The sequence below is a fragment of the Neolamprologus brichardi genome, chromosome 1 (assembly GCF_056152115.1).
Source record: "Neolamprologus brichardi isolate AB-2024 chromosome 1, ASM5615211v1, whole genome shotgun sequence".
Taxonomy (NCBI): domain Eukaryota; kingdom Metazoa; phylum Chordata; class Actinopteri; order Cichliformes; family Cichlidae; genus Neolamprologus; species Neolamprologus brichardi.
This window is the reverse complement of record NC_142104.1, coordinates 28,723,766-28,784,713: the sequence shown is the minus strand read 5'-3', so window position 1 is coordinate 28,784,713 and position 60,948 is coordinate 28,723,766. Positions and strand designations below refer to the sequence as shown.

At 40.0% G+C, this 60,948-nt stretch overlaps 2 protein-coding genes and 1 non-coding gene across 5 annotated transcripts; 1 reads left to right on the top strand and 2 right to left on the bottom strand.

Moving 5' to 3' along the window:
• Window positions 1-508: 508 nt before the first annotated feature.
• coro2ba (coronin, actin binding protein, 2Ba) lies at window positions 509-44,650 on the top strand. 2 transcript variants are annotated; one of them, XM_006793865.3, is made up of 12 exons: window positions 509-808; window positions 30,906-31,106; window positions 36,459-36,575; window positions 37,313-37,462; window positions 37,586-37,750; window positions 37,914-38,030; window positions 38,130-38,234; window positions 38,535-38,631; window positions 39,003-39,115; window positions 39,517-39,607; window positions 41,670-41,809; window positions 42,434-44,650. In XM_006793865.3, the coding sequence occupies exons 1-12, from the start codon at window positions 794-796 to the stop codon at window positions 42,566-42,568; spliced, it is 1,446 nt and encodes a 481-aa protein (XP_006793928.2). In that variant the 5' UTR covers window positions 509-793; the 3' UTR covers window positions 42,569-44,650. The 2 variants fall into 2 exon arrangements, with proteins under 2 accessions (XP_006793928.2, XP_006793929.2); XM_006793866.3 differs by lacking the exon at window positions 509-808 and adding an exon at window positions 28,118-28,266.
• anp32a (acidic nuclear phosphoprotein 32 family member A) lies at window positions 44,454-49,746 on the bottom strand. 2 transcript variants are annotated; one of them, XM_006793864.3, is made up of 7 exons: window positions 49,562-49,746; window positions 47,512-47,661; window positions 47,304-47,426; window positions 47,001-47,199; window positions 46,801-46,916; window positions 46,574-46,628; window positions 44,454-45,752 (listed from the first exon to the last, which is right to left on the bottom strand). In XM_006793864.3, exons 1-7 carry the CDS (start codon window positions 49,613-49,615, stop codon window positions 45,688-45,690), a joined length of 762 nt encoding a protein of 253 aa, XP_006793927.1. In that variant the 5' UTR covers window positions 49,616-49,746; the 3' UTR covers window positions 44,454-45,687. The 2 variants fall into 2 exon arrangements, with proteins under 2 accessions (XP_006793927.1, XP_006793926.1); XM_006793863.3 differs by having other exon boundaries at window positions 44,454-45,755; window positions 49,562-49,745.
• Window positions 49,747-58,693: 8,947 nt separating this feature from the next.
• On the bottom strand, window positions 58,694-58,764 carry trnag-ccc (transfer RNA glycine (anticodon CCC)). The gene has a single exon. It is a non-coding gene; the product is annotated as a tRNA-Gly (tRNA).
• Window positions 58,765-60,948: the final 2,184 nt, after the last annotated feature.

Genomic DNA, 60,948 nt, shown 5'->3' with positions numbered 1-60,948 from the left:
CAGATTAGTTGGTGTCCTCCAAGGTGCAGCTTCTACAACTTTTACCTGTGTGTCCATTTGTATCTGCCAAGAACTCCTTTATGGTTTTATATGTAGAATTAACACCCCTTCAGTGTAGTCTGAACTTGGTGCAAACATCTAACAGACTCTTGTCTCCCCTCATTATTTCCTGTGTCGTTCACACACTTAGGCACACACACGCACACGGCAGATGACGTGCAGCCGGCTCCATGCCCGAGTAGCAGACTGCGACACAGCATCTGACTCCCCTCCCTCCCTCCGTCTCTATTTCTGCAGTCCTCTCCTATCCCAGGCTCTCTGCTTCCGCCTCCTCCCGCAGCCTTGCCTCACTGCTAATAATCAATAATCTGTATTAGCCCATCACTAATCATATTGTGATAGACAGTGAGAGAGAGTAGTGCAGTCAGGCTTTGAGCACATCCGTCCGCATGTGTGTGTGTTTGTGTGTGCGTGCGGGCAGCTGGGGAGGGAGGAGGGAGGGGTGTATCTTAGCAGGGAGCTTTTCCCTGTTGTAGTAACCAACCACACGTCGACTGCCAGCCATTACTTCACTGCAGCAGCAATCAGCCCTTCCGTACTTAGTGAGCCAGACACACTAACCTGTCTGTCCCCTCCTCTTTCCTCTCTCTCTCTCTCTGTCTCTCTCCCTCCCTCTCCTTGTGTGCATATTCAGCAGAGCTGCCCTCCTCTCCTCCTCATCACTTTGCCACTCCTGCGGCATTGCTCTTTGCTTGAAGGGGACACCGGCCTGCTCCTCACCCACTGATTCTGCATGACTGTCACAAAGGTAAGACCGCTTCGGATCTGGAACAACTTTTAGGATCTCCACACAACGGTTTGGCTCAGGGATGCACTGAGGAGACCGAAAGCATTATTTTTTCTCATGCATGTGTGTTTTTGAGTAGTGTTGGAGTTCCTGTATAGAAGCTGGTTGTCAGGATGTTGCTGCCTGAGGATGTGTGTCATGTATGGTTTTAATAAGACTACAATAATTGACATTCTCTTACCCTAACTGCATTACATTACGGGTCAGCAACAGTTCATTCTGGGATGAGAAGTCATTCTTTTTATCCGCATAGAAACTATTTAAAGTTCATTCAAAAAGTCCAAGATGCAATCCAGTAGGAGGCCTGGCGTCTAGTAACAAAGCGGATGCTTTGCAAGCTGTTATCATGCATGTTGGACCGATGTGGTACTAATAATGGGCTGTTAACATGTTTGGCATGTTTCTTTCATTATAAAACATGAGAATCAAATCATGAGGTTGAAAGCAATTTGTGTTGTTTGCTAGCAACTGTGGGAATAAAGCATGTTTGAAAGCTCTGTGGTTGCTTTCGCGAATAATCACATGTAACGCTAATATGCAGAAAGATTACTTTTAGCAAATTATACCTTACATGGATGCTTAGTCCAAGTCCTTCACATGTAAACACATCTCAACTGTTAGTGGCGTAAGTGTGACTTCACCCTGATCTGATGTGCCTTGGATTATATTTACGTTTGTCCAGTGATAGGAGTGAAATAATCTGCCTAATGAACAAGTGTAAAAGTAAAATGCAAAAAATATTGTTCAGACATCAGGGGAACTCGAGCCTTATTAAGGATTAGACAAATCTGAAAATAAAGACTTGTGGTTTTTGGTTAAAGTTAGGTGAAGGGGTGGGGTTAGGCAAACAGCAATATTGTGGGAATAATGGTGCATCCTCTGGGGATATACTTTGGGGCATTATGCTGTTCTCTCAACTGACAACAAATGTGTTTGTGTGTATTAGCAGCCTAAAGCTAATCTTAAAGTAGGGTAAGAGTTCATGTGCACCTAAGTGTGTGCTGGTGGTCGTAGTTTGTGTTGACGTTCATCGGCGACTCGAATCCTCTTAATCAATTTAGCACACACACACATGCAGAGAGAGACACACAGACAGACAGAGAGAGGAAATTAGCACGCCTTCTCCCATGTAGAGAATTAACCTGGACTGAAATAGATGACCTACTGTAGACATGGGATAATGGCCTATTTACACACACTCGTGGTCACACACCTCCATGTTCCACCAAAAAGTGTTGGTAATAGAAAATGAAGAGGTCTGCATTTCCAGGATGCAATCTCCAACACAAAGCTGCACAGATTCACAGACAGTTGCTCTCAAAGCACAATTTTGCTGCCAGTGTGTGTGTGTATGTGTGTGAGTGTTTGTGTGTGAGAGAGAGTTTGTGTGGGAGGTGTGTGTGTGTGTGTGTGTGTGCTGCGTAGGTGGACGTTCTCCACTATGAGAACTGAAAGAGGAAAAGGTCAGGTGCTCATGTGTTGGCACTTAGCCATAACCAAAATGTGACTGTAGACAAGACCCAAAGCACTGAAAAAAGGCTTTTTTTCCTACCTGTAATTATGGAAATGATGTGAGGAGGAGGAAGTGAGAGAAAAAAATTGAAAAAAAAAAAACATGCTTTGACATCTTTGTTAAAAAAAAAAAAGGTATGAAAGCGTTTTACCCGGTGGTATCTAAACGCTGATGGGTGTGTGGGAGAAGAAGGGAGAGAAAGAGAAGAGAGAGGGAGAGTCTTGGGAGCTGTGTTCATGGCTCTGCCTGCCAACAGCAGAGAAGTCACCTTGGGAAGGATACAGGACAAGGGCCTCTATGCTGACGGGGCTAAACACCCTTCTTCCCCACAGCGCATAGATGCAGACTGACAATATTGTGGAGAGGAAAGCCTTGAGATTCCTCTTTAGTATCAGACCAAGATCTGCATTGCCTTGCCTCGCTGTTTATTTAAAAAGTGTGGAGCTGAAATAAGAGTGTAGATATTTACACAGTTGCAGTAATGCTCTCTATTAAACAGCAGTGAAGCACAGCTCACTTATGCTGCCTCCTGAGCACCAGCATGTCAAAAACACAACAGAATGTGGATCATTTCATTAAACATCAAAGAGCACATCTTTAAAAGCCTATCATTAAAAAATATTAACCAACACCGCAAGGGCTGTTAAAATGTATTTTCTCTATTTTAGTACATTATAAACATTTTAATCCTTATCCTGTTAAGTAGGACAAAAGAAGAAATGCAGTGGTTATATATGACTTCAGATTTCTCTAACAATCATCAAACCAAAAACAGCTATACTTGTTATTGTTCATTCCATAAAAAGTATGTATTTGATTTGAGGGTAATGAAAGTTGCTGGAACTACAGGAACTCCTGGATGTAATTGAGAAACAGCGGTTGTTATGAAGAAGGTCCACCAACCAGAAAATGATCATTGTAAAGGTCAAAGAAGTGCGTTGCTTTCACATTGAGCTGACAGAGTGAGAAGCTACCGTTCAGTCTTTTAAAATGCTGACAGAGAAAATAGGTCATTGCACGTTTAAATCCACAGCCTTTGCTTTCAAACATGGCCTCACTGGACTGAGTTCTCTGTGAGACCGAGCCATAAGCTCTTTAGCTTTCAAAGACTGACACTTTGGAATAATTTCTTTGGGCCAAATGCTATCAGCTATTATGCTACCAAATAGCATAATACCTCAGATTGATATGATTTGTAAATACCTGAGGGCATCCCTAAACTGTATGACTTTATTATGCTGTTGGTTTACGAGCAGAATTAATGCCCCGTGTGCAACTATTCTACAGCAATATTTTTACAGATTTTATTATTTTTATTTTAATACAGAGTTGCTGAGGAGCAAATGATCTGCAACTTAGTAGAGTTATTTCTCAAAATGCAAAATAATTATTTTAGAAATATCTACTCGTCTCCCCTTCATGTTTGTTTTCATTTGAAATCGATCCATCCATGAGTTTTTAAGAGGTATGTACACACTGGAAGCAACTTGCAGCAATGTGGAGACTAAAGACCAAAGATAGAGAAGATTTTCAGAAACTTCAAGCAAATAAAGGCGACACAACGCTGACAAAATTAAGTGGGTGGGACCCAACATAAACTTTTCTAATCAATTAAGTTTTATTTATATAGCTCCAAATCACAGCAACTGTCACTCAAGGTGCTTTATATTTTGAGGTAAAGCTCATACAGTAATACAGTAATACAGAGAAAACACTCAGATGATCTTCTATGAGCAAGCACTTGGAGACAGTAGGAAGGAAAAACTCCCTTTTAACAGGAAGAACTCTCCAGAAGATTAAATAAGAACATTTTAGTTTGCGAGCACACAAAATGTGTAGAGAAATGTTGAGTTTGTCAAAATTGCCAAATGTAGGTTTCACTCACTCCATTTGGAAAGCTCTGTTGAAACCACCAGTTAAAATCGATCTTTGACTCAGTGTCCCATTAAATCAATCTCAACCTGTACTCTATTGTAACAGACACAAAATTTATTTTTCCTGCCTCAATGCTTTACTTTTATGAATGTTATAAAAATCCTAAGTGTAGCAGCTGTTATACAGACATACCATCCAGCTCTGCGAAATTAATTATATTCATTTTTTTGACAGTCAATATTAAAACATACCGTTTAAAAATAACAGATAGTTTTAACATATTTAAAATGAATTAAACAGTAAAAGGCAAACATTAGGTTTGTGAAGTCCCATTTTGAAAACTCGATTTTTATGGGCGTTGCTATTTTGTTGTTCTGGCTGCAAAACTGTATGCTCAACTTGTTAATCATCAGTCATTAGCCAATAATATCTCAGATAATCTTCCTTTCCGAAACATATGTACAACATTTGCAAAATGGACTCAAATGTTTATTCAATATAACCTAAAATAAGTGACTGAGGCCATGCCGTCAATAATAGTGTTTACAGAGGTCCAATAGACTTTTATAGGACCGGAAGTACTTTTGCAACCACATGTAAGTGAGTCAGAAGACTCAGAAGCTGAGTCTAAAAATCAGTGCTGTGAAAATAAACACATACAACAAGTAAGTATGTACAGTACTGTGCAAAAATCTCGAGCCAAACTTCATTTCTTTATGTTTTGCATCCAAGGATCAAGACTTTCTTTTAATTTTTCTGATTTTTTTTTATTATCTTAAACTCAGCAATAGTTTTCCAGACTTTTGGAAAACTTGCTTGGAGTTTTTTAATATAACTATCTCTAATCTAATACTAAAGGGTGCTGGCTCCCATTAGTCTTGTTCAACTAGTTTTTGAGAGTTGCCTTGATATCAATTTGTGTCCACTGTGATTTCAAAATATCTTCAAAAATGTATTTGAGCTCTGGTGGATACTTACTGTAAGTCCAAACAGCAGACCACCAGTGTTGGGTAAGTTACTTAGTAACTTAGTTACATTACTAGTTCCTTCTATCAAAAGTAACTCAGTTACTTCAAGTTACTTGTTGCTTTCAAAGTAACTAGTTACTAGGGAAAGTAACTTTGGTTTTACTCAGAATTCTCTTGTTAATGTGTTGCTTCCATAACTGGATACCCAGCAAGATTGCCAGTCTTCTAGCTTGCTTACTTGCCACAAGTGCACTGTGCCACCTACCAATAGAAAGGAAAAAATAATGTGCATATTTCCACGAGAGAAATCCCACACCTGGACCATCGTTGACCGCCGCCATGATTCTAGTCTACGTCACAGCGTCATGTGCGCTTTTTACATCCAACACGAAAACTGCAGTCGTGGTGCTTTTGATTGTACTTAGAATTCTGCCTTCCGAATAGGAAGATGTAGGTAACACCAGACTGCAGATGAGCTGCATACAGGGCTGGACTGGGACAAAAAACCTTTTGACTAGAGACTGGCCCACTATTATAGGAAAAATCATAAAGCCTTTGAATGAAAACAAATGCTGTTGTGACGGTGATGTACACAGTTTTGATGGAATATATGCATCAATCTATCAATCGTTTGTTGTAAGATTCAGATAATTATTTTTTAAAAGCTAGACAATTTAAATGAGAATAAGAAAGAAGAGTATTTCTTTGTGACCCCCTCTCCCTGTTAATGCCCTACCTGGCCCACCTGGCAACACTTTGCTAGACCCGCCCCTGCACAGTTACCAGCTGTCAGCTACTTAGAAAAGGATCCTGGTGTTATTTGTCTCTCAGGAACAGTTCATAACTTCCCTTCAACTCATTCATGTCACCTAAAAGGTAAACCTGTTTCTCCATCACCTGTTCAGCTCTGATGATTCAGTAAGGACATCTCCTGGTTTCATCTTCATGTTTCCCTCTCACCAGATAACCAAACTGATATCATGACCAGCAGCTTTACAGCTGTGGCTCCAGCAAACATCAGCTGATACTAGAAATTAATATTAAATAAATTCTAACAACAGCTGATCAAGCTTAAACGTGCTGCTGTTGTTTAACGCGACTTCCGCTGGTTTCTTCTTTCTGGCGCAAAGTCAGCGATAAACAAACAAGAGAGCCGATCAGCTGATTATTGATCAGTTTCATGATTGAAGTAGAAACAGGAGAGGGAGGGGAGAGGATGAGAGAAGAAGAGGCAGCTGTGCAGCAAAGACACAGAATAACGAGCCTATCTAAATCCCAGTAACGATTAATGCGTTCCTGATTTTGGCATAATAACTAGTTACAGTGCTCGTTACTACAATAATAACGTAGTTACTGTAACGCGTTACATTAATAACGCGTTAGTCCCAACACTGCAGACCACACGCATACGCAGTGCCAGTCGAACCAGTGAAGACCACCACAGCTTGACTGGAGACACTTGTATCCAACTGGGCATCTTCTATAAAATTTTAAAAACTTAATAACTAGTTTTACTCATCACTCCTACAGAAATAAATACAGTCAGGTCTATATTTATATACACACATTACTTACTCTTTGATATTACGGATGCAAAAAAGTAGTTCTGCAACTGGTAGCTCTGAAGATGTGTTAGCTCAACAACCCTCCAACGTTTGTTCCCACCTGCTATGATTTGAACTTTTTCTGAGATTAGCATGCACAATAGTTTGCAATGAAAGAGTCACTGTTTTGAAGTACTTACTTCTCATTGGGTGAACACATACAGATCTACATGTAGATGATCTGAATTTCCTTTGACTTTGTCAAGTGCAGTTGGGGGTTAGTGGAGGGGGACAGAACAGAAAGTCAGAAGAGAGCCAGACTTTTCCCAACTTTCAGGTTAGTGACTGAAGTGACTACCAGTGAGAGCATAGAGTACCGTTGACTGACATGTGAAAAATACCCACAAGTGACCAGCTGTCATCTTCAAAGCAATACAACGAGCAAATTGCTTCCAGTGTGAATGCAGTTTTAGTCATCCTTGCAACTTTGGTTGTATTCAGACCACATTGCGTGAGTTGCAGTGCTCACTGTGGACATGTGACCACTCTGTTGCAGGTCAAGCACACAGAGACTGACCATTCACTATTGACCTGACTAATTTAGAATCACAGATTAATCTATCACGTTTGCATCTATGGGCTTTTGGAGTAAAAGGAAGGACCGGGAGAAAACCCACACAAGTACAGGGAAAACATGTAAAATCCACACAGAAAAGCCTCATTGTTATCAAACACTTTCTGATGGATCCCTAACAGGAAACTAGTGTTTTAGTGTGTTTTACCCGAAAAAAGAGAAAAAGAAAGAATAAATAAGTAAAGCAAAACATGTACTTCTCACAGAGTAATTAATATACTTACAATTATACAGCATTCAATTTTAGAAGTTTATTCAGTTTAGGAGTTGTATATTTTATCTTCCACCAGAAATCACCTTGAAGATATTTTTTGGGTAATCCATTAGAGGTCAGCATACCAAATCATAAATGCTGAGATGAGTTCTTTCACAGTTTATCCACAGATTAGAAAAGACATAAAAAATTAAAACAATGCTTTTCTTGAGCGAGCTGCTTCGTTCTGCACACAGCATGCTGCTCTCAGCAGTCACAGCAGAAAGCATACTTGCGCTTGCTACCACATCAGGGAACAGCTTGAAATTATCACTACTATATCTGGACACTATGTTCTCATTTGCTGTGTGATTACGTGTCCGTCTGTGTGAGCGATGAGCCCGTGGACATAGATGGGATGGCACAAATGTGAACTGGCAGACGTGTTATGCGTAGGCTGATGGGAAACACAAATTACTATCAGATGAGCTTAGAATATTAGAGATCTGGTAATACCAGCAAATGAAAAAAAAAAAACAAACTAAACAGTTTACCTGCTGTGTTTTTACCTCAAAATTTAGGCTTTAGTCAAAAAAAAACCCCCTGTGGCTCACAGCTACTCCGTGCTCAGACAGTGAAACCACTCGGCCTTTGGTTTGCTTCATAAAAGACCTCTTCAGAGTCCTCCAGCAATGCAGGGGGCAACAGACGCTCGCTTCAGCATTGATCGTTGCCCAGAGTTACCTTCCTGTCAGTTTTAGTTTTACTCTCTGTCCATAGGACACATGGGAGAGTCATATTAGCCACAACGGGAATTCTCTGTGAAAGAAACAAACCTCTTCAGAAGACTGAGGTCACCCAGCCCTTGATCTGCCAAATGACCTGCAGCCAGAGACGCTGGGCAGTAAAAGCACAGATGGAAAGAATTCTGTTTCAAATTTTAAGCAATTTCTGAGCATTTATCAGACTATCCAAATGTGCCACAGCGCATTAAAGAAAGGTGCCACTTTAGAATTTTTTTCCACAGACCATTAGCACTGTTCTCTTGAATACCCGCTTGATTAAAAAGCTGCAATCCCTTAAATGGTCCACTTGTTTTTGGTAAGTTACCACAGAAAGGGCCGTCTGCCAGGACTGTTGAGGGGGCGGGAAGAAGGACAGAGGGACGCTGAGGGAAGAGACGAGTGACCAAGATAGGGAGGGGCAAGAGCGGCCCCTGGTGTACCCCCTGTTTTGTTTTTTTCGTTCCTTTACAGACCAGTAAAAATGATCCTCAGCTAACACCATGTGGTGATAAATGATGTCTGGCCCAACAGGGCACACAAATACGCTTACATCTAAATCTCAGTCCTCATAAAGAAGGCGAGCGCACGCATATAAATGCACGTTAGTCTCAAGCGAAGGCTTTACATCTAACTTCCTGACACGAATCGAATATAATTCAAAGCAGCATTCCAGCTGTGTTGAGTGTGTTTGCAATTACATATCTGCAAACACCCCAATTATGAAGGAGGCCCACGCTGCTCTAATGTCAAGCACACATGTGGTGGGAAAGACGTCTGAAAGCCATTTTCAGAGTGTTTATGGTACAGCTTCTGCTGTTAACTGTACGGCAGTTAAGTCTCTTATAGCAGAAAGCAATTCCAGATCTATTTCAAGGTATGGAAGCTAGATATTTTTTTTCTCAGTAGACATGCTGATAACAGGGACTTAACATGTCCAAGTGAAACAGAAAATAAACACTTGCTGCAGAGAAGGCTGACACGCGCACACACAGAAATCCACTCTCAAACTGCCTAAATTCTTACGTCGCGGCACCTCGCCCACCATAAATCTTAATTGAGTCTGATTTAGACCACTGGCCATTTGTCAGGGGTAATGTTTACCCTGCACGCTCACTAACACACACATTGACACACAGACTGGATCATTAAACTAAATGCTAAATCACTAACCTAGCAACACCAAAACCTGCTTTTCCTGAAGCAGGAAAAATACACAACAGCTTAGTGGATTAAGAATGCTAAATCCAGAATTAGGCTTTTTTTTAAAAATATATACTCTAAATGGAGCAGATAAAAGAATTAACATAGGGGAGCAAGTTGAATGAGGAGCAGGAGCTAACAAAAAAAGTGTGAGAAAATAGAGGAAAATAGGGGAATAGTTGTGAGAAAGCCACAGAAAAGCATTCACCACAGGAAGACATTCAGATCTCATGAGCTCATTGCCTGTCAGAAAGCTTCCTTACGCTGCTCTGTGTGTACGTGTCGGTACGTGCAAGTGTCTGTGAAATCTGTGCTTTTCAATTCTGTGTGAAAAACCTGAAGTAGATTTCCAAAAGTTGGGAAACTCTTCTTTCCTTGTGTCACTGCATAAATCATTCCTCAACTGCAAATGCGTTCACACAGCGCAGGCTCCTTTATAGCAGATGACCTTCTTCTCAAAATATGACTAGAATACATTGGGCAAAGTGTGCAGGAGAAAGCTTTGGTGTGGCTACGTTGGATATGAGTGTTCATTTTTAGATTCCCCTTTGGGAAGCTGCTGAAATGAAAAAAGCCAAAATCATGTGAAATTATTTGTGAACATCCTCCGGAGGGAGATAAAAGCAGAGTAGAGGCTGACCATTATGCTGCTATTCCACAGCAGCTGAGATTGAATGTACATCCCGTGTGTGTTTGTGTAGTCTGTAGAATCAACACATAGGATGTGCTTCCTGTTTGTAGGCCTGCGGACAAAGAAATAAGTAACTCCAGAGAGAAGGGGGCTTTACTTTGTAAGTGCAAGTGTGTATTGTCGAGTGAAAGTGGGAGATTGGTAGCAAAAACTATTCTCAACACTGTCCAGTGTGTGCAGCCTTTTTGTCAGATGTAAGATGAAATATTTCAATTTCAAAGTAAAATGTTTAGCATTTATGGTGTATGTATTTATTTATTTTTTGCATGCATGGAGAAACTGATAGTAAGTGTTTTGAGCCAAGTATAAACATGGCCACATTATGGGCAGCTTTATTGGGCCAACTGCTCATTAACGCATATATACAATCATCCAATTACATAGCTGCAACCCAGTGCATTTAGGCGTGTCAGTATGGTCATGTTAAGGTTCTGAGCAGAAAGGGGATTTAAGTGACTGAAGGTGGCATGGTTCCTGGTCTCAGATTGGTTCGCCTGATTATTTCAGAAACTGCTGATCTACTGGAATTTTACCACACAGCCATTTCTAGGGTTTACACATGATTTGGGCTTGTTTTTCAGCCTGCAATACTGGATTCTGACTTGATGACTTAGGAGATGCTGTCAGGCATTTGTATGAAGATAGATTTTGGCTTTATAAAATAAAATAACTGGTTTGTGGACTAATGTTTGAAGGCTTGACTTTGGCATTTTCACCGTTGGTGGCTTTGTGCTTTGAAGAATAACTCACTTTTCTCTGATGCATCACTGTGATTGCACCTGCAGCAGTCCATGCATGCCCATGCAGGGCTTTGCAGTGGCACTGCAGAATCAGGGTGGTCCATTTTCTCGCTGAAACAGCAGCTGCCTGTGAGACCAGGCTGTCATGGAAGTATCATGGAAACATTTTGCACAATGCTATCACATTCTCAGGTGTGAGGCTGACAATGGCTGTGCTGTGTTATACTTTCTAGCAGGCTTGTGCAGGGACAACACAGAGTGCAGACGCATAATGTTTTGTGATTCAGGTATGATGCACTGGGACTGTCTTGTCTATGTTACATTTAAACATGCACATTATGAATTCATGCAAACGTGCTTCATGCTTCAGGTATTCTACACTGAATATGGCGGCGCTAAAAAGCTGAGTGAACATAAGAGAGCAGTGAGTGAGGAGTAGGGCAGCTAGGGAGAGCACATCCATGGAGGATGATACTTCCACCCACACTCGCGCTCACACACACACAAACACTCAGACGTTCCGCATTAGAGTTCATCGGGGTCAAATTCAGCTCTGTATTTTGCCCATGGGCACTAATCACAGTGTAAATATAGAGATTAGTTTCTGAAACAAAGAAAACGTTAGTTCTTTTTTTTTTGTGCCAGTTTCTTACCACATGTTTCTACTATTCCCACTCGTTTTCCTCTCATAACAATCTGTGTCACAGTCTGCTCAGTGCTGTTACAAATAAGACACATCGAAAGTATTCAAATGGATTTTAGTTAGGTCTGTACAAACTGATGAGCGAGCGCATCGATCTCAGGGTGTCAAATACTGCTGTCACATACTTGCGTCCCTGCCTGATGTGCTGGGTTTAGAGAGTACTGAGATAGATCTGTGCCTTCCAGCTCATCTCACATGGACTATTTTAGTATCCAGCATATTTTGACCCAAACTACTAACTTCTTCTAAAAGTAACACGGTAGTTTTTAACCGCTCAACCCTGAAGAGTGACTCAAAACGTAACAAATCAAAGCCCAAAATATCCTACTGCTGACTTTTTGATCCTTGAATGAAAACCATTAAGACACAAAATCCAATATTGCTAGAGCCTCAGCCAACCGGTGCCAAAAGGAACCATTATTGAATGGCAGTCTTTCACCCTCTGGGTTAAGAATGTGGTACAGCCTGCTCTCATGAAAATGAGATGAGAGGGATGAGTGATGAGAATAGTTGCAGCTTCCTATAAGCTCCTTATAAAGGCTGCAATTTATGATGAAAGCTTCAACTTTAAGGCACACGTAAAGCCTTGTGTGTCAGCAGTTTGTTACATGAGTTTAGCCAAAGCAACACATTTTAATAGTAGGGCTTGTTAGAGGTCAGTTGTAATTTGGAAAGATCAGGAATCAGGAGGTGGAGGAGAAAGAAAACAGCGTAGCAGAAACCCGAGTTCAATTTCAGCAGTCTCTCTGACTATAGAGTGGTAGTGTTGCTTTTTTGGCCACATTTGTGTCATTTGAAACATGAGGTAAAAGTTGTTGGGTTTTTTATGCTATACAAGTGACTTTTTGTGGTTGGTGTTGTATTTAGACAAATACAACCCCCGTTCAAAGTAAAACTCTACAATGAGGCAGGTAAACTCAGTGCCTAGATTCTTCTCCTACAAAGCCATGTTATTGTAATAGATGCAGTGTGTCTTAACAGTGTCTTGCTGAAATACGAAAGACCGTCCCTGAAAAAGTTGTTGCCTGGATGGGAGGGTGTGTTTATCTAAGACTTCTATATATCGTTCAGCATAGATGGTCCCAATCCAGATGTTCAAACTGCCCATTTCATAGGCAAAGTTCATTCATTTTTAATTAGCTTTAGTTCAGAGAAGAACGTGCCATTTTTATATCACGTTCACATACAGCTTCTTTCGGTGACAGAACTTTAACCTGCATTTGTGGATGGCAAACTGTGTTCACAGACAGTGATTGCACACGTGCAGTGATTTCCATGACAGAATTGTACATCTTTTTAATGCAGTACCACCTGAGGGCCTGAAGATCACCAGTATCCAGTCTACCTTGTCCTGTGCACATAGAAATTTCTTCAGATTCCTGGACTCTTGCATGATTTTGTGTACTGCAGATGATGACATAATGAGATGAAGTCTTCATAGATTTACTTTGAAGAACGTTGTTATGAAGTTGTTCCACAGTTTCACGTTTTCTGTTTATGAAAATCAGCTGTGTTTGTACTTAACTTTGGTGTCCCTTTTTGGAATTGGTGTTTTAGGATTACAGACAGGTGGTTTAAACAGAGTATTATCTTCTGAAATGTTGGCAGGTATAAAAATATGAAAATGAGAATCATATGGATGATTACACCCTGCAACAGGCGACCAGAGAAGCTAGTAGCTCCTCCGTATAAAAATCAAGGAAATACCTTTATAAAAAATCATTAATTTTACGTTTTAATGGTCTCAAAAAACCACTAGTTGGTGCACTAGGTTAAGTTTTTTTCTTCTTCTGAGTAATATATTTGTGGTCCGCAACATGACACTGTATCACTGGTTTGATTTATAGCCTACTGGGATTTGTTTCACAGAAGATCATCCTAGATTTTTTTTTTATTTTTGCCAGATATTTTTGGTCACAGCTGAGAAACGTTGGTATTAATGTCAATTGGCTCTTATGTTTGAAAAAATGGTTATTAACTCCAAGTGTCTGGGTTTCACTTGCTGTCACTATAGCAACTCAGTGGGCATGCCAGTCTAAAAAGGAACAGTACAACAATTGAGGCGGGAAACAAAGAGCTTTTGGAAACGATTGGGTTTTAGAATTCATACGTCAAATATGAACTGCTGCAATCGTTGATAGCTCTGGAATCATTATCATTTATGATTACTTAACACGTTAGACACATTTTTCTGGCAATCAACATATTTTTTTAGAAGTTATTATCTTTATGCAGTTTCTACAGAAAGCCCAACATTGATCTTAATTTAAAGTTTTAAGGAACAAAAAAATCTTTTTTGCTAGACACATTTATAATGTTGTGCTCACTTTTTAATAATGAGATCTATATACTTTGCACTAGACGACACATAGACTGTAGCTAACAGAATTCCTATGGGCACCATATGTTGACTTACTGTATGAATTTTCCTTGTCTCTTATTGTTTATCAGATGGACTCGCCAGCTGAGAGCCAGCTGTGTCTGCATTTCAGCTGCTAGTTTTTTCTTCGTGGGTGGTGACTGCAGCTGGGAGAATTCGCTGGGTCTGTGCTGATGCCATTTATTTATGTAGTTGGTTTGTGGAGAGAGATCAAGTAGAGCGTAGGAGAGACACAAAAGAAAAAAAATGGCTACTTAAAGTTTCACTTGCTGGGCCCACGTCCTCATTTGAGGCTTGAATTGAGCTGAAGTTTTGGGAAGGCCGGACCTGGCAGATCCCCATGTACTAAATAGAAGTGAAGAAGTTAAAGAATGAAAAAGAGGAGGGAGCACGGTGGGGCACGAAAACGAGAATGAACTGCTTGTAGAACTGGGGGAACATATATAGATGAGAACCGGAAGGAGCGTGTTTGGAGGTGTGGTCCCGCTCCTGAAATTCAGATACTTCAGATAGTTTATCTCCAATTATGTTTGTAGTTTCTTTATTTTGATACATGGTTCATACATTGATGCATCATTATCTTTGAGTCTGGGAACCTATTAAACAGAAATCTGTGGATTTTTGTGGTTATTTTGCATTTTTTTTGAAAAAGAAACATAAATTATTCTTTAGTGAATTAAACCTAAAATAATAAAAGAACCAGTTTTATTGTTTTAGGTTTATTATTGATTATTTTTCCTTTAACTCAGGATTAAACCTCTTCTGGGACACCAGAAATCCCCACTGATAGCCATGGTTAACATAGATAATCCCAGAGTTAAAAGAATGACGCATGATTAACATACTGTCTCGTTACATTTAAATTAAACCTGCAATTGTAATTCTATTAAGCCATTAAGAGCACCACCACACCTATGTTTTTGGCTGTAAAAATTAATATTTTACAATATAACAACCTTTCCAATGCCCCTGACAATGAAAAGTGGGATTAATAAATAGCACTGAAGCAATGATTCCACAGCGTTCACAGCGTATAGGAAACAGAACATAATAGAATTATAATTTAAGCGTTGAAGTTTATCTTAATTTAGGATATCACATAAAGCTCAATTAACCCTCATCCCTACAGCCTTATTTCTCTGCTACCTCAGGAAAATGTAAGGTATTTGCTGGTTGAAGTTCCCATCTATCAATCAATAAAATCACATCACTGCAAAACTCTTAATGGTTTGGCAATAGAAGCTACTGTGCCCTTACACAATTGAAACCATAGCAGATAACATCAACATTTAAATGACACAACTTGGAGGGACAGAGAGCTTACCAGGACTGCTGCTGATATCAGCTGCCTTGCTCTTGTGCTGACAAATTAGGTGCAGTATTTTGGCTTCGGTTATTTTGGTGCAAAACAGGTGCACAAAATGACAAAGAAAAATAAAGCCTAACTACTACAGGCATTGCCTGGCAATGATTTTTGACCTAAATGTACTTTCTATCTACTGCAGAAGTTTTTCAGGCACATTTTTTAGTCTAATTTTAGTATTACAAGCATAAACTAATGTGCATTTGTATGCAAGAACACTGAAGTTTATTATTTTGAACTTCCGTGGAAGATGGACTCACTTTCTAATTCATGGTAAGTTCTTGGATGAGGTTGGTGTCAGACATATACAACCTCATCATTGTGTAAATAGATTAAGATATGTGGAAATTAAAGGAGGATAAACTTGGCTAAAGTATGACTTGGGAAGCAACCAAATTTAGCATGTTGCTAATAGAGACTTCCTTATGGAATAACATCCAAAATTAAATATTATTCTCCATAGAGCATGGTGAAATTAGGTCTGTGCTTTACATATGGCCTTTAAACTGGGACACATACTGTAGCGTAGAAACCCAATTAACAGACTGGCAATAGAAGGATCAATGAAACAGACTGGAAATATGTGCATGAGTGACTGAGCTTTTAATGGATAGCTAACACAGTCCGTGGTCTTACATAAACCTCATAATAAAATTCGTCAGCACAGGAAAACAAGTATTGGACATATGGAGGTTTGCCGATGCAGAATGACAGCAGCATGAGTGCTATAACCCTGTGGTTGGTTTTCTGTTGGTGATCTCTTCAGCACAGTGGAGGCTCAGAATTAGGTCAAATTCACATCACATTAACCTTCACCCTCATATGGGGATACTGTCATTTCAGTGTAGCTTATCAAGCTCACACATAGATCCAAAGGCGATTACTGATGGCTGTTTCTGCATGAGCGTGCTCTTTTTTTTGTAAGAAACGGTCACTTGGCTCATTTTCCTTTATTTCTGTCTTTCTTTCTTCTTTTTCTCCTTTTGTTAAAACCCCAAACTGAAGAAGACATTATTTTGGAGGCAATGGAGAAATGATCCCGGATATGCAGAAGTACATACAGGTTGAGATTCTGTATGTGAGAGTCAGAAAACTGAGGAGATGGAGCAGTACGCAATAATCTACGTTGGCTTGATTTGTATCCTTGTCTATTTGGACTGGGGATATGACTTTGAGTCAGCTATATTTCAACATGCTCACTTTAGTAGAAAAACTCATTAGACGTCCTTCCTCATGACTGCTGCCCTGGATAAGTCGTAACATCTGGAACTTCCCTTCCCCCACATTGGTGCCAGAATTGCTGAAATCTGTCTGTCTCTTTGCAGCTTGGAACTTCTTTGTATGCTGCTTAACAGACTGTTGAATGCCTAATTTGAATTTATTTTAAAGTCACATAAAAGAAAATCCTCTATATTGATATGCTCTCGTTTATTACTGTTCTCTTCTGAAGTAACTCGGTTCAATTTCTCCAGCACTGGCAAACCACAGCTCACCTTTTCCTGGCGATAGTTTAAAAGGAAAGACAGTAATTTTTTTTGGTCCTGAACTAAATTTCTTTTTATATTTATATCCTTTCCTAGTTTCCTAGTAGTTGTCATTAATTTGTGGATCTGCCCTCCCTGTATATTAACTATTTTATTCAATTTGATGTAACCAGTGCTTAATATGCAATATAATTTGGCCATCCACTGAAGGTGCTGTTCAAGCACAGCCAGAAACAGAGGAAGTCATGAAACACATCAAAAAGTGACTGAAACACATTACACAGCATCCCTGTAAACAAAAACAAAACAAACAGTTATTCAAATTTAATGATCACAGAATTCTGATATGAACTTAAGATCAGCAGGTGGAGAAAAAAAACACAATATCTTGCACGAACTGCTTCATTAGAGGTAAATGGAATTGGGGCCAAAAGTTGACTTTGCTTTCATATAGGAAAAGAAACCAAACTACACCAATCAGACATGAAGACCACCTGCCTTAACTGTTGACCTGCTGGTCCCCCCTTTTGCTGCAAAAACAGCCCTGACCTGCTGAGGTATGGACTGCACTAGACCCCTGAAGGTGTGCTATGGTGTCTAGTCCCAAGATATTATCAACTGATCCTTTAATTGCTATAAACTGAATGGGACGCATGGACTGGAGTTTTTTTTCAGCACATCCCACAGATGCTTGATTGGATTGAGATCTGGGGAGGACAGGTTAACACCTCTAACTCATTGCTGTCCTCCTCAAACCTTCCTGAACTCTTTTTGCTTTGTGGCAGCTAGCATTGTCTGGCTGAAAAAGGCACAGTCTTTTCCTAGGAAATACCATTTCTATGAAAGGTTGTACACAGTCTACAGCAATGCTTAGGTAGGTGGTACGTGTCAAAGTAACATCAGGCAGGACCCAAGCTTTCCTAGCAGAACTTTGCCCTTAGCAGAACATCACACTTTTGAGCCAGCACTGTGTGATCTGAATAACTGACGTCTATCTTTGTCAACATCAGGCTTCTAATATATCCAGAATAGGGAAACAAGCGATTTACAGTTAACTTCAATTTCAAACAAAAGCATGGATGTCTAAGGAGCTTGAAAAGAAAAGCGTCTGGACTTCTTTAAGTTGCTTGAAGGGGCCAAAAGTTTCAAGCAACTTAATAAAGTCCAGACGCTTTTCTTTCCAAGCTCCTTAGACTACGATGACCTGGATGACTGAGAACCTTCACAGACAAAAGCATGGATGGATAACATTAAATATTACAAACATTATTGATAGTCAGTGTTGGGGAGTAACGGAATACATGTACCGCCGTTACGTATTTAAAATACAAAATATGAGTAACTGTATTCCGTTACAGCTACCGTTTAAAAAGGTAGTATTTAGAATACAGTTACTTTGTTGAAATAAATGGATTACACGGCGGTACTTCCCAGTTTCATATTGTGGCGGGTCAGGACTGTTTGGGTTTTGTTTGACAGCTACGTTCTGTTGTTCCAGGCGGCAGCTTTGCGGTTGCCATGGTTACAGGGTGACGCTCTCGCTCTGCGTGTTTCCTTGGTGAGAGAGCGCCTTTTTGTTGTTGTTGTTGTGCTAAGCTAATAGGCAGAATGTAGCATCATGGGCAGTGTAGTCCGTGCTGCAGGGAGAATGGACTGCCATACTCGTTATGTGTCTGTGAGCGAGGGAGGGAGAAAAAGGAAATGTACAAGCTGTCATCGAGCAAAAACGGGAGCTGGAAGCATGTAAATATAATAATAACCACTGCAGCCAAAAAGAGTGCCTGACGAGCCCAGTTGTAAGTAAGCTATTAAAACTCGACTGTACGCTGTGTTCGTGTTTTCCTCCGAAACGTCCTGTTGGAGCAGCCTTTCAACGCCTCTCTCTGTCTCTCGCAAGCAGAGTTGACCCAGACAACAAAGTAAAGCTAGTTTTCGGCTACGAGCCCGACATAGAACCCACCGTATTAGCCAGAGGTCCCTTTACTACGGTTCGGAGCCGCGGACCTTCAGTAACAGTAATAAATCACACAGCAATAGTACATTCACGTAGTTGTAAAATGCATGATAAAATGTTAAGTAATCCAAAGTATTCAGAATATGTTACTCTCATTGAGTAACGTAACGGAATACGTTACAGAATACATTTTAGGGCATGTGTTCTGTATTCTGTAATGGAATACATTTTAAAAGTAACCTTCCCAACACTCTTGATAGTTTGGAGGTACGTGGTGCACTCTGGGAGGGTCTACATCCTGTTGAGACAGGATGCAGAACAAATTAAACCCTGGAAGTAGCCATAAACTGATTAAGGAGAATCAACATGATGAACTACTATGCGAGAGGCTCCTGTACAAGGACAATGTTATCTCATTGCTCTGGATAACTATATCACACAAATAGCAGCATTAGCTTCTGGTATCTGTACTGTCACTAATACAGAGTTAGTCTCGCCATCACTCTGATCTAAAGCAAGATATCTCAACAACTGCCATACAGAGTGGAAAGGAAATGTTGAGGCAATTCAAGGTGACCTCATAATTCCTCAGATATTTAGCAATTACCTGTCTTCTTGTGTAGCCATCATTAGATGGGAATATTCACTTTTACAGAAGATAAACAAATCAAAAGCAATTATCATTTTTTATGAATTATGATTCAATGTAGGACATAACCGCACATGTCAACACAGGAAGACAAACAAATTTTTTGCCTAAAGGCCGACCATGTAATTAACATGTGATTGTCTAAGTGTTAAATATACATTGCAGCTTGCTGGGTGCTCCTTTATTTAATAACCTAAATGTGACCTTTCAATTTGCAGTGTGATTGGCTTATCTGTTAATGGACAAAGTACTGGCTGACATTGAAACATCAAGATGACTTATTTGTTATTGGGTCTGATGGATATTAGAGCTTTCTCACTCTCTCCCTTCTTGCATTCATTATCTTTAGCATTATCTTCAGTATTCCTACAGCGTGAACTAGTCTCGCCAAGGTTCAGACAGTCACTGTCTGCAATGGAGAAGTCCTTGGCTCGGCAGATGGTCGGGGACTTCTCTGTCTAGGTTTGCTTTTTCACGCTGTCCATCTCTCCAATCCTGTGAAGAGAGACGGAGTGAGAGAACGAGCTAGTGAAAGGACATAGGAGAGAAAAGAGAGAGCAAGACAGACAGGGAAAGATCGAGGAGGCAGTAATACCAAAAGGGTGTTGAGTCCGTCTGGTGCTGACACAGTCGGGCAGGAGTGCCGAGCATACTAAAGCTCTGCACTTCTGAACCTCAAAGCTGCGCACTTCATCCAATTTGGAGTGAGTAGCTTTTCTCAGACGTGTGAAAAAAATAATAAATACTCTGTAGGCCTTGTGTGAGAAAGAAAAATCAGATGAAGCAGTTGATGGATTGATGTTTTTATGGAAACTGGTGGCTGGCCATCTGTTTCAGTCTGCCCATGTTGTAGCATCTGGTTATTTTTGCCTTCTGTTTTTTATATTTGCTTAAGAAATGTTGCAATGCACAATAATAGGCCAGGTTAGGCCTTTCTTCACAGGAGACTTTTTGGCTTGACATTCTAATAAAGCGCATGTTTTACTCATGATATTCACGCCCTTTTTTGTCTCTGTAATTTGTCATTCTAAAACTAAAGCAGCTTCTATTAATTCACATCATTAACGCTGGTTTCTCATGCCAACATGTCGAAATGTCTCCTATGGCAAATCCTGGTTCTAGAGTTGTTTTCTGCCAAGTTTTGACTACGACTTATTTAAACTGATAGGAAACCAGACAAGCTCTTCTTTGTGTTTCTTCAGTGGGTAATCCAGAAATGTGTATGGGTGGTGTGCAACTAATTTTCTTCAATCCCCCAGTGTGAAAATGCTTTGTTTTGCACTCCACAACTAGCAAAGAAACAAAACACCAACAAAACAGCTCATCCACCTACAGTCTCTTAACTCTTTAGCATCAGACAGAACTGCTGTTTGTATCTGACTCAGAGGAGGGTGGCTCCGTGATTAGCACCGCTGCCTCACAGCGAGGGGTTCACTGTGGAATTTAAATGCTCTCCACTAAACACAACTTTTCTGCAAGAGCTCCAGCTTCTCCCACCACCCCAAAAAACCTAGGTTACATCTCCAAAAGACCTAGGTGGCTGCCTGCACAGTGGCTGCCCACTGCTCCTAATGAATATGATGGATTTAACGCAGAGAAAAACATTTCACTGTAGCAAATCTAGGCATGAATAACAACTTTCATCTTCCTTTGATTGTGGTGTCAGGTTCTTGGCACTCTCCAAGCGCTGGCATAAATGCCTGGTGATCCAAACCTTCTGCAAGTCAATATTCCCCATCAGCATTCACCAAAAGCAATACCTTAACAGATCTGAAATCATAACTCACTCACTGATCAATCACTCCACAGAGCTGTTCCTGTGCTCTTGCTTCAGAGATGGATTTCAATAATCTGATGAAAGTGCTCCTTCATCTTCTGTCTCAGACTCTGTGCCATTTTTATTTTTTCCTCCCCGTTTTGTATCGCTGCCAGACGGCTTTCATTTCAGAGCTGATGCGATTCGTGCAGCGTGACATAAAATAACTTTTGCCCATACTGCTTCTGTCAAAGTTCTTTAAACACACAGGATGAATTGATTTATCTGTTAGCTTTACACAAACAGATGTTCACCATGTAAGATGAGATAACTCTTTATTGTCATTGCACAGTCATACATAATACAATAGTACAATGAAATTGGAAAACTGTCCCACGTCAGCACTACGTACAACAACACGACACGACACAGTAACTTAACTTATTAATAAAATGAAGAATAAGTGTACGTGTGTTGCACACTGTTATTATTGCACATTCATTATTATTGCACCTTCTTATAAATATAAATATTCAGGAGGTAGCCAATCAGGTCAGCTGTTTGCATTGATTGGGGCTATTGCCCTGTTGTAAAAGCTGTCCTTGAGTCTATTTGTCTGGGACATCAGCAGCCTGAACCTCCTGCTAGACGGCAGCAGCTTAAACACCCGGTGTCCTGGGTGTGTACAGTCCCGTAGGATGTTGCATGCCCTCTTGAGGCAGCGCGTGCTGTACAGGTTCTTCTGGGAGAGAAGAGGATGTCCAATGATTTTTTTGGGCCATATTAATGATAAAGGATGGGAACTGTGTACGTATTCAAACAGACTGTATATAGGCTGTGAGTAGTCGCTGTAATGTCAGCCATTGGTTTGTTAAGTCCTATTATGAAGCATTGACCTGAGACTTTTTCCATCCATCCATCAATTTTCTTTATATATGTTTTCTTTTAAAAAAATCAGTAACCAAAGGAGTCGCCCCCTGCTGGCCATTAGAAAAAATACAGGATTAAAGCACTTTTGCACTGGCCTAAAATGTTTTATGGATTTATTAGGTTAGTATTACTAGACATTTGTCCTTTTGTGGGATTGCTGTCAGGATGTTGTTCATTAAATAATGAAGCTTAAGTGCTTTTTAGGTGATAATATTTTAACCATTTGATGGTACAATAGAGAGGTTTGAATACAGAAAAACCACGCTCGATGTGTATGCACGTGTGCTGCAGAGCAGGCAGGTGGTCTGACAGAGGGGAGTTAATCTCTGTCTGGTAAGAGCCTCCTCTGCTCCTCCTCTCTGTCTGCTTTTTCTTTGTTTCTTTAAATATTTCATCAGTCTCTGTTGCCCAGTCTGCCCTTTTCTTTCTCTTTATTCTCTCCTTTTCTGGTCTTCCCTTTCACCTCAAATATCTTATTCTCTCTCTTTTAGTTAGCTTTTATCTCTATTTGCCTTTTCCCTCTGGACCTCCAGTGTCATCTTCTGCTTCTCTCTCTAGACTTTTCCTTCACCTTAAATCTGCAGCCCCCTTCTGTTATTCAGGGTGTGAGGCCCAGATCGCATCATTATGCTCCAAAAAGCATGTGGCAGAAACTCCTGGGGGAAAAAGAAAGGCAAGCACAGAGGGAGATTATTAATTTAGACCTTTCTTCTTGGTTTTGGATGACTGACCTTATAAGTGGTGCAGGGTAAAATGTGTCTCTGGTTTGTGTTTGTATGGAAAATATGGCATGCGTTAGTAAGAAGGATAAGCAAAAAGGCTCAGAACTTGTATCTGAAACTATATCAGAATATCTAGGAAATAATATAGAGTGTATCCATAGTAATTACATTACCTGGACGATAGCGCTGCTGCTGATAACAACCTCCTTTTACCCTCCGGAGGGATAGATGGATTCCGGGACACCCACTTCTCCGTGTACGTGTGCTCTGATAAGTGCCCTTGAGCTGTGTTTCAGTGTTTCCTGTCCATGGGCAGCGTGCTCTTTGCATTACAGCTGCTTAATGGGCCTGGCTTCCAGCCCAAGAGCAACCATTATCTGGGCTTCTGCATCTCCTGTCATTATTCTGAGTGATCCCCTATCATCAAGAAAGCACACTCCAAGACTCACACATCACTTGTTGTTCCTGAGGCATCGACAGAGATGGATTCAGTGAGTTTCATGATCTGGTTACTATATGCCAGGACTATAGAAACTGCGAGGTGTTCATCCCTGGGTATTGTACGAACTTTTAAACGAATGTGCCTGATTTATTTGATCCTGTCTGATTAGTTACAACAAATATTTCCACAGATATGTTTATCTCTCCTCCACTGTGGCTTTTTAAGATGCTGTATGTCCACTTTAAAGGCTTTTGAAAGCTGGAGTCTACTGTAGTTTTATATAGTACACATGTGGAGTTTATGTAACAACACCCCACCTCGTGGATACACCAGCTACTATTGGCTGAAATGCTGACATGAAAAATGGGAATATTTTGCCCCTTTGCCCAAACCTCGAGTCTTGCTGATGCTTTAATCTGTATTCTTCACTTTCTGAGAAACTCTTGAAATGATATAATAGAAATTAATGAGCAAGATAAATGGGACCCAGTGAGTTCCAACAGCTCCTGTGACCCTTCTTTTTAACTGATTGAAATTAATGCAGGCTCAAATAAAAGATTAGCTTTCCAACATTCCTGAACAGGCCATCTGGAAAATCTGACAAAAACTCCAGATGGGCCAATTCACTTTAGGCTGCTGGAGCAGGTGTGTTAAATCTATTCTGTTCTGTTTTATTTTATTCCATTTGCCCCTCGCTCACAGCTGCTGCCTCTGCCCTTCCTTTGCTTCTGTAGGTGTGATGCTTCAAATTAACTTTGCATTTATGACTCCTGTGAAAACAATCAGAGTGCTTGCAGTGCTTTTCTGGCTGCATCATATATTATAATTCCGTTTTGAGGTTATTTGGCATGTCAGTGTGCTTATAGTATCTTGCAAGTCCATAAAGGAATGAGGAGCTAACCTCTCATTTCTTGACAGCACATATTTTCATTTGGGATTTTGATTCAACTGCTTACTTTGGATCTGTATATATAATAAAGTTAGGTATTTACACGCATGTAAAAGTGATGAAAAAGTCCTGCACTCATCTTCGGTGACTGTCTTATTGTAGCTCTTGTTGCCATCTGCTCAACAGCAATGCTTGCTACCAGGCAAGACAGGCAACTGCTTGTGTGGGGCTCCGAGGGCTGTCAAACCTTAAAGTACAGCACTGGAAATGTGCGAAATTTGAGGTGATGTTAGACAAGAGCTGACTTCCCAAAGGGGGACCCACTATTCATTGTAAGTGGCGCGCATGATTTTATTTAAACAAACCCAATAACAACAATGAAGAGGCGTTATCCTTATGGGAGGGGAAAAAGAAAGAAAAGACACGAAAAGGAAAAAAAGCAAGACAGTGGAAAATAGAGCAGATAATAAGGGTTAAATATGATGCTAACTAAGTCCTGCTAGTCTGGCCTTAAATGTGGGGGAGAGACACTTGAATAACATAACAATACACTAGCTTTACATTATTTCATTTATTTACTTTGATGTTTAACATTAGTTAACTTAGCAGAGCAGAGAGTGTGTCTCAGCTCTGCTGGCTGATGTGACAGATCCGTGAATCTAGAAGCGAGTAGTTGCAATATTAGCGCTTCGTAACCACTCAGCTCACCCTGGGGCATTGTTACTAAAATACCTGTCATCTCTGCCATTTCTAGTTTTACCTGTCATTTTATAGGACGGTGTTTGACCTCGTTGCTGTCAGATTATTCATCAAATATTTGTGATGAAAGCTGGTTAGAGGGGTGCTTGTGAATTTTTGCATAGGCCTCCAACAGACACCAGAATTCCCGCTGCATTGTGTTTGATCAGATCTCTGAAGATGGCTGTTTGGCACTAGCTGCTGTTCTAAGCTGCTGTTTGTGGGAAAAGGGAAACAATTATGTCCTTTTGCATTTAGGTCATTAGGTTTACATGGTAGTATATTTATTCTTTATTCTTCAGTTAGTAAAAAGATGTAGTCCACCCATCTGAACTGGACTAAATCAATTTGGGACAGTTTATTGTGATTCTGGTGTTTATATGGAGGATTTTTATCCAGTTTTGGCTTTTAAAACAGCGATAATTAGTATTATTATTGCAATGCTAAGCTTTAAGTAAATGTAGCCATTGTTTTCAGCTTGATTTACTTGATGCCCTTCCTTATATAGAGCCTCTGCAACCAGGCTAATCCCACTTCTTTTGACTCAATGCAATGCAAGTCCAGCAAAATAATCAGAATTAACTCTATGCTGGAAGAAGTATTCATAAAAACTGTTTACTGATTCCAAAATATCTCTGTTAGATCAGAATGTGGGAGAGGATGTGCGTTTGTACTCAAACGTATTATTTTACTTACGCAACTAGCTTAGCTTCAGTCGTAAACATGAAAGAAAATCTGCACGAGGCAATGTTAGGATCAGCACTGCTGCTGTAAAGAAGATTAACATCAACCAATGATGCGGACTTTCAGCTGATAGCGTGTAAAATGGAAATACTTTGCTTCAATAATCTGCAGCTTCACAGCACACAAAGGCCTTTTTATAACCTCAACTGTCCCATCAGGCATCGCCATAGCACTGTAGAAAATATTTTAGCACTTTCAGCCAAGCTGTGATACTTCCTGTGTGACTCAGAAATAGAGAGCCCACTTCACGCTGAGACACATTTTGGCTGAAATAACCAATAGTAAAGCTCTCTTTTTGTGGAGTTTGCTCCTCGCAGAGATGGGAAATCATCATAAATGACTGTACAGTGTCAGTGCCAAGGGAAAGGAAGAAAAGACCAAACGTGACACGGTGGCTTGACAGGGCTTCAGTGCGTCTGAGTGACAGGACATGCAATCTCCCCGTGGATTTCCCTTTTGTGTCTCCTGAATGGGAACGCAGATGGTTCTACTTCCTTATTTGGCACCAACGCTGATAAAATCCTGATTGGAATATTTGAACCCTGTCATTTGATTTAGTGTTGCATGAATTCCTTTTTAGGGCTTATTAGGAGTCAAAGAGCTGCTCGTTTCACTACTGCTGAGGCCAAAATGAATATTCAAAAGAGTTTTTATGTAGCAGTTAGACAAGTAGTTTCAGATTTTGGCAGCTATTTAACTGAGAAACAAAAATCTGCTACTGCATATGAGGGAAAAAAAAACCCTCAGAAAGACAAGAGGGGTCTGGTGCGCACAGAGAGCAGCAGCATTGTCTTGAGGCAACATGTAAAAAGCTCAATAAACACACTCTTCTCTCTGGAGTGCTCTGCCTTGCAGCTATGAACACTATACTGAATGTATACTGGTACAAATAGACAACAAATGGTCAGGCATGGATGCAGGTGCAGAAACCAGCACAACATGCTCACACGAACACACACCAAACTAAGAAGCCTCTGGATGTCTCTTTCACACTGAGCCCGAAGGGGCCCGTCCACACTTCAGATACACAGACAATCATCGAGGGAGGCAATTTTCACTACAACACCTGCTTCAGTATCGAACTGGCCTTTTAGAGGGTGTATGTAGTGAAAGAGTGGAAGCTTGCACAGTTATCTCTATTTCCATTAAATCCTTAAATATTCTGTAGGTTACAGACATTTTTTAAGTCTGTCAGTGTTGTTAAAACAAAACCCTTGAAGAAAAGACTTTTTAAATGTAATCATCTCTCCTGCTAGAGTCAACTTAAATGGGCCATAATCTTTCTTCTTTCTTCTTCTTCTTCTTCTTCTTCTTTTTTAATCTTTGTCCAACAACATTTATCATTTATAACTTTATCTAACTCTACCACCCAGTAATCCATTCATGGCACTTTATAATATGTTTGGTTTTTTTTTAGTTTGTTACAGGAAATTTAAAAAATAATTATAATATAAGTACATTAAGTAACCTAGCAGAAAAACATAGTATGTAAAAAAGATTAAGATGAATTCACGCCATAATACAGCCCGCACCCCAAAAAGTACAGCTGCTTGTGATGTAAGGTGGGAAAGTGCTGTTTGTTTTTCTGCAGAGTTACCAGTTATATGCTGACATGGCATATTTAGAAAGTAAAACTGGTTTGTTGCAGCCAAAAACAAAACAATATTAAATTAATTCACAATCAGGTTTTTGTAGTCAGATGTCCACTAACCATGTGACACTAACGTGTTGGCCATTTTGGACATGTGACAAGCACTTGGTGACAGTGGGAAGGAAAAACTCCCTCCTGCACAAACAGGCTCAGGGAGGGGCGGCGATCTGCTGTGACAGAAAAAAGGCATGCTGTGGAAGAGAGCTAGAGCTTAAATATCTAGATAAGCTGCATGTAACTGTTTCATTGAAGACTTGTTTAATTGTGGTGTCTTCTACATTTCTTGTCTGTGAATATTTCAAGTTTTACGCAAAATTCCTGATTGAATTTTACTGTTTCTGTTAGCTACAAAGTCCACAGTTGGGAGAAAGGAGATTAAAAGGAAAAAGATATTAGGGCTGAAAAACTGTAAGCGTTGCTGGGAATCAGCCAGAAAGGCCTTGTGATTCCAAACAAGCAGTGGGTGGGAAAGGAAAGAGGATGAATGGGTACTTCTCTGCTAGTCTGCCTGAGCTGGAGTTTCAACTGTAGTGGACACAGAAAGAGATGCAGAGGGCTGACTGAGTGGCAGGATGGAAGAGAAGGGTAAGAGGAAGAGGGGGGTGGGGGGGGGGGGGGGGGGTGCTGGCCCTGCAGCTATCAGTGCTAGTAGGAGGAGAAGAGGGTGGGAAGAGTGAATTTTAAAGGGGAGGGCTGAGAAAAACATGAGAGAAGGAGGTAGAGTAGACACAGGCCGCCAGCTTACATTCGAAAGGGAAGGAAGGAAGAGAGAAGGTCCTGCGGCTTGTGTGGATAGGAGGGTGGATGCTTGCAATCTCAGAAAGCAGCAGGAACACTGTGACTGGAGTGTCATTATAAGGACACTTGTAAGGTAAGGCGACATTTTCAGGTGTGGAATTAAAATATGTGATGTTAATGAAATATGAAAGTAGTGAAAGTGAAGTTTATATGATTCAAACGTGGCACAAAAGCCTTCACATTGTGAAAATCTGCAAGTCTGCAAAGTCCTGAAGGATTCACAGTGCGTACCACGAGAAGAACTCATGCTCACAACCCACAAGTCTTGTGATATGATGGATACCAAATCATTTCTTGACTTGCTGTCTTTCTGTGTATGTGCATGCTCTGCTCATGATCTGCGTGTGAGCTGGTGTGCCGCAAACCCTCGTGAGATAAGAAAGACACAAACACGCTCAGACAGACATCCTCTCTGTGCCATACGCCGGGGACCGATGAATGAGCATCCTTGTAAAGAGAGCTCAAAGCGGACGACTCTCCTCTAACTGTCCCTTAGGCCAGTTTCTGCTGCTCTTCTGTTCCACATTAATTCTTTAACAAGCAGCTACTATTGAGCTTACACAGACCTAATATTGTCGGATCTTTACTTAACAATGTAAAGTTCTTGGAGACAACTGCTTTTTTGAGGTGGAATTAAAGGGATTTGAATGTTCGTGTGCAACAAACAAGTCTTCAAGTCTTCAAAATGTTAAATAAAGAATAAATGTTTTACTTTTCATACTCCTGAATATGATATGAGCAAAATTCATGCCTGCATTTTAGAGTTTTCTTTATATTCTGTTTCTTTAGACAGTACATGTGGTTTAAGGGGTAGAGCAGTTTGTTCAGCTTGCTCTGTGATAAAGGTGTTGTTTTAAACCTGTGGCTCGTTCCCCACGACAGCCACAGTCCTAGCACAAGACGCTGTACCTGCAGTGGCTGCCAATGACAAGCCAGCACTTTGCATGGCAGCACAGCCTCCACTGGTGTGTGAGTGTGAGAATGAAGAGTGAGAAACATTTCACCTGCTTTACATTTACCATTACCATTTGGGTTTTTGGGTCTGTTTGTATTGCCGGTACAGATTCACATAGCTAATCTAGCATCAATAAACACCTCGGACGGTTTATGGTTTTAGAGAAGATTAAGCATTTCTTCTTTGTCTTATATTTGCTTGCCTCGGACAGCTAAACCACAGTAACCCACAGAAAAACTAGTAATATAAAATAAACGTCTTTTTCCTGCATAGGTTTGATTTATACGGGGTATAATTCATGCACTATCTTGAGTGTTGAAGTGAGGAGATGGAGGTCAGCCACACTATAGCCTCCTGGATGCTACTTCTGCTGTCCAGTGAGAAACAGGAAAAGACAGCGGTAGCGGCATGGTCAGGGCATGTTTCTATTTGCATGCATACACCCCTCCCACCAGTTCCCCTCCTTATCCGCAGAACAATGCTGAATAGAGGATTGCCTGATGTCACCCAGAATTGCAGCCACTGATCTGACAGCGGTCATAAATTCTCTTCCTCCAGTCCCCATCACAAACTGATATAGTCTCAATTAAGTGTCACTAAAAATATGTCTTTGAATAGATCTCCCTTCAGAGAATTTTTTAAAAGAAATTCTATAGCCACATTCATTCACCACAACTTCTGTCCCGTTGGGTCAAAGGTCATTTAACATCCTTGTCCCGTGGCTGAGTCAACTGTTAAATCCCTATGCAGAGCCAGACCATACCAAAACTCAAGCACTCCACCAGTGCATTCTTGTGGTGAAGTGGCAAACAAAAGAAGCATCTTGAGTCAAGCCCAACCACTTCTCTTTTGTTGTGAGCAGCAGCTGCAAACAATGGTTGCTATTCTGTTGTACAAGATCCATCTGAACCAAAAATAGAGTGACAAACAATAGAATATGGTGTGTTTGTCATAAATGAATGATTTTTGTTCTTGACTGAGATTCAGTTTGGTTTGGTTTTGTTGCACGCGTTAATCACTGACTCTGTGGCAGCGTGGAGTAGCATGAAAACATTTTCACCCAGTTTTCACCCTTCAAAAGTCTCACACCCATGACCAGTTTGGATGATTTCCCACAACTGTATGTGTGACTCTTATCATGTGTGCACAGATGGGACAGCCCACCCTGCAACTGTGCTTGGAAGATGGGAATTTTGACACAATCACAATCATAATTATGCGTGCATGTTTTCTAGCTTCTAATCACCAAAATAAGACATTTTTTCCATTTTCTATTTACATTTGTCTTCTTCTCTTTTTATATAGACTGTATATAAACAATGGCATCATCCTGATTAACTAGCTTTTAAGCTGTCCTTTTTGAAGCCTCTCCATCTATCATTATGATCAATACCATCTTTTTTTTTTTAGCTAGAAGTGATCATATTCTACAACAAGGGTAAATGCTAGGTTTTCAGCTAATGCTAGCCAGCTTCGTCAGAGAACTGCATCCATAAACAAACACAGATGCATCCCAATTATTAATTTACAAACCAGTACTAGTATTTCACGCAACAAAACTCTAGTGTAGACATCAGACAATCGTTTAGTATAATTAGACGCAAAACAGATCATGTTATTTATCAGATTACTGCCTTCACTGGAACTAGTTTCCTGAAATGTGAGGCTTCCCCCCCCCCCCCCGTTTTATATCATTGCGTTTTATAACATCTTTGATTTTTCAGATTGTTTATCTGTGACACATCTCTCTTTTTCAGATGTCATGGCGTCCGACGTACCGAAGCTCCAAGTTTCGAAATGTCTATGGAAAAGTAGCCAACCGGGAGCACTGCTTCGACGGTATCCCCATCACCAAGAATGTCCATGACAACCACTTCTGTGCCGTCAACTCCAAGTTCCTGGCAGTCGTCACAGAGAGTGCCGGCGGAGGCTCTTTCATTGTTATACCTGTATCCCAGGTAACACTGAATTAGCTCTTTGCTCCTATATCCTTCAGAATAAGAAAAATGAGTAAAGTTTACCGAATAAAACACAAATAATAGCGTGAGTAACTCATAATTAAAGAAAAATTCTTGCAGGATAAATTTGCATTCGTATGCATTTTTTCTCTTGCTCTATAAAATTTCTGTTACTTTAATCTTCTTTGACTGCACAGTGAAATCGGCAAGTTGCAGAGCTCTTTCCACACAAATGAAGCACAGAGTTTAACTGCCACTGCAAAGCACGCCGGCCTTAAATATTCAAGCCAGAATCTAAGGCCAGCATTGTAACTGTGTTGTGCTGCCAGTAGCACAATATAAAGGCATAGTGATATTGCCTATAAACACTACAAAAGGTTTCTGCTGTGCTGGAAAGTTCAAAATTCCTTTTCTTATTATGGGAAATTTGTGCCTGTTCTCAATGATATTTCATTTCACACTTAGCAAACAGACCGTGCATCACTACTTTTTGTAGGATATACAGGATACGAAGCTAGTCCTGCTTTGAGTAGCAATGGTAAATAGCAGCAGTAAGAAAGTGAAAAAGTTAGTTAATAACATGTTTTCATGTAAATTTGACTGAAAGTTGTTCCCACATATTATGTGTGTTGGTTATTTTGGGTTTGATAAAATTTTCTGATGATCATTTTGGGGTCTTCAGTCGCATCCCAGTTGTTTCCAGCTTTATATCAATTGATAGTGTATTTGTGTGTTTGTGTGAGTTCAGTGTAACTTTTCAATAAGGAGATGTTTTAGTTTGAATGTCATTCACATTTTTAGATGGCTTTGTGGGCCTTACAGAGTGCTTTGCCTCTTTAATAGAGACCATGCCAAGGTGCTTACAAAGCTCTTGGCTGCCAAGCAGGGTCAAGTCTGGTTGTTATCAGGCAGTAGAAGCATTCAGTAAGCAACAGTTTTGCTGTCCGAAGCTGAGACTTCAGCTAGCTTTTACGTCACATCATCATGAGCTAACGTGTTCAGTCATGGAAAAAGACTGTCTGTGTGTGCATGTGGGCGTTTTTTGTTTAGCTTATTAGATACTCTCTCAGATGATGTCATGCTTTTTATGCATACTCACCCGTCACAGCACTGGCCAGAGGTAATTATGCTTTCTGAGCTGCCGGTTTTGTGAAGGTCACATCTCAGGGGCAACTCGGTTTAATAATGCACTGATAATGTTTTATACAAAATAGGTCAAAGGTTGATTTTTCTGGTGATTATTTAGTGCCTTAACACAGGAAGAGAAGGGGAGATTGTGGTCAAGTTTTGCACAAATCTTGGGTGTCCACCTTGAAAATGAAAGAAGTCAGTGGTGTAGTTTATTTATTTGAAACATTGTTTCGATGACTGTCAAGGCTCCAACTTTGTTTCCTATTAGAATCTTCTTTTCTGGTCATAAATAAAGCATAAATGCACGTAACACCTGTCATTACATGTATTTAAGTAGATCTATTATATGAGCCTGGATATGTGTGAATGTAAAGTGCAGCTGAACTGGTCGACAGAGCCACAGAGTGCTATTTCTAAATAAATCAAGTCCATTGATCGTCAGGTTTGGAAAGTCCAAAGCTGATGAAAACTGAAGCAATCCACTGTTGCCAGGATGCATAACTTTATATACAGATGTATCGAGTACATAATGTGCACATACACTTAACAAGGCATTTCATGACTTTTGTCCAGTAAAGTTCTGCAGATCTGCTGTTATATAAATAGATAAACTTAAAAATATGGGTTATATACACCATATATATACATTTTTTTATTTTATATACACTTTTTGTTACATAGGTACACTGTGAAATGTTACATTTAACGGAATCTTTGGTAATCAGTTTACACCAAGCACGTTTTCCATAATATTTAATTATTTGAACAAATAAACCTTTGACTTTATATAATTCAGCTGCTTTTTACTCCAAATAATTGCTTCATTTTTATGAGTGCACAGAATCATTTTTTCAAGTGATTGGTTTTGTCTGTTAATATAAGTATTTTATTTCCAATAAATTTAATTAGGACAAGATGTTATCATTTTGTTTATCCATGCTGCTTCAGGTAGATTCATTAGTCATTAGTCAAACTGGTGAAGCTGTAGATAACAGTCAGGGGTGTCTCAGAAGTCTGTGCAGCTCTGTTTATTTAGGCTTCTCAAGGAAGGAAAGTGATTCAGTGAACACAAAAATAAAATGAAAAGAAAGAAAGAAAGAAAGAAAGAAAGAAAGAAAGAAAGAAGGTTGCTTCTACACATGGAAAGAGAAAGTCTGACAGATTTCAGTGACTAAAAGAAAGAGCTGAATGTTTTTCAGTCCAGTCAGTCAGTCCAAGAGGAAGTCTCGTGAGTCAGAAAATTCACACACAGTGAACATCAAAATGAATTTGGCAGCAGTTTTATATAAACTGTATTTTGTGACAGGAAAGAAATGTTTTTAATTATTAACCTGGGGGAAAATTGCAATAATCTAAATCTTTTGAATCTGAATCTCCAGTAACAAAATAAAATAAAATCAAACAACCCAAAACTTGTATTTCCCCACTGTACTTTTGCTGCTGTGTGTAAAAACCCAGCCAACAGCTAAAACTTAATAGATTTCTTCCTACAATGAAAGTACTGGACTTGAGCGTTTGCTCAGGTTTCCGCTGAGTGGATAAATTCACAAGTGGCATTTATCATATTCAGCAACAGCACAGCTTCTGTGTGATGAAGGCTGCTGTTTAATGCTGTATCTTCCACTTAATACAGCAAGTCAGCAAACTGTGTGAATGCTTGCATAAGACAGGAAGACAGACATGAAGTTTATTTTGTGTTTTCAATCTTATTTTATAGGCTTCACCTAAAATGAAGCAGCATATATAAGATGGCACGTGCTGTTGTTTGTATGAAAGGGGCCATTACATGGTTACCACAGGAAAAATAAACTTTTTATTTATTTATTTTTTACTTCTTCACAAAAGGCACCCACACTATTTCAAAATGAAGCTCTGGCTCCTCTGTTAGATAAACAGATCAATCTGTAGGGGTTTGGTTAATGGTGAGGTATGAGCATGGCAGACATATTATGATGACAGCTGGCGAGACAGCCATATGTTTGCCCCTCAGACAGCGTCGCTAGAAAGTGGACGGACTACTGCTGGCACCACCTGGCACACAGCCTGGCTCTGAAAATGACACACAAGGTCACAAACACCTCTTCATCACCTCAGACAAAGAGGAAATTGCAGTGGGTGTGGTGCGTTGTGAATCACCATACTATTATTCCTATTACTACTGCTTTACTGTGTATGATGCAGCGTGTGGAGGATTTTTATTGGTTGGAATTTCTCTGATAAAGTCATTGAGCTAATATTTTACCAGCAGATATATGCATAATATTGATGCATTTATAGATAGATAGATAGATAGATAGATAGATAGATAGATAGATAGATAGATAGATAGATAGATAGATAGATAGATAGATACCACACCTAAGTTAAACGTGACTCAGCAGGTTCACTTCAGCTGGTTGAGGTGTCATAAGGCACATGGGAGATGCGCCACAGAGTATATATAAAAATATCAGGTTTATAGAACAGTGTCACCATGGCTGAGTTCGTCCTGTTCTGTTACTGAAACATAATTCCTCGTTCTCATCGGGGGAACCATATTACATTTTGGAAACATGACTCTGTTCGATGTCAGCTGTTAGTATTGCTGCAGTGACAGAGCAGCAGTGGTAAGTCGCATTAGTAAAGATTTATTGGGAATAACAGTTCGATAAATGTCTGCAGCAACCGCAGCGTGGTGCCGCTGGCGTATTGGAGATGCTGGTACCTGGCCAGCACATCTGCTCTTCTCAGAAAGTGCTCGTATGTGCCACAGCCTCGGGAAATGACTAAAGACCATCAGGCCTAACGCAGGCCGAGCCGCTTTCCTGTCCGATAAAGTCTAGCGGGTGGTTTGCAGCTAACGAGGCCTATTTTATAATGTTATATTAAATTTCATGCGTGGTAGAAAGATAAAAACTGAGGGTGAAATCCAAGCTGTGAAAAGTCTGTTCTATTCATTTTATGTCCCATTATAAATGTAATTCCTTATAATACCCCTTAGAGCCTCTGAACCCTCTCGTTCCCAACGGACGTTATGTTCTGTGCAGGTAATTAGTTCCACCCAAATAAGGAGTCCCTCAGATCCTGTTTCATTAATGATGAAAGTTCCCTAATAATAATGTGTCATCAGAACTTATATTGGCACAGCTTGTCATTGTTCTTTGGGGGGGGGGAGTTTTCAAGGGGAGATTTTATTACCCCAGTGCTCTAAATTAATTATAAACTCCTGATGTGCCTGAGTTAGCTGTGTTTATTAAAGTTGCCTTGCTTAGTCATTTCTTCTCTCATGCTGACTGATTGGATGTTCAGCTTCACGGTGGCTGTGTTCTGCCGGAGACTGATTTTGGCTCTTGTTCTTTGATTTGTTTGCAAAGCCCTCACTGTGTGTTACCTTGAAACTTACCTTTATTTCCCGGGTTGACTTCGTGCTTTGCTCTTTTTGAGCTGGTTGACTACAGCTAAACAAATTTGGCATTCACACAGACAAAGAATTCTTTAAATCTAAGCTTCACCGTGAATCTTAAATTTTTTTTCAATATTTTATCTCCTGTTGTAACAAAATTACATTTATTGTTTTCATTTTGGTGGGAAAGGTTTGCAAGGAAATAGCTTGAAATTTCCATTTAATGCATTCTCAAAGATATTTATTATGAAAATTTTGCTAAAGCTTGGCAATGCCTCCAAAATAAGTCTTAAGGGTTCAGTAAGGACCGTGCATGCAGACGCACATGGGATTTCACAGGTGCATGACCCAGTGCTCTTAAGCAAATCTCTAAGGAAATCAAGAAAGAGGTCAGTGGATTGAGTGGACATCAAACATTCATGACATCATGACCGATATGAAGAGCTTCCTGTCATCTGCTGTTATGAGCCAGTGCCCCTCTGTGGACTCTGTAGGTTATTGCAGTAATAATAATAATGTGCCTCGGTTGTCCCTGTACAATAACCGGGTTTGCTTTGCTTTGTTCAGAAGTGATAGAGACATCTCACTGATGTGAGTCTTTCATGTTCACATCAAAAAGAGCAAAGAGGAGTTCTGCTTAGTAACGTTGTCTAAAAATTAATACTATTCTTTAATATTGTCTTTAAAATGTCTTTTGTTTCGACTAAAGTTTTTGATGATTTTGATTCTGATTCTTTCCAGTAATATTCCTTTATAGTGATGTGATTGCAAACAATACCTCTTCATTTATGCAGTGATGTACTGTATGCATTTCATCTGCATGTTGTACGTGCTTTCAGTCTGGCCGCCTGGACTCTCATCACCCGAAAGTGTGCGGCCACAATGGCAACGTGCTGGATATCAAGTGGAACCCTTTCTGTGAAAACATCATAGCGTCCTGCTCCGAGGACACTTCAGTAAGTGATCCACTTTATTCTTTTTAACTCCCATTTTTATGAGTTGATGACTTTTAAGATTCTAAACAAAACGTCTTGTATGTGCTTAAATGCTGAGGTTGACAGCCACTAGTCCAGAAGGTGAATGGGTCATCAGTTTAATATGGTCAGAGGTTACTGATTCATACGGTTTGTACTGGACATGAGCTTCTGATCCGATCCTACGGTGTGTGCTGTTGTTGCTGCTGTGAGGTTCGAAAACGACAAATAAATAGGCAAACATCAGTTAGCTTTTCAGTAGCTTGCTATATTAATGACATTAGGCACAATATAAAATAGCAATCACTGTTACCCTACAGGCTGTTTTTTTGTGATACATGTACCTGTTACATTACTCTAGTGAATACTGCACAGCATTGGTAGCACTGTGCTCTGTGTAGTACTTTCACATGTTCAAAGATAATCTGATCTGGTCTGACACAGAGCCTCTATCCATAGCAGTAATCCGGTCTAATCCTAATGCAATGGGCTACATTGATAGCTTGTGCTATTTCTGATCAGATGATTTCTAGCTGTGTCCTCCTGATTGTGGTTTAGAGTTCATGTGTTGTGAAAGCACGCAGTAGTCCTGATAAATTGCTAACAAAAGCAGAATAATAAAACTGTCCCTTGTTATCGTGTTTTGTGAGAATGAGCAAACCTGTAGGTATATTTGTGTATCCAGTAACAACCTCGGTGTGCGTTGGTAAATGTTGCAGGTGCGAGTATGGGAGATCCCAGAGGGCGGCCTGAGGCGCAACATGATGGAAGCTGTGCTGGAGTTGTACGGTCACAGCAGACGGGTGGGTCTGATCGAGTGGCACCCCACCAGCAGCGGCATCCTCTTCAGTGCAGGCTACGACTACAAGGTACAAAAACCACACGGCAACGCCCCCAACAAACACAGTTATATCTCTACTTATGATCACTTTAATTGAAGTACAGCAGCCCTCTAACAGCTCCACCAAAACTATTTTTCCCGACTGCGTTAGATCCTCATCTGGAACCTGGAGATAGGCGAGCCGGTGAAAATGATCGACTGCCACACTGACGTCATCCTCAGCATGTCTTTCAATACAGACGGCAGTCTGCTGGCCACCAGCTGCAAAGACAAGAAGCTGCGTGTCATTGAGCCACGCTCCGGGAGAGTCCTTCAGGTGAGGCGGACCTGGCTGATGACGATAAACTGACATGTTTTAGTGGTTTCTCAAAAACGCTCTGCTTTCTACTGTCACAAGAATATTCTGTTAACATATTAGAGTGTTAACTTCCTTGCAAGTGTATGTTGCCTCACTCTCTCTATGTGTGCTGCTCCATCAGCAAGCCAGCTGCAAGAACCACCGCGTAAACCGAGTTGTGTTCTTGGGCAATATGAAGCGGCTGCTCACCACAGGGGTTTCTCGCTGGAACACTCGGCAGATCGCTCTCTGGGATCAGGTCAGACAACACTTCTCCATACATGCATACAATGCCACAGCAGGTAGATCAAGTGTGTGTGTGTGTAAAAACAATGTTTGTATACGTTGTTATTCCTAGGAGGATTTGTCCATGCCGATAGTGGAGGAGGACATAGACGGGCTCTCAGGACTGTTGTTTCCCTTCTATGATGCTGACACACACATGTTGTATCTGGCAGGCAAGGTCAGTCCCGATGTCCCTACAGTTGTGCAAAAGTCGTCTAAAAACTGTGTTTACCATTCATTTATTGCATATCTAATACATTTTGGATGACTGTGATTGGAATTGATGATTTATTTTTAAAGGGTAGTTTATATATATACATATATATATGTATATATATGTATATTCAATTTAACTTGAGTAATAATGGGAAGTAAAAGTCTGAGAAGCATTGCTTGTTCTGGGAATCAGAGCACAGCAGCAAAAAAGATGTAGCTTCAATTGCTCAGAGGTAATGACCATGTTCTGTTGCTCTGGCAGGGGGACGGCAACATCCGTTACTTTGAAATCACCACAGAGAAGCCGTACATCCAGTACCTAATGGAGTTCCGATCCCCTGCCCCACAGAAAGGACTAGGTAAGCCAGTTGCTGAACAGCAGTATCTGATCTGTCCTGCCAGAGGAGAAAGAAAAATGCTAACCCAGTCATTAACTGTCTTTAGAAACGGAGAGGTGGAATGAATCGCTGTGAAAATGAGCTCAGCCCTCAACACTCCTCTAAAAACGGTGTTGCGTAGCTGAAAGGATCGTATTTACTGAAGAAAATAAAAATGAGGTGTCCGAATTGGAAATTTGCTCAAAAAGACTTAAAGAGCTTCACTAACTTGTCCATCAATGTCACGCTGCAGCAGGTTGTTTTTGTATCTTGTTGATGAGACAAACCATGAATTCTAGGAAAGGGATGTTGGCAAAACAGCCGTCACCATATGTCTCTTTTCCTGTCTGCAGGTGTGATGCCAAAACACGGGATGGATGTGACAGCTTGCGAGGTGTACCGATTCTACAAACTGGTCACCCTCAAGGGTTTGATTGAGCCCATTTCCATGATTGTGCCAAGAAGGGTGAGTGGGAATGAAATTAGACTCCATTCTGTTATTATCAGTCTCATCTTCAGCAGATGATAACCAGCATTTATTAAGTCAAAAAAGCTGTTAGATTTTAGCCAACACCTCTTGGGAACACTGGACTTATAATACCTTGGTTTGTGATGAATACAAATACAAAATCAGAGCAAGAAGAAACAAGAACAGGAATAATTAATCTAATGCCATTTATTTGACTTAAGACGTGTGTTTAAAAGCAGACTGGTGAATGAGCATCTCAAAGTCAAAAGCTGGAAAATTATCAAAACCGTATGTAATTCTTTGAGATAAAAACTCTTTACCAAAGACATCCGAACGTTGAGATAATCAGCAGTGCTGAGCAAATGGTTGCTGAGACATCTGAAAATGTTTGTTTACAGTCAGACACGTACCAGGAGGACATCTACCCCATGACGGCAGGAACAGAACCGGCCCTGTCGGCCAGCGAGTGGCTGAGCGGAATTGATAGAGGTAAGCAACCCGTCAGAGACGCACTTGTCTGGCTTGTTAAGCAGCATTTTAATAGGGGAGCGGCATCTTATTTATTTGCTGCAACTGATTTCCATGATGACTTGCATGCAAGGTTGCCTCTAACAAGTAAACAAAGCTAATGTAGATTTTACAGCAAGCTTCAGTCACTGAGTGTTTTTGTTTTGCTGAATCATGCACTGACAACATGTAGCTTGTGTTATCACCAGCATGGTAAAAAAAAAATCCCCACAGTTGATTTATTTTAATTGATGCAATCCAGTCCAGTTCATTAACATTCAACTTTACTATATTGTGAGCACTAGTTTGCAGCAATAGTCATCTCAAGCTTCTACAGTAAGAGTATTATGGAGAAAATCCTCAATAACCCTCTAACTGACCACAGCAGGGAGGTAGAACTCCATTTTAGCAGGAAGAAACTTTAGCTGGTCTCAGCTATCAGCTGATGTGGGGGAAATGTGAAGAGAGAAATGTGGAAAGATGGTAAACAAAAACAAGATAAAGCACAAACTACAGGACAGAGATGACAAAGTAAATGTTGTGCTTAATAGTGGCATAAAAACGCATGGGGAGTAAGAGAGAAGGGAGTGATGGAGAAGAGATCAGTCCTTCATGGGCAGTCCCCAAAGAACCCAGGCCTATAGCAGCATGGCTAATGGACTGGGTCAACTGATCTGATAACAGTAAAGAGAGTGTCTGCCCTGAACCCAAGCTGGCTCAACAGGAGAGTAGTCAGATAGATGAAGGTGCTACCCCCCATTTTAACTGTTACAACATCTAAGCTCTTCATGTTCATGTTTCGTGGAGCTTTAAAATAAGAACTCAAACCAAGTGAACATTAATGCAGTTCAATTTACGTTTTTTTCATATACTGCCAAATCACCTCAAGGTGCTTTATACTCTAAAGCAGCAATAACACAGAGGAAACCCCAATCAAGCACGAGCAAGTACTTGGCGACAGTGGGAAGGAAAAACTCCCTTTTAACAGGAAGAAGCCTCTGGCAGAACCAGGCTCAGGGAGGGGCGGGGCCATCTGCCGCAACCAGTTAGAGGTGAGAGGAGGAATACAGGACAAAAGACAAAAGTGAAGGCTCTGCTTCTCGTTTTACTTTTAAATATCCTTGGAAGCACAAGCAAGCCGGCAGTCTGGGGGTAAAGTGCACTATTGGGGTGGTGTGCTACTGAGAGGTATTAAAGATAAGATGCGGTCTGATTATTCAAGCGAAGAGAAATGAAATTCAGGATGTTAAAAGTATGTTTTGAAAGTCTCGTTCTTTCCTTTTCACATTGTGTTTGCTCTCTGTGGGCCTTGTTCACTGTGCAGAAATATTCTTACCCTGCACAAAAAATATGTGCATTTGCAAAAATTACCATCCAATTCACAAAACCCACACACCTGCCAATTTTGTTCTTACAACCACGCGTGTTTCACTGAATCAGAATCAATCTAAATCGACAGGGTTTTTTTTCACAAGTGTGATTTTGATATGCTCGGCATTTAAAACTATAGTATGGTCACTATTTTGTAAAGGAAATTTTTAAAATAAGAAATGCTTTCCAGTCAGTATTTTGTATTATTTACATTTAGGTTTTTAGTTTTGTGAAGATTTTTTGGTTCATGGGCATTTTGGAAGATCAAATAATGACCTACAGGAGTTTTTATTATAACTAATATTGTTTAGTTTATATTATTTAAATTGTATTTGAAGAAAGTTGTGCCTTCATTATTTGTGTGTAGACGTGGGCTGAGGTAGTACTATTTTTTTTAGAGAACAAATGAACCCAATGCTGATACTGAAATACTGATGACGTCTGGATAACAAAAGCTTAGTAACTTTAGAAATTGCTTTAGGCACTGAATCCATATCCTAATCATGTTGTAGAATAACTAAAGACTTGAATATGTGGATGTCCTGAAGCGCTGAAGACGTGCATGGATAAACGGTAGATTCCCTGGTGTTGATCTGTGGACGGCCGAAGCCTCTTGCTGCTTTGTGTTGGTTTTCACAGGGAAAAGTTCATTTTCTCCCTGCTTTTCAAACAGACCCAGTGTTGATGTCCCTGAAGGATGGTTACCACCGGCCAAACCAGGTGGTGTTCAAGGTCCCGGTGAAGGAAAAGAAGAGTGTGGTAGTGAATGGGATCGACCTGCTGGAGAACGTACCACCCAGGACAGAGAACGAGGTGTGTGAAGGATGACAAGTATCTAATATAAACCAGTGTAAAAGATAATTGCAGCCTCTAATGGAGTGTAATAACGCTGTAACTGAACCGCAACTTGTTTTTGTTGTACAACTGATTCACTTAAAGTGGATCTCTATGCATTTCTTTCCTTTTCTTCTGTATAATACTAAGTTCAAAGTCGTCTTTATTGCATTATGCATGCATTAACCGAAAAAATGTGACACGTGCTATTTTAGCGCTCGCCCTTTGAGTCAGCTTTCTTCTGATTGGCTGCCCTTTGTAAGACTGAAAAGCCTTTGGTGACCATTTTTTGGATATCCACTGTCATACAGTTTGAATCGAAAAAAAAAAAAAAAAATCAGAAACTAAGCTTTTAGAGCAGTCTGACCTTTTGGCTCATGGGGTCCATGTAGTAGCTGTTCCACAGCTTTCAATCATAAGAGTAGAGCATAATGTACTGGTAAAATTGATTTCAGAAAAAAGCTGAGAATGAACCCAGCCTTACACAACTTGCCATTAAAACCAAATGTTCCGTCCTTCATCCTGCCAATGTCCTCTTTCCTTGTTTTGAGAGCTATCGTTGCGCTCATGTTCTTCCACGCGTTTCCCACCTTTTCCACACAGCTCCTGCGGATGTTCTTCCGGCAGCAGGATGAGCTGCGGCGGCTGAAGGAGGAACTGACCACCAAGGACGTCCGAATACGCCAGCTGGAACTCGAGCTCAACAACCTGAAGAACGTTAGCCCCAACAACGCCTGACCTCTTAGACTCCTGGACTGGCAAAGCCTCGCTTCCTTTGCCCCCCACTTCTGACCTCCAACAACCTTCTGAGCCCTTCGCCCTGCTTTTTTGATATATTTCATTATATCATAACTTCATTCTTCCTGCTGTTCCACGTAGTGCACACAATAACATGGTAACCGTTGGATAATGTTAACTGATCCAAATACTGCAATACTGTAGTAGTGACAAATACAAGTATTGAGGCATGACAGATCAGGGATTGCTACTTAAGCATTAAATCGCTGATATAGAATGCAGAGAATTTTGGTATTTTCTGTTTTTATAAATGTAAATAATTAGCAAACTGTTAAGTGTTATTCCACGCCGCCTAGGTATTCATCTCACTTTGCCTATCCTCTTGTCCATGTGGCAATGCCTTGATCACCATGCAAAAAAAGAAAGAAAAAAGTCCTGTACTGACCAAACCACCTCCGAATTGTAATTTTTATGTTGAGGTTAAAACTGGAGAAGACTATTACTGCTCCTATTTTTCTTCCCCAAGGCCTTAGACCCTGCTGCGGACCCAGTTTGCAGCGAGCTGCAACATTATCTCAAAATGGCGGACGAGGAGAGCTTTGCAGACATGGACCATGTTTTTCCCACCGGGCTGCTTATCCCATTACCTACAAACAGTGGCTAGAGATTTACTTTGTCACACTGACACTTAGCTACTCCAGTCTTTTCCCAAGGACAGCACATAGCTCACTTTGTTCAGGTATCTCTTTATTTAAACAATGGGGACGCAGCGGAGGAGACATGGATCCGAGGGAAGCTTTGCTGGCTGTTACTGGTTTTTAGGGCTAATTTTGATGATGGGGTAATGTATATTTGCTTTTATTTATTATTTGTCACATCTTACCTTTTTAGCTAATAACATGTATATTTCTTAATCCCTTTGTTTTTGTATGACACACTGCGCAAGTAATGATTGTGATGCTCGATAGATTTTGCTGAATGTTTCCGGTGGAAATGGTGCAAGACTTGTGTGAAACGGCACCTTAAAAAGGTATCATTTTTTCTTAGCTCTTTGTCTCCAACAGCGTAACTTCAGATAAGTTATGAAGCTATATAATTTCCTACTTTTAAAAGAGCAAACTAGAATAATAACCAACCATTTGACATTTAAACCAAGTATATTACTATTACTGAGAAATGTTTGTCTGTAGCCGTGTAATTTTGCTTTCAAGACGTCAGGTGACGTGCCTCTCCTCCACCCGTACCGACAGCACATACAGGAGAAATTTGCGCTCGGTTTTACCCTCAGACCTGGTTTTCGTTCAGCTTTACATTCGAGAGTATTCGAATTTAATCGGCACTATTTTAAGAGCCGAGCTCGAGAAATTCCACTGCATGCATGACAAGGATGGAAATAGTAAGTTAACAGCGAGTTACGGACTAAAGGTCACAAGTCTTTCCTCATAACATCATCGCAGGCACATAAAGGGCCAAAGCTTCATAGCTTTCGCTAGAGAAGATGAGCCCTTACAATGAAGACTTGAACAATGGTAAATATCTGTGTTAAATAAAAGGCTACAGTGAAAGTAGACAGATCGATGAGCTGCAGTGACAGACAGGAGACGGGTCAAGTAACTGTTTAGTCATGACATTTTTGACCAAACAGTTACTGCTGCACACTCAAAGTAAACCCCAACTTAGATTTGCTTAGTATGGTAGCAGTGTACTGTAGGCGTATACATACTACGAGTTCAGTATTGTGAAGAAAAAAAAAAGCATTCTGTAAATTTCTTTCTTGATTTTCCATGTAGATGATCAAAAATGACAACTGTCATCACTCCCTGGACTTCTGTATACACTTTTTCTTTTAAACTGTGTTGTACAAGGACCACAAACTTCAAACACATATATAAAAGGGATTTATTGAAGTGAATGGAAGGGGAAAAGAAAGAAATCAGCTGATGACAGTGGATTTAACATGTAGTGAAAAATCACTGAGGTAGGCCAATTTGACCATTGCGTATACTGGAGGAAAACAAAGTCCAAACAGCTGACCGTTTTCCAGAGTTTACATTTTGCAACAATAAATTTTCGATGCACATACGTTGTGGCTGTAACCTCCATTTAAATCAAGCACTCCTCTACACCACCAGCACAAAATTCAAACATTGCCATCTGTGTGTGTCACAGAAAAGAACATGGGGGGGGGGGGGGGGCAAAGAAAGCAACAATGAGCTCTGATGTTTTGTCCTTATGGAAAGATGATGCATACAAAGTTATGTTCAAATTCAAGAAATTTCACACTGCGTATTCTTAGATAAAGCAGCATACATATTTAATATCTTATTACAATTCATAGTTTCACCTCAGTTGTCTGTTCAATGTCTGCCGTCATCAAAGAGAATACAAAAAAATAGATTTGGTCATTATTTACAAGAACACGTAATTTCCGAACTATCAAAGCTGAGGGTTTAAGAGGAGGAGGAGCAGCTTTGACAAGGGCAGACATTTTTTTGCTAGGATTTAAAAATATGTCCCGTGAGGGTCACACTGTGCATGTTCAGACAGAAGTTTCACACCAGGACAGCAGAGAGTATTGGCATACTGGTGACACTACAAACACATAACTTACATTAAAAAGAAAAAAAAAGAAGAAGAAAAGAAATACAATTAAAAAATAATAACAATAAGTTTAAGACGAGGAGAGGACAGCCATACATGAATCCAGTAGTTGACTTTAAAATGTATTAGACATGCACTCTTTTTTTTTGATTTTATCTTTTTTTCCCCTCTTTTTGGGGCGGTCTTAAAATACATCAGAAATTGGTCTTACACAAACAGTGAGGAAACAAAAACATCTCTCAAAAAGGTTTATATTTGCTATTATTTGATATTACAAAACTGGTGTCCACGAAGCAGTTAAAAGTGGACAGTAAAGACTGGAACACGGGGGCGTCAAAGGTACACAAATGTAACCTTTTCTTTCCCTTCAGGAAAACCCGTCTACCTAACTGGCCAATAACAAAAAAACCCACTCCTACTGCAATATGAAACTCAGGGGAAAAAAATACATGGGGGCTGTTGGGAAGTGACTGGGAGATACAAGTTAAAAACATTTCACAACTTAGCTTAAAGAAGACTCAATCGTCATCATCTTCCTCCCCTTCTTCATCCAGGTCCCTTTTTCTCTTCTGACCTCGCTCTTCTTCTGAGAAAAAAGAAATAAAAGTCACATTTATAAGACAAATACAGCATTACAGATGAAGAAAGCTCCACGTGACCAAAACATATTATCCTTGTCCTCATTTCACACTTGTCTCCCTGTTTTGTTTGTATCACGCACACATAAGCTCCCTCTGAGGCTCAATATGAAGCCAGCACACAGAGTGAAAACTGCAAATCATTTGAATGGCCACTAGAGGCCAACTCCTAAAGGATTCAGTCCTTATATTTATTTTATTTAACCTTTATTTCTACATTTACAAGACAGACCCGTTTCCGACAGTATAATGAAATTACAATTAAAGAAAGTAATAATAAAATAGCTTTGGGGGGGACAGCTCCATATTTATTTGTACATTACTTTCCATTAACTATAAAATACCTCTATTTGTGCACAGATACAAATACACTCTGAAATGCACCTTGCTAACAAAGCGTGCTAGCCATAGTGGCTAAGTTTAAGCATTTTTAGCATTAACTTAGCATTCTACAGTCCCAAGCACAGTCATTTCTGGCTCTCCAAAAGACAAGCTTGCAAAAACCATAATACTGAAGATCAAGGCTTCAAAACATGAGTTTACGACCTACAAGGTGCTGTCACTGTGACTACTATGGTTTATACATGGTGTATATATAGTGGACACAGAAACTGTAGCATCTCTCCATGTTAACGCCATGTGTAAAATATCCAAAGGGCATATTTAAATTTGCTAATTCATAAAGGTTAAGAAAAACAAAAGCAGTGCACCATAAAGAATAGCATCAAGCGTGTGCACTTATTATGTATTTGGAGAAGTTGCTCACCTTCGTCATCTTCATCGTCAACCTCTCTGTCATTCAAATCATCCTCCTCTTCCTCCTTTGTTAAAAGACAAGGCAAAGTTAGTGAGATGATTCACTTCCGGGTCTCGTGGAGTTGAAGCCAGAGGACGAGAGGCGGGATTCACCATGGCAACCAGTCTACGGTGTACTAACAACAGCGTTTTTATATAACTATTAGAAAAAGCATATCTCATTTATTCTCATCTCACCTCTCCACTGAGGTCTTCCTCTTCTTCTTCTTCATTCTCCTCTTCTTCATCCTCTCCTTCCTCCTCCTCCTCATCTCCCGGTGCTGCATCTTCATCGTACTCCTCATCATCTACATCTGGGTGAAAGTGGTCAGTTAATATAAACGCCAGCATTAGCGGCGCAAAGACATACATGAGACCCGACATAGTCTTGGACATACCATCTTCATCTTCCTCATCATCGTCCAAGCCCTCTGCATAGACCTCAGCATCAGAATCGGGGGCTTCTTTGTCATCTTTGTCGTACCCATCCAGGTACGTGAGCTGGGGTAATAGCTTGAACACGTTGTCTCTGTATTCGTTCAGGTTTGTCACTTCACAGTTAAACAGATCTAGGCTTTTCAGGGTCCCCAGTTCTTTCTATCAGAACAAAAAACAAACAAAAACAATCCAGTTTGATAAACAACAACGAGCTGTTTTGCATGTTGTGCTTTTTTCCCCCCTCAAATATTTCTGGGACTCACCAGTGGTTCTATTGTGCTGAGGTCTTTAATCTTGTTGCCACTGAGGTTTAGATGTGTGAGATTGGGGCACTTCTCCGCCAGAACTTCCAACCCTCCTGAGATCCTGTTATCGCTGAGTTCAAGCTGTTGGTCAATTAAATAATCAAAACCTTGCAAAAGTTTACAGTCTGAAGCTACAGAGATTTGTCACGTGATGAAAAGCACCCACCTTTTTGAGTTTATTTAGCTTCGGCAAGTGGGCAACTGTCGTCAGACCAACATTGATTGTGCTTAGAAACTCCAGCTCCTCAAACTCGTCTGTTAGACCCTCGATCTTGCCTTCATTTGAGCGACAGTTGTCTAGCACTAGTTCTTTGACCTGAAGCGTAATCAAAAAATTAAAATGGTTAGAATTTGTCAAACTGCAAATATCATATTCATTGATCCCAATCAACACATTACATTGTTGCTTTGTTACAGCAGTCAGCAATGACAGGAAAAAATGCTAACAAAAAGCAAGCACATACCAAACAACAATCCATACATTTTTGTAAATTCAAGACACATTTTATTTTCATTACTACATTCGTCTTTGACACTTTTAAATTGTATCAACAATATTTGGAAGCAGCTCTTAATTGTAAAAATATATATACACATATAAACATTTAAATTGATTTCATTTTACCATTTTTTTAAAAAAAATAAAATAATAAATCTGAAGAAAATAAACAAACGTCCTCCTACAGATAAACCAGCTCAACACTGGGCGGATGCCACACTTCAGTGTAGCAACAGCAACAGCGTTAATTTTGGCCCTGCGCACTGATATTTAAATAGTGTGATATGCGGTCACAGGTGGGCTGTTATCGGATATTTCACCTCGGCCTTGAACGTGACTCAGCCAATCAGCAGTGAGGACCGGAACTATAAAAAAACCCACTGTCCATCAGCGGTCAGCGCGCATTGTACCGCTGTAAATATCGCGATGCGTTGACTCTCTTTCCATTACGTAAATATGACATTTATCTCGCTTTTTTGACACATTAGTAAAAAAGCGATAAAGTACGGCTGCCGTGTTTAAAGCGCAATAAGAGACGTGCGCGTGAGCTATGAGCGACGCAGATGCACATTAGTCAAAACAAGCCGGAGCCAAACAGACCTACGAGTCGTGCACAGGGTCATTTGTGAGTAGGAGGGGCCGCTAAAGCCGATTAGATAGCTGCCAGGCAAACGTTTTCATTGTTGCTCGCGCTAAACACTTCCCGATTGGACTGATGGTGTGTATAGACCTCTATTAACACGAAGGTATGATGACTGGTTCGTCGTTTGTGTCGAATGAACGGGATTTCGGTGTATTTCGAATAGCCTTTGTTTCTCGGTAAAATGGCGGCTTGTCCTAGTTCTGGAAAACTAGAGCAACAGCGCGGCTCGACGATTTCCCCCCCTGTTTTCACCGGGGGAGCTGGGACGCCTAAGCTTCGAGAAATCCCGATGAAAACGAGTGAATAGCCACACGACAGTTGATAATGAGTCGGGCGTAGCTCGTTTTTTGATCTCTGCGTGGGGTTTTTTCGCGCAGCTTGGTGGCCGCTAACGGTCCACGGTAACGGCGCTTTTATTTCGGCCATCTGTGCGCACAGTGACTCCGGATGGAGGTTTGCAGGCTCCCCCAGCGTATAAAGCTGCTCCCTGCAGACATAAACGACTTGAACCGGACGGTTTGTGCAACTATAGCAGCGGTCTGCAGTTGTAAGGCGATAATTCGAGGCTGTGATCTTTATGCATCACTGATAATGTTCACGACTTTGAGTGCTCGCATCCTCAACGCGCCAAGTGCACGGCTTAAACTGTTTTTTTTTTTTTGTTTTTTTTTAGGTGAACGTATTTCCCAGTCCAAGCATGCACACTGAGCCTCAGACAACGACTAAAAACAAGAATCCCGACAACGCGGGGTTCGTGGATCAAAAGTTACAAATATGGCTTCTCACACTGCTTGCCTTGTTTATACCGCTGGCATTAAAAAAGAAGCTGTGGTGCATTCTCAAACTGCACATTAAAACGTGAAGCTGGAGCCGCACTAAAAAGTTCAAGCAGCGGACCCGCGGAGCACCTGCCCGCTGTAAACACGACGGCAAAAGCAACAATGTGACCCGACGTCCCCCATCATCTTTTTAACTTGGAAGAAACTTTGTATCCCCACGCCAAGGCATCACGCGAAATATTCTCCATTAGCCGAGAGTGAAGCGTTATTACAGCGAGCCGCGAGGCCAACTTACGTCTGACGGAGTGCGGTTCCGCAACTCTAGGTGAATTCTTTTCTTCATGTCCATCCTCGAAAGGCTCACCCCGTGATACGATACACACTTTTAATAATTACTGCAAATGCAACTACCACCTCCAGAGCAGGCTGCTGCTGTTCATTCAAACTTGATCCGCTCGGTGGGCGGGAGCACGTTTCAGGATTGTCGTCACCGCCGACCAATGGCACGCGCCAAATAAAGAGGGAACGGATTTACAGACGCGCGGGCCAATGAAGGCGCCCTTATCAAACTGGGTGGGGTTTTGTTGTCTAAGTTTGGTTGTTTGTTAACTTAAGTTTACATGGAAATAGTAATACTGTAATGTTTTTCACTGAATACATGCAGTCGATGCACAACCACCACCCTTAAACCTCCTCCTACATCGAAGCCCAGTCTCATACGTTTTGGGTTTTTTTTAACCTTAATTAATTTTACATTTAATTTATTGTTAAATTTAACTGATATATTCATTGTACAGCTTTTTAATTTTTATCATTTAAAAATGCACACTGTTCCAGCCTGCCTCTACCCAAAACAAAAAAATATAAATTATTTTAAAAAGCATAGAATAATGACACACTAAAAAAAAAATTTCCTCCATAAAACGTCTAACAGCTATAAAACAACAACAGCTATTGCATGTAATGTTAGAAAATTTGCCCAAAAAAAGTTGACATTGTTATTGTATGCTATGCAAAAACAACTTTAATGACCCATAATATATAGAGAATAACATTTTGATATTAGAACTTACCATTTTTCAAATATTACTGATCCAGAGTCGGATCTCCACTTACACTACAAACTTTTATGAGTGGAGAAGCAAGAATAGATAACCTAATAGTAAAATAACACCAACCGGGTTGAAAGACCTGATTTTTCTTAGTCGCATGTGATAACTGGCATTACTCATGTCTTTTAATAATGCTAAGAGCTCCTTGTGTGGCTTTGAGGTACAGTGGGTCATCCACTAATAACAGGTTGGCCAGCACGTAGACTAATGCCATGAATGCTTTGGAATAAAGGGCTAGATTAATTTAACTATTCTTCTCCAAACAAATAAAATAGCACAGTGCTGAGTCAAAGTCAGTCTGAGATCCACTAGGGGTCTTCTTCACAGTTTCACTCAAGTGCTGGCAGGTCATGAGTGCTCTGCGTGTTGCTGTGCACACCTTTTCCACAAGGGGGAAGCAAAGCCTCAACTGTATATCCAGTGACCACCAGGAGGGTGTTTAAAAATTTTCAGTTAAACGCAATTCAAATTTTTTCTTTGTGGTTTTTTTAGCAGAAGTAAAGGGTAGAACGGATCCTAGCACAATGTGATGAAAAGTAATGGTTATTAATATACCACAAACTTCCTGTTAGTTAATTTAACTGTATTTTGAACAGAAAATGATGAAATATATCAGCACAAGGAATGCTTTGTTTCTGCCAAATAAATACATGTCACTGGTTATCAATAAGGAGGAGTGTCCGTCTCTCTTTGCGCCACTGTCTCACTCCATATCCATGAAACTTGTCTGTGATAAATAACCTGCATGCTCATGATAAGGGCAAATGAGAGTAACCGCCAATAACGGAACTGCTGCCTTTTCATTGCCCACGGCACTCTCAGCAGCCCCTAAAACCATCGTCTTTCTCTTCTCTGTTTCGCTCCATTAATGGTGAACAAGTTGCTGTCTAACAAGAATGCTCATACATCCTGGTTAACGGAGCTAACCTTAACTACAGGGGACACCAGCCCGCTTTCTATTATAAAGTTGTGAAATTTTGTGACTCACATGTACCCTACAGTTTAATAACTAGATACAGGATGATATAGTCAATCAATACCTTCTTATATTTGCTCAGTGTTTGGGGGGGGGGGGGGGGGGGGGGCTTGCATACAATCACAAAGAGGCACAAAATAGCAAACTATTATGCAGCATTAACCCAAAGAGACAGCAAAACACAAGTTTTGTGATGCAAGTAAACACAAAAGAGATTAAAATGCTGCAACAACTGAAACTGTCACAAGCAGAGCTGCATTTTTGTGTGTGTTGGGTGTACTCTGGGTTGGTGTTGGCCTTTGATTTTTGAATTGTGCATCAGTTTTTTTTCAGATGAAATATAATTCATTATTCCCTCATCAAAATGTTTTTGATTAGCCTCTTTGGAAAAGTTGGAACCTTTACAAAGGTTTATAATGGTTCTGTGTGACAGTGAGCCCAGGTCTAAGAGCTCATCCAGTGTAAACACAGTATGTACTGGCGAATCCTCTGTGCACATCATATAAACAATCTGTTTACCACCTTTAGGTGTCACATGAAGTCAAATATGTGAAAATGGTTTATAAATGAAACAAAAACCATAAAAAGGATGTGTTTACAAAAGTATATAAGAGCTTAACAACAACAGATCCTGTCACATACTGCAGAATATTCAAATGAATTTATTAGGCAAATCTGTTCAACTAGTTTTTTGCCAGACTGGTTTTCCATGCCAGACAAGTTTTTCAAAAACTGCTGAGATTCTCACACAACTCTCTGTAGGGTTTACAAAAAATAGAAAAAGAAAAAGCAAAGTTCAATGTCCACCTTTCATAGTTGTTTGCCTATCCAGCTCAATGGTTTACTGCCAACCCTGGATGGTAGGGTCAGTATGGGTCTGTCCTTCCTTGTATCAATGTTTCAGGATAGTGATAGTGATGAAACGGTGTGGAGAATCTTGGCACACTTTTGGCCCATTTAGTCTCAGTTGAGCAACATTTAAACCACACAGCCTATTTGAGTATTGTTTCTGAGCATGTCAATCTCACTGATGGCTACTTTCAGAGGAAAATGCACCACATCACAAATGTCATATATTCCCAAACTGGTTTCTTGAGCATGACAGTGAGTTGTGGCCATCACAGTAATCAGATCTCAATCTAATAGAGCATGTAGGGGAACGGGAGATTCACATTATGAATGCACAGCTGAAAAATCTGTAGAAACTGTGTGACGCTGTCATATAAATATGGAGCAAAATCTCGTTGAATCAATGCCACAACTAATTAACACAGTTCTGTAGGCAAAAGAGGGTCCCAGAGTCACTACTAGCAAGGTGTTCCCAATGAAGTGTCTGGTGAGTGTGTGTTATTAATGCATAGCGAAATCAACTAAATTAAGACACAAAGGCAGAAATAATTCTCAAAAATGATCTTGAATAACACTTACAACTAATGAACATTAAATGCTAAGTATTCCCTATGAATGACATTTTCAAAATCTGGTCAAAATTCACCAATGGTCATATGGTGCTGCAGTAGTGTGGAACAACGCAGCTGGTAAACAAACAAACAAACAAGCAAAAGTAATGGTGTCTTGTGCTGAAAATAGTCGATTTTGAATGACTGATTATTCATGATGATGTGAAAGGAGCATTTTAGTGCCGTTTCACCCAAAATAAAAATGGTTTAAGAGTTTTTAATGGTGGTTTCCAGAATGTACAACAACAGACTGTTATGTGACGGCTGTGTGCAGGCAGGAATAGGACCCAAGGTGCAGACACTCGGAGGCAAAACTTAAACTCAAAACCGCTTTAATGTTAAACTCAAATATAATATAACTGGAAATATCAAAATAAACTTACACCGGAGGACTGAAAAAACACACAGCTATATAAACAGTAAATCACGACAATGACAAACTGAAACACAGGGCTTAAATACATAGAGGGAGCAATCAGGGAATGGACAACAGGAGGGAAACACAGCAGGGGCAAATCAGAACTGACGAGACAAGGAAGCGTAAGCTGAACACACTGAGATAAGACAGAGACCTTCAAAGTAAAACAGGAAACACATAACACAGACTGAACAAAAGACACAGACTCACATGCAGGCACTACAACAGAGGGAACAGAGATGTGGGACCAGGGCAGACACAGACACTGACTGGACAGGGGGATATAGCAGACAGGGGAGACAGCAACTAAGGATTACACAGAGACAAACCATAAGACATGACTCTAACGAAAACCCAAAGACTAGAAATTATAAATAATATAATAAACTCAAAAACCCTGGGTCAACGACCCAGGCATCCTAACACAGACAATGTTCAAGGCCAGTTTTCCAGAGATCAGGTCAGCATTCGGGTGAGTATTTCCATTTATCCAACACAGGGTTAATGCATCTAGTTTTTCCAAAAGCGGTAAATCTCTGAAAGAGACAGAACACGACTGGCTCAGGCAGGCACATCAACAGGTTTTCTGCAAGGAGGAAAAAGACAAACACATAAGTATAAAACACGTGGACATCAGGATAATGGGTGAATTTAAGCAGAGTAGAACCTAATACTGTTTATCTCTGTATGCTTGTTCCAGCAGAGATATCCTGCTGGAGTTTCTCCATTCCCCTGGCTGATGGACACAAGATGTTTTACATCTTGGTCAACTTACCAGAAAAATCACAACATGATATCAATGACAGCTCTCTTCATCAAGTTATCATAAGGACACATATTAAAGTACCCTGGCTTCAACTAAATGCTGTGATAATTGCAGAAACATTAGAAATACTCTTTGCTTTCACTTTATTACTCCTGAGTATCTGATATTGGTTTATTTGTAATATCAGCTTGCTCACCAGCATCAGTGGTATTTCAGAAATTGCATTTGTGAAATCATTTCTAAAATGTTTTTTCTAAGGCTGAGGCTTTTCAGTTCTTTTTAGATTGTTAATAAAAAATGTATGGCTCATCCAAGTAATACCAAATGTAGTTAAATCTATAATTGTCTGTCTATAATCAAATTTTAGTGCTTGAACAATCTAACAGCTTCAACTGCACTAAAGAGTAAAACAGTAACATGTGGATTATTAAACATTTGTCTCTCTCTTCTAACTCTCTGTTAGTAAACAATTTAATTCAACAAATTAATTTACTCTGCCTAACAGAAAAATGGTTACAGTGGGATAATTATATTAATTTAAATTAATTAACACCCTTGAGTTGTACTAGGCGTCAGAATCCTTGAAGCACAGGTCAAGGAGGAGGAGAAGCAGCAATCTTCTACTCCACCTTATTAATCAACCATAGATCCAGACAGAGGTTTAACTAATTTGAAGGCCTGACTCTTAGCCTTTTCCACCCTATTTGGAAAACTCAAAAACCTGTTTAATTTGTTGATATCTATTGTCCACCCGGCCCTTACTAAAAGTTTCTATTTGGTTTCTCAGGCTTTTTATACGATTTAGTGCTCAGTTCAGATAAAATAATTATAGGGGGAGATTTTAACAGCCATGTAGATGCTGAAAATGACAGCCTCAACAGAGCATTTAATCTATTATTCGATTCAATTTTCTTCTCTTAAAATGTAAAAGAGCCCACCACCTCTTGAATCACACTCTGAATCTTGTTCTGACATATGGGATAGAAAGTGAACAGCATTCTCTGAATGTTGCTTTTGTCTGATCGTTCGTTAATAAGATGTATATTTACAATAATGGATGACACATTAGTGAGGAACACATTTCACTACAGTAAATATCTTTTTGAAAGTGCTGTAACTCATTTTTAGGATATAATTCATTCACTGTTATCGTCAATGCCATGTGCCAACACGGTGCAGAGCAGCTACTTGAACTTTACTCCCACAGAGGTCGATTATCTTGTTAATAGTTTTACATCTTCACTCTGTACGACTCTGGATACTGTAGCTCTTCTGGAATAGAAAACCTCAAATCAGAAGTACTTGACTCAAGTCTCAAATGTGCACCTTAAAGTAGATCATTCGTAAGCTGGAGAGGAAAATGTCATATCACTGATTTACAAAATGATCATTTAACCTGGAAAAAAAGTTTGTTGCTCTATAAAAAAAAAGCCCTCCATAATTAATCACTGATTGAAGAAAACTGTAGCCAGGCTGACAAAGAGTCAATGTTCTGTAGAGACAAGCATGTCTTTAACCTTAACTAGTAATGGCTTCAGCAGTTTCTTCACAAATAAAATTTTAACCTCTACAGAGAAAAATACTCGAAACCACCTCACAGACATAACATTACGCACAGCTACTTTCAATAACATTGATATTTATTTACAGTTTCTCGCTGATTCATTTTTTGGAGTTAACTTCAATAGTTACTTCTGCCAAACCATCAACATGTCTTTTAGATAATAATAATTAATACATTAGATTTCTATAGCACCTGTCAAGAAACCCAACATCCCATTCCTACAAGATTGCTCCACAAAGTCCTACCATCAACTAACATTTTCAACCTTAAATATGATCAATCTATTAATAGGGTACCACACGCCTTTAAGGTTGCAGTAATTAAAACATTACTTAAAATGCCATCATTTGACACTTATAACTAGCAAGCATTTAGCTAATTGAAGTAATTTTTACCCGGGATATGTCCTTCAATGTGCAAATAAACAAATACAGGACTGTTCTTGCATATACACAATATCACTAAAGTTACAAAGATCCTGTCTCAGAGTGATACTAAAAACTAGTTTAAGCATTTATTATCTGATGGACTATTGTAATTCATTATTATGAGGTTGTCCTAAAAGCTCCCTGTAAAGTTTTCAGTTGATCCAGTGCTGACAGGGACTAAAGACAGAATATATTTCTCTTGGCTTGGCTTCTCTTCATTGGCTCCCTCTTAAATCCAGAATCAGTGGAACCAGCCCTCAAATTAGATTTGGGAGACAGACATCCTTTCTCACCTCTTTTCACTTGCCATGCATTTATACACCACTCTGCATTTATTCATATTATTATTATGCCCTGTCTAAATATATTATTAATCTCCGGCTCTCTTCCACACTGTGTCTTTTGTCCTGTCATCCTCCCCTTACTGTGAAGATGGCTGCCCCTCTCTGAGCCTGGTTTTGCCAGAGATTTCTTTCTGTTAAAGGGGAGATTTTCCTTCCCACTGTCGCCAAATGCTTCCTCATAGGGAGTTGTCTGATTGTTGGGTTCTTTTCTATATTATCGTAGAGTCTTACCATAAAGTATAAAGCACCTTGAGGAACCTGTTGGATTTAGTCTTTAGTGCACAAAACTGATCCATCACAGAAACAAGAGAAAAAAAGACCGTGTGTGACTGTTTGTATGTGAATAACTTTATGCATTAACATGTAGGTTTTTTAAGTATGTATTTGTAAGTTTATATAAACATATAGAGTATGTGGACAGTAAATGCATGTTTACATATCTTTTGTCATTTAGCAGTCCATTTCACTTTTACATTAATACCTTTAGTTTCACGTTGTTTCCAGTTCAGATGGCAAAAACAATGCATACTCATAGCGAGAATGAAGCCATGCGATTGATAAGTGTGAATTTGATAATTCATGTAAATAATATGCATGCGTGGACTGTATCTTTACAAAAACTGCGACTTTGCATGTCTTTCATACACTCCACAGTCATGACACACTCCCAGCAGATGTTTCGCACTTTATTTTCAGAGTGAGACCTTGTTACAGGCCTGTGTGGGTCTACACAGGTTGGGACCTAAACAAAATTTCGATGGAGCCAGAAAATCAAAGGTGTTAAAAAGCAACGAATTGTTTCAGGGTCCTGTTGTTGCCCACACTCCATCAAGTTATCAGGACTTCAGAATGATGCCTTGTTGTCTTTAAACTGTATGTACTTATCTTTGTGCGCAAGCGCCTTTATTTGGTTTTGTTTCATGTTTTAGCTTTTTTATTCATTCTCAGTTTCCCTTTACAAAAGATGCCAATTCAGTGAGGCTAATTGATTAAATAGAGATCATATGGCATACTGGCAGGATCATTATAACTAAAACACAGTCTAAGAAAATGTTTTTAATACATTGAAATGAAGATAAAAAATTATATTAGCAAAACTGACATGGAATAATCTTGAAATAGAAAAATCTTTATTGTGGTCAATACAAGTACAATAGAATTTAGACTGTTTTTGCAGGATTGTGTTAGTCTGCCTGATGACAAAAGGTCAAATAGAGGGTGTCCTGGGTGTGAAGTGTCTGAAATAATGCTGCTGACCTTCTTACTCAGACATCCTTTAAGTGTGGGAGTTCCAAGGCCTCCACACATTGTACAGTCTTCATACTTTGTTGTTCCTTCAGCTGAGCAGCTGTGCAGTGTCTGCACCCCATCATGATGCTGTTTGTGCAGATGCTCTCAGTGGTGGTTCAGCAGAAGTTCAGCACAGGTTTCTGGGAGAGCTGCACTTAGTTCAGCTTCAGCTTCAGCTCCTTAGGAGGAACTGTCTTTGTCAGGCTTTTTTGACCAGGTTTAAGATTTGGAGGTCCATATGAATGGACAAGTTGAGTCCAAGGAACTTTCGTTTCTTCACACTATCTACTACTTCTTTGTGTATAGAAGGGAGGAAGTGGGCTGTGCTTCCTGTTCTTTGAAGTCTATGATTAACACTTTGGTCCTGTTGGTGTTAAGCACCAGGCTGCTCTTCCCAATCAGCCAAGTGCATCTGCAAGCAGTTTGTCATTGCCAGTCACCAGGGCCCTATTCCAGAGGGCAGGTTTAGCTAACAGCTCTGTTTCAGAAAGAGAGTTAATTTGGACTCTGAGCTCGTTACTGAGGTAGCAAACTCTGTGAACCTTAGGTTGCTATCAAAGTACACAGATGAGTGAATTAAAGTTGCAGAAGTTTACATTTTTAGAAAACCTGAAATCCGAAATTTATGCTATTTTGCTACTTTGAACAGTTTTGCAGTCATTCAGTTGAATTTCATGTTGAAATGTGCTCAGCCATATAACATCAGTCAACATTTTGAAATTTACGGTGCTGAAATTCAGGGTCTGAGGCTCCACATATTTTCTACTGAAAATCACCAAAATTGGTCTCAGTGGCTCAACCAGAAGATATCATAACCTCTGTAATGGGTCAGCAAACTGTGTCCAGTTGCATGGCAGGATGGATCCAAAAGGGACAAGGATCACAGATTCACGTCAGGTTTTCTGTATTTAAGCATTTTATTCTCACCCACAAATTGTATTATAGTCTTGAACAGATGGGAGAAGAGGGTGAACAGCAATGGGCAAAGAGGTGCATGTCCTCAGCTGACTTGCTGGTGGAAGTTTAAAACCTGTGACCATAACCAGGATTTGTAGTTCTGCAGAGAGGATGCGCTGCCCAGGAATCGAACCCGGGTCGCAAGAATGGGAATCTTGCATGATGCCACTACACTAGCAGCGCCTGTACTAGTGGCCCATAGCTATATAAAATAGCATGCATGAGGTACACCTGGAAGTTAGTGTTTGTCAGTTTGGACCACGGAATAAACTTAAGGTAGACAAGTGAAAATACATTTACATTTATGAAGAATGTCTTGTCTACATGAGTCTAAAACATGTAGGTAACATGTGCTTGAACACCTGCTCTGACTTTCTTAAACATTTCTCCTCTTGAATAGCCCGACATTTTAATAAAATCACTTTGAAACAAAAAAAAAAACCTCTGAATTTTTACAACACAATAAAAATGGATAATTAAAAATACAAAAGGATCCTGATAATAATGATAATAATAACTGTCTATAGTTACTATTTGGGCCTCGAATTGAAAGCACCCATCTTTCTATATTACACTAATTCAGACTCCATAGGCTACACCTCAGACTTTGACCCTTGCTCTGGTTTCTGGTTTGCATTCCTGTATTTTTGCATTTAGCCATGTTATTTGTGGCTCATTAAATTATGATTTACAGTCAAGTGTGACAAATAATGTGGCCCAGAAGGGTTTTATATTCTGTTGTCCTACATACTGGTACGCCTTTTCAAATTTAAATAAATAAGAAATCCTGTTGGTGTTTTAGTGTTTTAGATGTGAGAGTGCATGATGAACTGAATTTTAATAACTGCTCAGTGGAAAATGTGATTGGTGAATGTTACTGTTTTTCTTCATCTGTCAAAGCCGGGTCTGTTCGACTAGAATAATGAAAACATCTGTGCGACCCTGTACAGGGCCTTTAGTTATCTTACCAGATGGGCATGACTTTTCCAACTTCAGTTACTTGGTCATAATAATGCATGCATGTGAATTAAATGTAAATAATTTCCCCAACCAGGATAAACTTTTATAGATTATTTTTAAAACCAGAAAATTTATTTCAATTTTATTTATGCAGCGCCAAATCACAACAACAGTCACCTCAAGGCACTTTATACTGTAAGGTAGACCCTACAATAAATAAATAAATAATATTTGAACAAATATAAATGTAATGGTGCACATAGTATGGGATTGGGATGCAACGTACAAAATAAAACTGAACAGAAGGAAATATGTGTTGTGTAGGTCTACCACAAGAGGGAGGCATTTGTTAAGGTAGCGGGCATCAGTAGTCAGTAAAGGGAACTGGCTAGTAGGCATTAACTTTCAAGATTGACAGGATTAAAGAGCAAAAACAGAATTAAAACCTCACAAACAGGCTCATGTCTAAAAATAAAGCATCAATCATCCGTTTGAATTAGTCTGACTACAAGGAGCAACTTGCATCTTCTTCATCTGTCTTTAATTAATCACAAAACTCTTCTTGTTTAATGACATGTGGTTTAAAGAGGTGGGGCTAATAGTATGTTGCTGTATTTATGGCAAACGGACGGCAGAGAGGAACAGCTGCTAAAGGAGCAATCCTGCTCTTCCACTTTTCTCCACATGGAAGCACTTTATGCCCGCAGTAACCCCTAACTCAAAAGCTGGCTCATGGTAGCTGCTGCGTGAAGTCTTCTCTGTGATGTTTCTTCTTTGTCACTTTTAATTACTTCCTCTCCCACCAGCAGCTGCCTGCAAATCCAACAGAATAAAACTGAACAGACCCGATTAGACTAAAAGTTTTCCTCTGTTGGAGTTTGGCAGCTTTCCTGTGCAGCAACCTGATGTTAAGATGTGGAACTCAGGCAGATGTGCTCAGATGGGTGAAGCCAGAACAGCTGCTGCCCTGTCTAAATATCACTTACAGTCTTTCTGCTGGTAAAATGACACTGAAGAAACTGGGAAAAATACATGAATCTTGAGAATAGTGCACTTCACAAACAGCAATATGCAGTATTGGTCATGTGATAACACTGCTCTTTCAGTGGCTGTAGCTCAGGTGGTAGAGCAGGTCATCTACTGATCGGAAGGTTGGTGGTTCGATCCCTGGCTTCCCCAGTCTGCATGCCAAATATCCTTGGGCAAGATACTAACCCCAAATTGCTCTCCGATGCATCCGTCGGAGTATGAATGTGTGTGAATGTTACTTAGAAAGCACTTAGAAAAATGTGCTTGTGCGAATGGGTGTGAATGGGTTAATGTACAAGTTGTGTACAGCGCTTTGAGTGCTCAGAAAGAGTAGAAAAGCGCTATATAAGAACCAGTCCATTTACCATTACCATTTAC

What these genes read in the sequence shown, in the direction of transcription:
- coro2ba (XM_006793865.3), top strand. An exon ending in CCTGCTCCGAGGACACTTCA is followed by an intron (nt 36,576 to 37,312) that starts GTAAGTGATCCA and finishes TAAATGTTGCAG; the next exon opens with GTGCGAGTATGGGAGATCCC. An exon ending in TGTTGTATCTGGCAGGCAAG is followed by an intron (nt 38,235 to 38,534) that starts GTCAGTCCCGAT and finishes TTGCTCTGGCAG; the next exon opens with GGGGACGGCAACATCCGTTA.
- anp32a (XM_006793863.3), bottom strand. Translation starts at nt 49,615, where the DNA reads ATGGACATGAAGAAAAGAATTCACCTAGAGTTGCGGAACCGCACTCCG. An exon ending in TGATGAGGAAGATGAAGATG is followed by an intron (nt 46,917 to 47,000) that starts GTATGTCCAAGA and finishes ACTTTCACCCAG; the next exon opens with ATGTAGATGATGAGGAGTAC. An exon ending in AGGAAGACCTCAGTGGAGAG is followed by an intron (nt 46,629 to 46,800) that starts GTGAGATGAGAA and finishes CTTTTAACAAAG; the next exon opens with GAGGAAGAGGAGGATGATTT.